Source organism: Melopsittacus undulatus, chromosome 18 (assembly GCF_012275295.1).
Source record: "Melopsittacus undulatus isolate bMelUnd1 chromosome 18, bMelUnd1.mat.Z, whole genome shotgun sequence".
Lineage (NCBI taxonomy): Eukaryota > Metazoa > Chordata > Aves > Psittaciformes > Psittaculidae > Melopsittacus > Melopsittacus undulatus.
This window is the reverse complement of record NC_047544.1, coordinates 2,178,083-2,244,754: the sequence shown is the minus strand read 5'-3', so window position 1 is coordinate 2,244,754 and position 66,672 is coordinate 2,178,083. Positions and strand designations below refer to the sequence as shown.

The following is a 66,672-nucleotide window of genomic DNA, read 5'->3' as shown; positions in this document are numbered from 1 at the left end:
TTAGGGCTAGGCCCGTGCCCTCTTCCCGCCCTTAGGGTTAGGGTGCCCTCAGTCTGACATTATGGCTGGGGTGCCCCCCTGCCCGACATTAGGGTGAGGGTACCCACTTTCCGCCATTAGGGTTATTGTCCCCCCTTTCCGACATTAGGGTTAGGGCCCCCCCCCCCCCCCCCCTATCTCCGACATTAGGGCTAGGCCCGTGCCCTCTTCCCGCCCTTAGGGTTAGGGTGCCCTCAGTCTGACATTATGGCTGGGGTGCCCCCCTCCCGACATTAGGGTTAGGGTACCCACTTTCCGCCATTAGGGTTATTGTCCCCCCTTTCCGACATTAGGGTTAGGGCCCCCCCCCCCCCCCCCCTATCTCCGACATTAGGGCTAGGCCCGTGCCCTCTTCCCGCCCTTAGGGTTAGGGTGCCCTCAGTCTGACATTATGGCTGGGGTGCCCCCCTGCCCGACATTAGGGTTAGGGTACCCACTTTCCGCCATTAGGGTTATTGTCCCCCCTTTCCGACATTAGGGTTAGGGCCCCCCCCCCCCCCCCTATCTCCGACATTAGGGCTAGGCCCGTGCCCTCTTCCCGCCCTTAGGGTTAGGGTGCCCTCAGTCTGACATTATGGCTGGGGTGCCCCCCTGCCCGACATTAGGGTTAGGGTACCCACTTTCCGCCATTAGGGTTATTGTCCCCCCTTTCCGACATTAGGGTTAGGGCCCCCCCCCCCCCCCCTATCTCCGACATTAGGGCTAGGCCCGTGCCCTCTTCCCGCCCTTAGGGTTAGGGTGCCCTCAGTCTGACATTATGGCTGGGGTGCCCCCCTGCCCGACATTAGGGTTAGGGTACCCACTTTCCGCCATTAGGGTTATTGTCCCCCCTTTCCGACATTAGGGTTAGGGCCCCCCCCCCCCCCCCCCTATCTCCGACATTAGGGCTAGGCCCGTGCCCTCTTCCCGCCATTAGGGTTAGGGTGCCCTCAGTCTGACATTATGGCTGGGGTGCCCCCCTGCCCGACATTAGGGTTAGGGTACCCACTTTCCGCCATTAGGGTTATTGTCCCCCCTTTCCGACATTAGGGTTAGGGCCCCCCCCCCCCCCCCTATCTCCGACATTAGGGCTAGGCCCGTGCCCTCTTCCCGCCCTTAGGGTTAGGGTGCCCTCAGTCTGACATTATGGCTGGGGTGCCCCCCTCCCGACATTAGGGTTAGGGTACCCACTTTCCGCCATTAGGGTTATTGTCCCCCCTTTCCCACATTAGGGTTAGGGCCCCCCCCCCCCCCCCCTATCTCCGACATTAGGGCTAGGGGTGCCCTCTTCCCGACCTTAGGGTTAGGGTGCCCTCAGTCTGACATTATGGCTGGGGTGCCCCCCTGCCCGACATTAGGGTTAGGGTACCCACTTTCCGCCATTAGGGTTATTGTCCCCCCTTTCCGACATTAGGGTTAGGGCCCCCCCCCCCCCCCCCTATCTCCGACATTAGGGCTAGGCCCGTGCCCTCTTCCCGCCCTTAGGGTTAGGGTGCCCTCAGTCTGACATTATGGCTGGGGTGCCCCCCTGCCCGACATTAGGGTTAGGGTACCCACTTTCCGCCATTAGGGTTATTGGCCCCCCTTTCCGACATTAGGGTTAGGGCCCCCCCCCCCCCCCCTATCTCCGACATTAGGGCTAGGCCCGTGCCCTCTTCCCGCCCTTAGGGTTAGGGTGCCCTCAGTCTGACATTATGGCTGGGGTGCCCCCCTCCCGACATTAGGGTTAGGGTACCCACTTTCCGCCATTAGGGTTATTGTCCCCCCTTTCCGACATTAGGGTTAGGGCCCCCCCCCCCCCCCCTATCTCCGACATTAGGGCTAGGCCCGTGCCCTCTTCCCGCCCTTAGGGTTAGGGTGCCCTCAGTCTGACATTATGGCTGGGGGGCCCCCCTCCCGACATTAGGGTTAGGGTACCCACTTTCCGCCATTAGGGTTATTGTCCCCCCTTTCCGACATTAGGGTTAGGGCCCCCCCCCCCCCCCCCCTATCTCCGACATTAGGGCTAGGCCCGTGCCCTCTTCCCGCCCTTAGGGTTAGGGTGCCCTCAGTCTGACATTATGGCTGGGGTGCCCCCTTCCCGACATTAGGGTTAGGGTACCCACTTTCCGCCATTAGGGTTATTGTCCCCCCTTTCCGACATTAGGGTTAGGGCCCCCCCCCCCCCCCCCCCCATCTCCGACATTAGGGCTAGGCCCGTGCCCTCTTCCCGCCCTTAGGGTTAGGGTGCCCTCAGTCTGACATTATGGCTGGGGTGCCCCCCTGTCCGACATTAGGGTTAGGGTACCCACTTTCCGCCATTAGGGTTATTGTCCCCCCTTTCCGACATTTGGGTTCGGGCCCCCCCCCCCCCCCCTATCTCCGACATTAGGGCTAGGCCCGTGCCCTCTTCCCGCCCTTAGGGTTAGGGTGCCCTCAGTCTGACATTATGGCTGGGGTGCCCCCCTGCCCGACATTAGGGTTAGGGTACCCACTTTCCGCCATTAGGGTTATTGTCCCCCCTTTCCGACATTAGGGTTAGGGCCCCCCCCCCCCCCCCCTATCTCCGACATTAGGGCTAGGCCCGTGCCCTCTTCCCGACATTAGGGTTAGGGTGCCCTCAGTCTGACATTATGGCTGGGGTGCCCCCCTGCCCGACATTAGGGTTAGGGTACCCACTTTCCGCCATTAGGGTTATTGTCCCCCCTTTCCGACATTAGGGTTAGGGCCCCCCCCCCCCCCCCCCATCTCCGACATTAGGGCTAGGCCCGTGCCCTCTTCCCGCCCTTAGGGTTAGGGTGCCCTCAGTCTGACATTATGGCTGGGGTGCCCCCCTGCCCGACATTAGGGTTAGGGTACCCACTTTCCGCCATTAGGGTTATTGTCCCCCCTTTCCGACATTAGGGTTAGGGCCCCCCCCCCCCCCCCCATCTCCGACATTAGGGCTAGGCCCGTGCCCTCTTCCCGCCCTTAGGGTTAGGGTGCCCTCAGTCTGACATTATGGCTGGGGTGCCCCCCGGCCCGACATTAGGGTTAGGGTACCCACTTTCCGCCATTAGGGTTATTGTCCCCCCTTTCCGACATTAGGGTTAGGGCCCCCCCCCCCCCCCCTATCTCCGACATTAGGGCTAGGCCGTGCCCTCTTCCCGCCCTTAGGGTTAGGGTGCCCTCAGTCTGACATTATGGCTGGGGTGCCCCCTGCCCGACATTAGGGTTAGGGTACCCACTTTCCGCCATTAGGGTTATTGTCCCCCCTTTCCGACATTAGGGTTAGGGCCCCCCCCCCCCCCCTATCTCCGACATTAGGGCTAGGCCCGTGCCCTCTTCCCGCCCTTAGGGTTAGGGTGCCCTCAGTCTGACATTATGGCTGGGGTGCCCCCCTGCCCGACATTAGGGTTAGGGTACCCACTTTCCGCCATTAGGGTTATTGTCCCCCCTTTCCGACATTAGGGTTAGGGCCCCCCCCCCCCCCCCCCTATCTCCGACATTAGGGCTAGGCCCGTGCCCTCTTCCCGCCCTTAGGGTTAGGGTGCCCTCAGTCTGACATTATGGCTGGGGTGCCCCCCTGCCCGACATTAGGGTTAGGGTACCCACTTTCCGGCCTTTGGGTTATTGTCCCCCCTTTCCGACATTAGGGTTTGGGCCCCCCCCCCCCCCCCCCCATCTCCGACATTAGGGCTAGGCCCGTGCCCTCTTCCCGCCCTTAGGGTTAGGGTGCCCTCAGTCTGACATTATGGCTGGGGTGCCCCCCCGCCCGACATTAGGGTTAGGGTACCCACTTTCCGCCATTAGGGTTATTGTCCCCCCTTTCCGACATTAGGGTTAGGGCCCCCCCCCCCCCCCCCATCTCCGACATTAGGGCTAGGCCCGTGCCCTCTTCCCGCCCTTAGGGTTAGGGTGCCCTCAGTCTGACATTATGGCTGGGGTGCCCCCCTGCCCGACATTAGGGTTAGGGTACCCACTTTCCGCCATTAGGGTTATTGTCCCCCCTTTCCGACATTAGGGTTAGGGCCCCCCCCCCCCCCCCCCTATCTCCGACATTAGGGCTAGGCCCGTGCCCTCTTCCCGCCCTTAGGGTTAGGGTGCCCTCAGTCTGACATTATGGCTGGGGTGCCCCCCTGCCCGACATTAGGGTTAGGGTCCCCACTTTCCGCCATTAGGGTTATTGTCCCCCCTTTCCGACATTAGGGTTAGGGCCCCCCCCCCCCCCCCTATCTCCGACATTAGGGCTAGGCCCGTGCCCTCTTCCCGCCCTTAGGGTTAGGGTGCCCTCAGTCTGACATTATGGCTGGGGTGCCCCCCTCCCGACATTAGGGTTAGGGTACCCACTTTCCGCCATTAGGGTTATTGTCCCCCCTTTCCGACATTAGGGTTAGGGCCCCCCCCCCCCCCTATCTCCGACATTAGGGCTAGGCCCGTGCCCTCTTCCCGCCCTTAGGGTTAGGGTGCCCTCAGTCTGACATTATGGCTGGGGTGCCCCCCTCCCGACATTAGGGTTAGGGTACCCACTTTCCGCCATTAGGGTTATTGTCCCCCCTTTCCGACATTAGGGTTAGGGCCCCCCCCCCCCCCCCTATCTCCGACATTAGGGCTAGGCCGTGCCCTCTTCCCGCCCTTAGGGTTAGGGTGCCCTCAGTCTGACATTATGGCTGGGGTGCCCCCCTCCCGACATTAGGGTTAGGGTACCCACTTTCCGCCATTAGGGTTATTGTCCCCCCTTTCCGACATTAGGGTTAGGGCCCCCCCCCCCCCCCTATCTCCGACATTAGGGCTAGGGCCGTGCCCTCTTCCCGCCATTAGGGTTAGGGTGCCCTCAGTCTGACATTATGGCTGGGGTGCCCCCCTCCCGACATTAGGGTTAGGGTACCCACTTTCCGCCATTAGGGTTATTGTCCCCCCTTTCCGACATTAGGGTTAGGGCCCCCCCCCCCCCCCCCCCTATCTCCGACATTAGGGCTAGGCCCGTGCCCTCTTCCCGCCCTTAGGGTTAGGGTGCCCTCAGTCTGACATTATGGCTGGGGTGCCCCCCTCCCGACATTAGGGTTAGGGTACCCACTTTCCGCCATTTGGGTTTTTGTCCCCCCTTTCCGAAATTTGGGTTAGGGCCCCCCCCCCCCCCCCCTATCTCCGACATTAGGGCTAGGCCCGTGCCCTCTTCCCGCCCTTAGGGTTAGGGTGCCCTCAGTCTGACATTATGGGTGGGGTGCCCCCCGCCCGACATTTGGGTTAGGGTACCCACTTTCCGCCATTAGGGTTATTGTCCCCCCTTTCCGACATTAGGGTTAGGGCCCCCCCCCCCCCCCCTATCTCCGACATTAGGGCTAGGCCGTGCCCTCTTCCCGCCCTTAGGGTTAGGGTGCCCTCAGTCTGACATTATGGCTGGGGTGCCCCCCTCCCGACATTAGGGTTAGGGTACCCACTTTCCGCCATTAGGGTTATTGTCCCCCCTTTCCGACATTAGGGTTAGGGCCCCCCCCCCCCCCCCTATCTCCGACATTAGGGCTAGGCCCGTGCCCTCTTCCCGCCCTTAGGGTTAGGGTGCCCTCAGTCTGACATTATGGCTGGGGTGCCCCCCTCCCGACATTAGGGTTAGGGTACCCACTTTCCGCCATTAGGGTTATTGTCCCCCCTTTCCGCCATTAGGGTTAGGGCCCCCCCCCCCCCCTATCTCCGACATTAGGGCTAGGCCGTGCCCTCTTCCCGCCCTTAGGGTTAGGGTGCCCTCAGTCTGACATTATGGCTGGGGTGCCCCCTCCCGACATTAGGGTTAGGGTACCCACTTTCCGCCATTAGGGTTATTGTCCCCCCTTTCCGACATTAGGGTTAGGGCCCCCCCCCCCCCCCCTATCTCCGACATTAGGGCTAGGCCCGTGCCCTCTTCCCGCCCTTAGGGTTAGGGTGCCCTCAGTCTGACATTATGGCTGGGGTGCCCCCCTCCCGACATTAGGGTTAGGGTACCCACTTTCCGCCATTTGGGTTATTGTCCCCCCTTTCCGACATTAGGGTTAGGGCCCCCCCCCCCCCCCCATCTCCGACATTAGGGCTAGGGCCCCTGCCCTCTTCCCGCCCTTAGGGTTAGGGTGCCCTCAGTCTGACATTATGGCTGGGGTGCCCCCCTCCCGACATTAGGGTTAGGGTACCCACTTTCCGCCATTAGGGTTATTGTCCCCCCTTTCCGACATTAGGGTTAGGGCCCCCCCCCCCCCCCCCTATCTCCGACATTAGGGCTAGGCCCGTGCCCTCTTCCCGCCCTTAGGGTTAGGGTGCCCTCAGTCTGACATTATGGCTGGGGTGCCCCCCTCCCGACATTAGGGTTAGGGTACCCACTTTCCGCCATTAGGGTTATTGTCCCCCCTTTCCGACATTAGGGTTAGGGCCCCCCCCCCCCCCCCTATCTCCGACATTAGGGCTAGGCCCGTGCCCTCTTCCCGCCCTTAGGGTTAGGGTGCCCTCAGTCTGACATTATGGCTGGGGTGCCCCCCTCCCGACATTAGGGTTAGGGTACCCAATTTCCGCCATTAGGGTTATTTTCCCCCCTTTCCGACATTAGGGTTAGGGCCCCCCCCCCCCCCCCCATCTCCGACATTAGGGCTAGGCCCGTGCCCTCTTCCCGCCCTTAGGGTTAGGGTGCCCTCAGTCTGACATTATGGCTGGGGTGCCCCCCTCCCGACATTAGGGTTAGGGTACCCACTTTCCGCCATTAGGGTTATTGGCCCCCCTTTCCGACATTAGGGTTAGGGCCCCCCCCCCCCCCCCCATCTCCGACATTAGGGCTAGGCCCGTGCCCTCTTCCCGCCCTTAGGGTTAGGGTGCCCTCAGTCTGACATTATGGCTGGGGTGCCCCCCTCCCGACATTAGGGTTAGGGTACCCACTTTCCGCCATTAGGGTTATTGTCCCCCCTTTCCGACATTAGGGTTAGGGCCCCCCCCCCCCCCCCCCATCTCCGACATTAGGGCTAGGCCCGTGCCCTCTTCCCGCCCTTAGGGTTAGGGTGCCCTCAGTCTGACATTATGGCTGGGGTGCCCCCCTCCCGACATTAGGGTTAGGGTACCCACTTTCCGCCATTAGGGTTATTGTCCCCCCTTTCCGACATTAGGGTTAGGGCCCCCCCCCCCCCCCCCTATCTCCGACATTAGGGCTAGGCCGTGCCCTCTTCCCGCCCTTAGGGTTAGGGTGCCCTCAGTCTGACATTATGGCTGGGGTGCCCCCCTCCCGACATTAGGGTTAGGGTACCCACTTTCCGCCATTAGGGTTGTTTTCCCCCCTTTCCGAAATTAGGGTTAGGGCCCCCCCCCCCCCCCCCCTATCTCCGACATTAGGGCTAGGCCGTGCCCTCTTCCCGCCCTTAGGGTTAGGGTGCCCTCAGTCTGACATTATGGCTGGGGTGCCCCCCTCCCGACATTAGGGTTAGGGTACCCACTTTCCGCCATTAGGGTTATTGTCCCCCCTTTCCGACATTAGGGTTAGGGCCCCCCCCCCCCCCCCCTATCTCCGACATTAGGGCTAGGCCCGTGCCCTCTTCCCGCCCTTAGGGTTAGGGTGCCCTCAGTCTGACATTATGGCTGGGGTGCCCCCCTCCCGACATTAGGGTTAGGGTACCCACTTTCCGCCATTAGGGTTATTGTCCCCCCTTTCCGACATTAGGGTTAGGGCCCCCCCCCCCCCCCCCCATCTCCGACATTAGGGCTAGGCCCGTGCCCTCTTCCCGCCCTTAGGGTTAGGGTGCCCTCAGTCTGACATTATGGCTGGGGTGCCCCCCTGCCCGACATTAGGGTTAGGGTACCCACTTTCCGCCATTAGGGTTATTGTCCCCCCTTTCCGACATTAGGGTTAGGGCCCCCCCCCCCCCCTATCTCCGACATTAGGGCTAGGCCCGTGCCCTCTTCCCGCCCTTAGGGTTAGGGTGCCCTCAGTCTGACATTATGGCTGGGGTGCCCCCCTCCCGACATTAGGGTTAGGGTACCCACTTTCCGCCATTAGGGTTATTGTCCCCCCTTTCCGACATTAGGGTTAGGGCCCCCCCCCCCCCCCCTATCTCCGACATTAGGGCTAGGCCCGTGCCCTCTTCCCGACATTAGGGTTAGGGTGCCCTCAGTCTGACATTATGGCTGGGGTGCCCCCCTCCCGACATTAGGGTTAGGGTACCCACTTTCCGCCATTAGGGTTATTGTCCCCCCTTTCCGACATTAGGGTTAGGGCCCCCCCCCCCCCCCCCTATCTCCGACATTAGGGCTAGGCCCGTGCCCTCTTCCCGCCCTTAGGGTTAGGGTGCCCTCAGTCTGACATTATGGCTGGGGTGCCCCCCTCCCGACATTAGGGTTAGGGTACCCACTTTCCGCCATTAGGGTTATTGTCCCCCCTTTCCGACATTAGGGTTAGGGCCCCCCCCCCCGCCCCCCCCTATCTCCGACATTAGGGCTAGGCCCGTGCCCTCTTCCCGCCCTTAGGGTTAGGGTGCCCTCAGTCTGACATTATGGCTGGGGTGCCCCCTCCCGACATTAGGGTTAGGGTACCCACTTTCCGCCATTAGGGTTATTGTCCCCCCTTTCCGACATTAGGGTTAGGGCCCCCCCCCCCCCCCCCCCTATCTCCGACATTAGGGCTAGGCCCGTGCCCTCTTCCCGCCCTTAGGGTTAGGGTGCCCTCAGTCTGACATTATGGCTGGGGTGCCCCCTCCCGACATTAGGGTTAGGGTACCCACTTTCCGCCATTAGGGTTATTGTCCCCCCTTTCCGACATTAGGGTTAGGGCCCCCCCCCCCTCCCCCCCTATCTCCGACATTAGGGCTAGGCCCGTGCCCTCTTCCCGCCCTTAGGGTTAGGGTGCCCTCAGTCTGACATTATGGCTGGGGTGCCCCCCTGCCCGACATTAGGGTTAGGGTACCCACTTTCCGCCATTAGGGTTATTGTCCCCCCTTTCCGACATTAGGGTTAGGGCCCCCCCCCCTATCTCCGACATTAGGGCTAGGCCCGTGCCCTCTTCCCGCCCTTAGGGTTAGGGTGCCCTCAGTCTGACATTATGGCTGGGGTGCCCCCCGCCCGACATTAGGGTTAGGGTACCCACTTTCCGCCATTAGGGTTATTGTCCCCCCTTTTCCGACATTAGGGTTAGGGCCCCCCCCCCCCCCCCCCTATCTCCGACATTAGGGCTAGGCCCGTGCCCTCTTCCCGCCCTTAGGGTTAGGGTGCCCTCAGTCTGACATTATGGCTGGGGTGCCCCCCTGCCCGACATTAGGGTTAGGGTACCCACTTTCCGCCATTAGGGTTATTGTCCCCCCTTTCCGACATTAGGGTTCGGGCCCCCCCCCCCCCCCCACTATCTCCGACATTAGGGCTAGGCCCGTGCCCTCTTCCCGCCCTTAGGGTTAGGGTGCCCTCAGTCTGACATTATGGCTGGGGTGCCCCCCTGCCCGACATTAGGGTTAGGGTACCCACTTTCCGCCATTAGGGTTATTGTCCCCCCTTTCCGACATTAGGGTTAGGGCCCCCCCCCCCCCCCCCCCCTATCTCCGACATTAGGGCTAGGCCCGTGCCCTCTTCCCGCCCTTAGGGTTAGGGTGCCCTCAGTCTGACATTATGGCTGGGGTGCCCCCCTCCCGACATTAGGGTTAGGGTACCCACTTTCCGCCATTAGGGTTATTGTCCCCCCTTTCCGACATTAAGGGTTAGGGCCCCCCCCCCATCTCCGACATTAGGGCTAGGCCCGTGCCCTCTTCCCGCCCTTAGGGTTAGGGTGCCCTCAGTCTGACATTATGGCTGGGGTGCCCCCCGCCCGACATTAGGGTTAGGGTACCCACTTTCCGCCATTAGGGTTATTGTCCCCCCTTTCCGACATTAGGGTTAGGGCCCCCCCCCCCCCCCCCCCATCTCCGACATTAGGGCTAGGCCCGTGCCCTCTTCCCGCCCTTAGGGTTAGGGTGCCCTCAGTCTGACATTATGGCTGGGGTGCCCCCTTCCCGACATTAGGGTTAGGGTACCCACTTTCCGCCATTAGGGTTATTGTCCCCCCTTTCCGACATTAGGGTTAGGGCCCCCCCCCCCCCCCCCCATCTCCGACATTAGGGCTAGGCCCGTGCCCTCTTCCCGCCCTTAGGGTTAGGGTGCCCTCAGTCTGACATTATGGCTGGGGTGCCCCCCTCCCGACATTAGGGTTTGGGTACCCACTTTCCGCCATTAGGGTTTTTGTCCCCCCTTTCCGACATTTGGGTTAGGGCCCCCCCCCCCCCCCCTATCTCCGACATTAGGGCTAGGCCCGTGCCCTCTTCCCGCCCTTAGGGTTAGGGTGCCCTCAGTCTGACATTATGGCTGGGGTGCCCCCCTCCCGACATTAGGGTTAGGGTACCCACTTTCCGCCATTAGGGTTATTGTCCCCCCTTTCCGACATTAGGGTTAGGGCCCCCCCCCCCCCCCCCCCTATCTCCGACATTAGGGCTAGGCCCGTGCCCTCTTCCCGCCCTTAGGGTTAGGGTGCCCTCAGTCTGACATTATGGCTGGGGTGCCCCCCTCCCGACATTAGGGTTTGGGTACCCACTTTCCGCCATTAGGGTTATTGTCCCCCCTTTCCGACATTAGGGTTAGGGCCCCCCCCCCCCCCCCCCCCCATCTCCGACATTAGGGCTAGGCCCGTGCCCTCTTCCCGCCCTTAGGGTTAGGGTGCCCTCAGTCTGACATTATGGCTGGGGTGCCCCCCTCCCGACATTAGGGTTAGGGTACCCACTTTCCGCCATTAGGGTTATTGTCCCCCCTTTCCGACATTAGGGTTAGGGCCCCCCCCCCCCCCCCCCCCATCTCCGACATTAGGGCTAGGCCCGTGCCCTCTTCCCGCCCTTAGGGTTAGGGTGCCCTCAGTCTGACATTATGGCTGGGGTGCCCCCCTCCCGACATTAGGGTTAGGGTACCCACTTTCCGCCATTAGGGTTATTGTCCCCCCTTTCCGACATTAGGGTTAGGGCCCCCCCCCCCCCCCCCCATCTCCGACATTAGGGCTAGGCCCGTGCCCTCTTCCCGCCCTTAGGGTTAGGGTGCCCTCAGTCTGACATTATGGCTGGGGTGCCCCCCTCCCGACATTAGGGTTAGGGTACCCACTTTCCGCCATTAGGGTTATTGTCCCCCCTTTCCGACATTTGGGTTTGGGCCCCCCCCCCCCCCCCCATCTCCGACATTAGGGCTAGGCCCGTGCCCTCTTCCCGCCCTTAGGGTTAGGGTGCCCTCAGTCTGACATTATGGCTGGGGTGCCCCCCTCCCGACATTAGGGTTAGGGTACCCACTTTCCGCCATTTGGGTTATTGTCCCCCCTTTCCGAAATTAGGGTTTGGGCCCCCCCCCCCCCCCTATCTCCGACATTAGGGCTAGGCCCGTGCCCTCTTCCCGCCCTTAGGGTTAGGGTGCCCTCAGTCTGACATTATGGCTGGGGTGCCCCCCTCCCGACATTAGGGTTAGGGTACCCACTTTCCGCCATTAGGGTTATTGTCCCCCCTTTCCGACATTAGGGTTAGGGCCCCCCCCCCCCCCCCCCCCTATCTCCGACATTAGGGCTAGGCCCGTGCCCTCTTCCCGCCCTTAGGGTTAGGGTGCCCTCAGTCTGACATTATGGCTGGGGTGCCCCCTCCCGACATTAGGGTTAGGGTACCCACTTTCCGCCATTAGGGTTATTGTCCCCCCTTTCCGACATTAGGGTTAGGGCCCCCCCCCCCCCCCCCATCTCCGACATTAGGGCTAGGCCCGTGCCCTCTTCCCGCCCTTAGGGTTAGGGTGCCCTCAGTCTGACATTATGGCTGGGGTGCCCCCCTCCCGACATTAGGGTTTGGGTACCCACTTTCCGCCATTAGGGTTATTGTCCCCCCTTTCCGACATTAGGGTTAGGGCCCCCCCCCCCCCCCCCCCCTATCTCCGACATTAGGGCTGGGCCCGTGCCCTCTTCCCACCCTTAGGGTTAGGGTGCCCTCAGTCTGACATTATGGCTGGGGTGCCCCCCTCCCGACATTAGGGTTAGGGTACCCACTTTCCGCCATTAGGGTTATTGTCCCCCCTTTCCGACATTAGGGTTAGGGCCCCCCCCCCCCCCCCCTATCTCCCACATTAGGGCTAGGCCCGTGCCCTCTTCCCGCCCTTAGGGTTAGGGTGCCCTCAGTCTGACATTATGGCTGGGGTGCCCCCCTCCCGACATTAGGGTTAGGGTACCCACTTTCCGCCATTAGGGTTATTGTCCCCCCTTTCCGACATTAGGGTTAGGGCCCCCCCCCCCCCCCCCCCCATCTCCGACATTAGGGCTAGGCCCGTGCCCTCTTCCCGCCCTTAGGGTTAGGGTGCCCTCAGTCTGACATTATGGCTGGGGTGCCCCCCTCCCGACATTAGGGTTAGGGTACCCACTTTCCGCCATTAGGGTTATTGTCCCCCCTTTCCGACATTAGGGTTAGGCCCCCCCCCCCCCCCCCCCCATCTCCGACATTAGGGCTAGGCCCGTGCCCTCTTCCCGCCCTTAGGGTTAGGGTGCCCTCAGTCTGACATTATGGCTGGGGTGCCCCCCTCCCGACATTAGGGTTAGGGTACCCACTTTCCGCCATTAGGGTTATTGTCCCCCCTTTCCGACATTAGGGTTAGGGCCCCCCCCCCCCCCCCCCTATCTCCGACATTAGGGCTAGGCCCGTGCCCTCTTCCCGCCCTTAGGGTTAGGGTGCCCTCAGTCTGACATTATGGCTGGGGTGCCCCCCTCCCGACATTAGGGTTAGGGTACCCACTTTCCGCCATTAGGGTTATTGTCCCCCCTTTCCGACATTAGGGTTAGGGCCCCCCCCCCCCCCCCCCCCATCTCCGACATTAGGGCTAGGCCCGTGCCCTCTTCCCGCCCTTAGGGTTAGGGTGCCCTCAGTCTGACATTATGGCTGGGGTGCCCCCCTCCCGACATTAGGGTTAGGGTACCCACTTTCCGCCATTAGGGTTATTGTCCCCCCTTTCCGACATTAGGGTTAGGGCCCCCCCCCCCCCCCCCCCATCTCCGACATTAGGGCTAGGCCCGTGCCCTCTTCCCGCCCTTAGGGTTAGGGTGCCCTCAGTCTGACATTATGGCTGGGGTGCCCCCCTCCCGACATTAGGGTTAGGGTACCCACTTTCCGCCATTAGGGTTATTGTCCTTCCTTTCCGACATTAGGGTTAGGGCCCCCCCCCCCCTGCAGAAGGGATGGATGGAGCCCCAGGAGGGTGCCCAGGGCCAGGAGTGAGTGCTTGTGATGGCACCTGTCCCATTGGTACCAGGCTGCCCCTGCACGCTCACTGTCCACCCTCTCTTATTATAGCCCCATTCTTCCTCCACTTCCTGAGTGGCAGCTCTGCTTGGCCAATGCATTCTGCTGAGATCACATAAACACGGAGCAAGAGGAGCCCAATGGCCACACAGAGTGAGCCCCTTGGCTTGGGGCACTCTGTAAGCTCCTGGGATGGGGACTGTGTACTTATGAGGTACCCCAGGGTGCCCAGAGCACAGCATCATATGGATCAGATCAATTGCTGGCAGCAGGGCTGAGGTTACCCTAAGTTACCCTGAGCAAAGGCTGCAGACACTGAGCAAGGAGGAACTTGTATTGGGCAACACATAGGGGCTGGCCACATCTGCGGCAGCACAGGGCACTGCTGGGACTGTTGGACATGCCAGAAGCTTCAGCAGGGGATGATTGCAGCTTGGCAAGGCCTGGGGCTGTGAAATGCCTCCTGTTGTGGTTTTACAGCTCTGCTTTGTGCTCCTTGCTGCTGCAGAGCTCCCTTTGTGCAGCTTGCTGCAAACTGGGCTCTGAATGGGGAGCGGGGCTGTTGTTGGACAAAGCGGGGATCAGGGAGGCTGTGAGCGCGAGGGGAGGTTGTGTATGGAGGATCAGAGCACAAGCACTGCCGGAGCCCTTGGCGTGCTGCACCTTGCTGTGTGCATGCAGTGCCCAGGGCCACCACAGTGCAGCGGGGGGAAAGCACCCTGATTTAGGGGGGACAATCAGCAGGAACCATCCTCGGAGCTGTCGGAGCAGGAGGGGACACATCCCCTGAATGCTGCTGTCCCTGATATAGGGCTCATGGGGCCATTTCACAGCCCCTCGTGGTCCCCATCACCCGCAGGTCGCGCAGTTCGGATGGAGATGCTGAGCGTGTCCAAAGCCGTCAATAGCAGAAGACACCAGGAGCTCAAGCGCACGCTGGAGCCGGGGCATGGGCAGCTTCTCCCCAACACCCCCAACTGCTCCTCCCCCTCAGGGCAGCTCCATCCAGCCTGGGATCACCCCGTGTCTCCCATCACCCCCATCTCCATCCCCCCGGTGCTCGGCGCTGCTCCCGCAGCTGGGGCGGCCCCGGGGGCGGCCCCGGGGGTCGGGGCGGGGTTTCGGGCCGCTCCCGTTCCCATCCCCGTTGCCGGCCATGGCCATGGCCCCGCGCCGAGCCCGGCTCCCGGCTGCAACGGTGAGAACGGGGCCGCGGAGGGGCGGGGGGGTTGGGGTACGATGGGGTCCCGCTGCCCCCCTCCTGCTGCGATGGGGGAACATCCCCTTTCCTCCCTCCCTGCCCTTCCTCGCAGCCCCAGTTCCATGCAGGAACGCACTGGGAGCGCTTCTGCTTCCAGAGCAGCGGCTCCGGCCCCGCTCCCAGGAATGAGGCCAATTCCTAAATGAATTTGCCACGCTGCAAGCAACAAAACCTCTTCCATGTGTCCGCAGATGGGGAATAAACTTGTTTTAACGGACCCCAGGCGAGGCCTCGGCTCTGGTGTTGGCCGTAAGGAATGCTCAGGAACGTGGAACTGAGTTTGCACATGTGAGGGGAGTTTGGTTGGAAGGAGAAGTGGTTGAGTTTTATGGCTTAAGGAGTGGGGAAGCTGTGCTGGGAATTCCAGCATCAAAGCCCTTCCCCAGCAACAGAGTCTGGGTGACTTTAATTTGTGAAAGGGTTACAGCCTTTGGAGCTAAATATAATGCAAGCAGTGGCTTCCTCTCCTGTAACGCATCCCTTGTGTGTTCCTGGGGGATGAGAAGCCACCGGTCCTGCAGGCAATGAGCTCTGGACATAGGATAATGGAATGGTGTGGGTTGGAAAGGACCTTAAAGATCATCTTATTGCAACTCCCTGCCCTGGATATGTGGTAAATGGGGGGGGTTCCATTGAGCAGTGTGTGAGTAAACTCTCCAGCTGAAGATGTAACTTGGTTGTGTTAAAGGAATGTCCTAAATAAGAGAGACTTGGCTTTTAAGGGCTCTGAGCAGCAACAGCTCTCACTGGCTTCCCAAGGCTTTGGGGAGCCCCAGGAACAGAGCCCACCCTTGTTCAGAGGCTGGGATGTGGGTTTGGGAGCCTGACCATGGGCATCTGACTTATACCTCTTGGCTTTCAGCCCTGAGCTCACACATACTGAGGTCAGCAGAGTCCAGCAAAACAGCATCTGGGGCTCTGCAGAACTGCTGGGAATAAGGCTGAAACCCAGGGAAGAAATCTCATTTCCCACTTAAATAGGTGTGTTCAGAGTATCCTAACAGACAGCATGGGCTGTGTGGCCTGGGCCTGTCAGCTCCTCTTCTGCATCATGAGTTCTCCTCCTGTTGCTTCAGGAAACCTGGAGAGGGGCTTGGGACAAGGGATGTAGGGACAGGCCAAGGGGAATGGCTTGAACCTGCCTGAGGGGAGACTGAGCTGAGCTCTTAGGCAGAAGCTGTTCCCTGTGAGGGTGCTGAGGCGCTGGCACAGGGTGCCCAGAGAAGCTGTGGCTGCCCCATCCCTGGCAGTGCTCAAGGCCAGGTTGGACACAGGGGCTTGGAGCAGCTGCTCCAGTGGAAGGGGTCCCTGCCCATGGCAGGGGTTGGAGCTGGATGAGCTTTGAGGTCCCTTCCAACCCAAACCAGTCTGGGATGCTGTGATTCTGTGATCACAGCAGAAACGATATGGAAGCTGTGTTCAGTTTTTCTGATGCAAAGCCCACAGCTTTTGTGTGGGAGGAGAAAGAATGGTTTGATTTAATGACCTGCTGAGTTTTCCATTTGTTTCATTGAACAAGGATAGGGGTGAGGGAGAAGCTCAGCTCAGCAAAACCTCAGTGCCTGCACACATTGAGTGGGAACTTGTGTCTGTCTTTACAACACGGAATTGCTGTATCCAGAGGACCAAACCATGCAGCATCACTGGAGCATGAGGGTGCCGTTAATGGGGTTGTGATGGGCAAGGGTCTGGGGAGCAGGGCTGGGGTTCCCCCCATGAACCAGCTCAACCAGCAGCACTGTGTGTCCTCACCACAGCTTGCAGCAGGGCGTTTAGGGCAGCTCAGCACTTCAATCTGGCTGTGTGGGTTGGAGGAGAGGTGCAACCAACAGCCCCAACAGGTCAAACTGCATCTTTGCTGCTCCTGCTTAGGAAGGGAGGGTTTGAACCATCTTCTTGTAGTGAGAACAGTGCACAAAGTCAGCACTGGTCTGTAGGTGCTTTCATAGATGCCTATGATCCCTGTTGTCTCATTTCCCTACTATATAATTGCTCCAACCCGCTGCCTTATGGTGTCAGGTACAAAACTAGCAGAGTTAAGCTACTAACTAGACTTAAGACTACTTAAACTAACTCGAGTTAAGAAATGGGTTGTTCCGGTTTGGGTCTGGCACCCATCAGGTCTTCATTTCGTGTTGGTTAAAGCCAGATTGGATCCATTCCCCTTGAACTAAAAATACCAACGCCTCTGTCAGGCAAAGGGCTTTGTGCTAATGGAAACCATGGCTCAGCCGTGTCCGGGAGCCCTCATGGGGAGGAGCAGGAGGGGAAGGGGCTGGGAGAACCTGGCTTTTGGGAAGGCTCCATTGCCTTGCTGGGACCCACTGCTCCAGGGCTTGTCCTTCCCATCCCGGCTGAGCCGATGGCTGCTCCTCCACCCGGACAGGGCATTTCCATGGAATCCTTCGGCACCACAGCATGGAGCTCATGAGTTCTGCTGAGCAGGAATGACCCTTGCTAAGCTGGTGAGTCTAAACTTAGCCTTGCCAGCTGTGTTGCGGCTGGCAGGGACGTGTTAGACCGGCTCCTCTGCTTCCTTCGGCACCAAGTTACAGCATCTCATGTTCCACCTCGGGTTTCTGCTCTCTCAGCACCCACGTGGCTTTTACACACAGCCCTTGCCACCCGTAGGGAATTCGGGCATCCAACCTGGAGCAGTGCTCGGTAAGCGGCTTGTGGGGTTGGGAGTTTTCTGCCCCATGGGATGGAGGATGAGCCTGTGTTGAGGAGCGAAGTCTGGGTGTGATGTTCAGGAGGTTGGATGCTGCGGTTTGAGCCCCTTAAGATGAGCACAAAGCACAGAGGGATGTGCTGGGGAGGGTTAGCGTGGGATTGACAGGGTTTGGCTTCTAATGCTTCAAGAGCTAGAGTCTATGGAGCCAGGCTGAGAGAGCTGGGCTGGGGCAGCCTGGACAAGAGAAGGCTCCTGAAGGGGAGACCTGAGAGCAGCTCCAGTGCCTAAAGGGGCTGCAGGAAAGCTGGAGAGGGGCTTGGGACAAGGGATGTAGGGACAGGCCAAGGGGAATGGCTTGAACCTGCCCGAGGGGAGACTGAGCTGAGCTCTTAGGCAGAAGCTGTTCCCTGTGAGGGTGCTGAGGCGCTGGCACAGGGTGCCCAGAGAAGCTGTGGCTGCCCCATCCCTGGCAGTGCTCAAGGCCAGGTTGGACACAGGGGCTTGGAGCAGCTGCTCCAGTGGAAGGGGTCCCTGCCTGTGGCAGGGGTTGGAGCTGGATGAGCTTCAAGGTCCCTTCAACACAAACCAATCTGGATTCCGATTCCCAGCCCACCAAGTACTGCTCCTGGAAACGCTCTGGGATGCACATCCCAACCTTTCCCTGCTCTCTGTAGTGCTGATTCTCCCCCTGTTCTCTGTCCATCCACAGCTGCTCTGCAGCCTGTGTCCCACCACCAGCATTACCTTATTTAGCTGCTCAGTGCTGCTTTCAGAGCTGATGCACTTCTTTTTTCAGAGCATTTCTCCATCATTTCCAGCAAGGAAATGAAAAAAAACCCACTGATTTTCCCATTGTCTTTTCCTGCACCTGGAGGTCTCGGGAGCAGAAGGACTTGACAAACAAATCCTCCCTTTCTTGCACTGTAGATGAATTGTATCCCGCAGCCTTTGGCCATTGCATCAATGGAACTTGTAAATTCAGAGTAGACACCTGGGAATAGCAGGGAATGAAGTGTTCGGGGGCAGGACCTCACCCCATTGCTGCTGCCTGCCTGTCCTGCTCCCCTTGCTATCCAGATGTCCAAGGCAGTGGAGCCCAACCACAGGGAGGAAACCAGGCAGACCAAGCCTGGGATGTCAGTGCTTGTGCAGAGGCTTCTGCCGCCTGCTCTCTTCCTGTCTCCATGGTACAGAGCAAATTCCAGCCTCATGGGAAGCAGGAGGCCTGTAATTAAAGCCACGAGTGTTCCTGGAGGAGCTGCTTGATGGGATGGTGCTGAGCAGAAGGGGCAGGGGGGATGCTCCATGGGGCACAGATGGGGCTGGGGGCTGCTCTCCTTTAAAGTCCTGTCTGAGTGGGATCTGATGGGAAATCAAAGCTCTGGCTCTTGTGGGGTCAGTGTGGTTTGGGGACATAAAAGGACTGACTTTGCACCAGCTCCTGGCAGTGTCAGGGGCTGGGGTCCCTCTGCCTTTCCCCTCTGGGGTGGCAGCATTACCATTGCTGTGTGATGCTGAGCTGCTGTAAGGAGCTGCTGCTCCTCCTGAGGACATCTTCAACTCACAGCCCTCAAGACTATGTGTTGGTGTTGGTTTATGCCCACTTTGCAAGCTCCAGAGGGATGGAGCCAGCCCAGGCTCACTCTGCTCTCACAGCAGCTCCTGTTCACTTCTTTCCCCCCTTCCTCCATCCTAAACTCTGACTCTTCCCCCCAAAGGGTGCTCCTGCAGTCTGGGGCTGATTCCTCCCAGTAAACCCTGCACGATGCCTCCCATCACATTCCAGGACCTCCCACTGAACATCTACATGGTCATATTTGGCACCGGCATCTTCATCTTCGTGCTCAGCCTCATCTTCTGCTGCTACTTCATCAGGTGAGCCAGGGCCTGCAGCAGCAAGGCTGCATCCTTGGGGTACCCACAGCCCTTTCCCATATCCCCTCCATAACATGGAGCCACTCTCCATAAGGATGTGCCCTGAAGAGCAGGGCTGTGCTCGTGGTCCCTGGTGTTCCCTATGGCTGGAGCATGGCAGGAAACACAGGAAGGGGCTCTTGTTTTCCAGGGGAGCACACGGAGGGATGCATTGTGTCGAGCAGGGCTGCACAAGAGAGGATGTGTCTGTACATTACAGGGAGGGCTATTTATAAACCCAAAGCCAAGGCAGCAGCTGGTGTTTCTGCAGGGCTCGGGTGGCTCAGTCATTCCCTATGGGATGCTCATGCTCTGCTGATGCCCTGTGCATCTCTCAGCCATTTGGGGGGATCATGGAAGCACATCTCGGTGCCTCATTTGGAAGAGAAGCTCCATTGCAAGTGGTCTCCTTGTGCCCACATCTTGCTCCGTTTCTCTGCAGGGTGATTTTCCCCTGGCCAAGGTCACAGTGGGGCTGGGAGCTGGGAATACAGCGCTGGAAATACAGCGTTTCCTGCACCACGAACGACTTCCTAAGGCAAACAATCGGGGCTGCAGGCTCTGATCACTCCCCACTGCCCAACCCTGCCTGCTCTGGAGGTGGCACAAGCCCTATGGTGCTCCTGGAACACAACCATGGGCTGCTCCAATGGCACAAACACAGCCTCAGAGCTGCTTATCCCCCATTCCCGGTTGGGAAGAGTGCGCTCCCCTGATTTCGGTGCCTCCAATGTGGTTTTGGCTGCGCTGTTGTCATAGTTTAAACCCAAGTGATGTGAGCCTTGGGATGCTGTAAAGCTCACAGCATCTTTTTCTCCCCCTCTGCAGCAAACTGCGGCACCAGGCGCAGAGTGAGCGGTTCGGGTACAAGGAGGTAAAGAGGATGGTTGGTTTTATATAGGATATATGTATACTGCACATACCCACAGTGATTTGGGGCCGGATGGGTGGTGGATGCAGGCAGGTGGGGATGCAGCAGGGACTGATGCTGCTCATTGCTGCTGGGTGCATTCAAAAGTGGTGTGATGGGACATGCAAAATCCCTTTGGATATTAAATCCTCTGCCTCCTTTCCTTCCTCAGGTGGTTCTGAAAGGTGATGCCCGCAGGTTGAATGTGCACGGGGTGAGTGGTTCCTCCTCTGGAATGGGATGGAGTGGGGGGTAAGGGGGATGATGCTCTGGGGCACATCCCATCTGCTCCATGGGCTCAAAGGCAGCTCACAAGCGAAGTGAGATGAGGATGGCTGGGAACTGAGAGGGAAATCCCCTCCCTGGGAGCTGGAAATACCTGGGAAGAGGCATCAAAGCAGTGGGATTTCCCCAGCCACAGCATTAGGGATAGGAACAGGACCATGTGTTCGCACCCACCCTCACCCTTGTCTCACCTCCCACAGCAGACCTGTGCCGTCTGCCTGGAGGACTTCAAGGTGAAGGAGGAGCTGGGGGTGCTGCCGTGCCAGCACGCCTTCCATAGGAGGTGAGTACAGGGATGCGGGGCATTCCCGGCCGCTGGAATTCCGCCCTCCCGTGTTCCTGCCCCGCAGGTGCCTGGTGAAGTGGTTGGAGGTCCGCTGCGTCTGCCCCATGTGCAACAAACCCATGGCCGGTCCCGCACAGCCCCGCGCCGGCATCGGCACCCTCCTGGATGAGCTGGTGTGAGCCAGAGCCCTGCTGGAGCCATCGCGGGACCAGTTCATTCCCAGTTCATTTCCAGTTCATTACCAGTTAATTCCCAGTTCATTTGGGAGCTGGGAATTGCAACCCGCAGGGCGCTGGTTTGGCTTGGGGGGGGTAGGGGGGTGGGTTTGTACCCCCCCTTTGCTGCACAGAGTATTTTTGTACATGATCCCGATGGGGTCCTTATGGGGCGGGGGGGGGGGGAGACACATTTTGGTATGAAAAGAGATTAAATGGGTGATTTCTCAGTTTCTGAGTGCTCGAGTGCAACCGACGACGGCTGAAAACGACTGAAACGGACCCAAAACCACTTCGCGCATGCGCTCTGAGCTTAACCCTTTTTCCTGACTTTCCGTACTCAAAAACGTAATGACGTCATCAGCGACGTCGCCGACCCCCCCGGGAGCTCAGAAGGGAACTGTGCCACGTCGTAACGTCAGGGCGCACACGTCACGCAGCCGCGTGCCGCTCCCATTCATCATCTGCTATGAACCGGAAGGATCGGAATGAGGGCAGCCGCGCTCAACCCTACTGCCGAGCCTCACACCCCTAGGTGAGGGCGAGAGGAAAGTCCCAAACACGTCTTCCCCCATTTGTAGGTGCATCTTCCTCCTCACCTACGTTTTCCACCCTCATCATCCTCCTTTCACCCTTTATCCTGGCTGCACCACCTCACTTTTACCTCTTAACTATTATTAATTATCCATGCTAATTTATACACACATAGCCCCGCCCCCTCCGCACCACCTTTACGGCAAAGGGGGGTAGTTTACGACAGTGTCTGCAGCCGGCTCTCCATATGGGCTCGCCGGTGGCTCCGGGGGTCTCTGCGCCGGTGCCCGGTCCCCGGTGCCGGTGAGCGGTGCTTAAAGGGGCTTTAAAAGCTCGTCCTGGAGTACGGGAAGCGGCCTTGGGGTGAGGGTCACGCTATGGAGCTCAGCGGCTTAGTGCAAGCCCTGAGGCTGGATGGGCCGCAGCCGCCTGTCCCCCCGGCTGAGCAGGTCCTGCTCCAGCTCGGGCAGCTCCTCTCCGGTGGGGCCTCCAAAGCCGGTGCCGTCCGGGACCTGCGTGCGCTGACCGAGGCTGCGGACTGCCGGTGGCTGCTCGGGGGGCTGCGGCCGGGCACGCTGCGGGAGCTGGTGCTGGCGCTGAGCCGGTACGGAGCCCCCCCGGAGCAGGAGCAGGAGGCCGCGGAGCTGCCCTGCACGGACGGGGTGTGTGAGGCCGTGGCTGAGAGAGCAGCGGAGGTCGGGGCCGTGCTCCTGAACCTGCTTGGGAAGCTGGAAGCTGCCAAGACGCAGGAAGCTCTGGGGGAACCCGTGGTGGGCCCGATCCTGTGCCGTGTGCTGGTACCTGTGTACATCTTCGTTGCGACGCATATCGGGGAGAGGCCCTGGACCAACGGGAGGTCCCGGGCGGTGGCACAGGAGCTGCTGGAGGCGCTGGTTCGGGCCGCAGGGTGCGGGTCCGTGGCTGAGTTCCTGCGGGGGAAGAGCGAGGATGAGGAAGGAAGGTTTGGAGCAGTGATGGGGCTCTTGAAACAGGAGTTAACCAAGTGAGTAGGAAGGGGAGGGCTGGGGGGGGGGATGGTGTGTTTGGCTGGTCTCTGTGTAGGAAATAATGGAAGCTTTGGGAATCTGTGTGGCTGAGGTGTTAAAAGGCACTGGATGAAGAATATGGGATTAGAGCTTTACAAACACCTAGGGTTTGAAAGGGGGGAGAGGGGTGGAATCAGAGCTGACTGTCAACCAAGAGGTCTAACTGTGTAAGCAGTGAGTATTCATTAACCCCAGCACTTGCTGAGCTGAAGTTTGTATTCACAGAGACACTTGGAAGCGGAACCCTGCCACAAAGCACGTGTTCTCCTGGACACTACTTCATGTCACCCGGCCCTGGCTCAGCCATTACCTGGAGCAGGTCCTGCCACCAGCACTGCTCATCTCAGACGACTACCGGGAGGAAAATAAACTCCTGGGTGTGCGCTGCCTGCATCACATCATTCTGAACGTGGTAAGGGGCAGTGTTCCTAAGGCACAGCATGTGCAAGGCTTTGGGAATGCTCTGTTACCGTGTTAACTGGGCGCTGAATGTGATGCACAGGAATAACCTTTTGTTCTCTGTTGTTGCAGCCAGGTGCTGATCTGTGCCAGTTCAACAGGGCGCAGGTTGTGTACCATGCCCTTTACAACCACCTCTATTCACGAGAGGCCCCTCTCATCCAGGTAGGGCAGCAGAACTTTGGTGTAATCTGCCTTGTATCAGTCCCATGTAGGTCAGCCAGCTTAAGGCATGTGGAGGCAGAACCTGTTTCCTCGCTGACAGCCCAGTCAGCTGTTACTAACTGATACCTGTGGCCAAGAGACAAAGTAACTCAGTAGCTCTCAGGGAATTGCCAAAGTAGAGGGAAGACCTCTTGCCTCTTGTCCAAGTGCAGCCTTGCTGAATAAGGCTGGTAATGGGCAGTAAAAGTAGCTGTGTCTGTCAGGTGAACTGCAGCAGCTGTGGGTGCTCAGCAGGGTTGGGGCTTCCAGGTGTTCTGGGGGAGACATCAGCAGTGTTGCCCACATTTACTGTCTCTCGCTGGGTTAGGCAGTACTGCTGTGCCTGCTGGACTTGCTGCCAGTCCTGGAGAGAGCCCAGCGGCATCAGAAGCAGGGCAGACCAACCACTCACTGCGATGAGGTGCTGCAGCTGGTGCTGACCCACATGGAGGCAGAGCATCGCCTTGCACTGCGGCGGGTCTACGCCAGGGCCCTGCCTGCCTTTGTGCAGAGGTGAGAGCAGCCCCCACAGCCCTGCAGGGCCCTGCTTTGCTCTTGGTATTCATCTCCCTTCTCAGTGTGTTCTTATTCATATTGGCAGCCTTGGCATCCTGATAGCACTGCACCTGAAGAGGCTGGAGCGAGTTATCCTGGGGTATCTGGAAGTCTCTGATGGCCCTGAGGAAGAAGCCCGATTGGGAATACTGGAGACACTGCAGTGCACCATAGAGTACGCTTGGCCCAGGTACCTGTCTAGGCTTGAAAGACGCTACAGAGGACACATCCTGAATGCTGTCACCCTTTCAGAGTCAAAGTTTCTGCTGCTTGAGGAAAAGGCCCTGAAATCTGAAGGGAGAATCTCTCACAGGGAGAAAACACTGGCATTACTTCGCTGAAAAATTAAGCTTTTTGATCTGCCTGTTATGGAAGCATCAACTTGGCTGAAAACTAAATCTCTGTATGGCAGAAATGCAGAGTAAGGCCTGTGCTGTGAATTGGGCTGCCAATGACAAGCATTTGTGACACTCCATCCCACGGCTACCTCTGTGTTCAGAGCCTGTGTCTGTTCTCCCTCTGGTGGGCACATCGAGCGAGGCAGCTTCTTCAGCCTCACTGCTGAAGTTGTCCTGCAATTCCTTCTCCGCACATAAAGGCAACTAGCAGCTCCTGCCTGAAGCCAAGCAAGGCTGTGCTTTCCTCTGGCTTGCAAAGAGGATTTGGAATAAGGTGGAATTCCTGTTTTCCTTTGCAGAATGCCATGCAGACTCCCTGTGCTCCTGAAAGCCCTGCTGAAGATGCTCTGGGATGTGCACACTGACCAGGGTTCAACACCAGAGCCAGTAAAAGCTGCCTTGCTCCAAGGGGCCACTGAATGCCTCATCCTGCTGGATCGCTGTTCTGAAGGGCAAGTGAAGGTGAGCTGGGGACCCAGGACTGCTTCATCTCTGATCCCTTACAAGGGCAGCACCATGCAAAAGCCCCCACCTCCTTCCTCAGACCAAGTGTATTGAAAGCATCAATTTCCACCCACTGTAACATTAGTGCTTGACTTGATTGATAAGTGAATTGATCTGTGTATGCTTTGTAGAACTCAGTTCCAACAGGTAGCTGGGACAGGGTTGATAACACCATAAACCTGAGTGTGCCAAGGCACTAGGAACTGATGCTGCTCTCGTTTCAGGTCCTGCTGGAAGGTGTCTACAGCAGCTGTGAGGAGAACCGCGTGCGGGAATGCATCAGACAAGTGCGAGAGAACACGTGAGGTGTGATCAATGCTCACCCCCTCTTTGGACAGTAAACTCTTTATTTCAAGTTGCTGTCTTGCTCGTCCCACCCCTGTCAGCCCCATACCTCTCCCAAAGAAGGTACACTGTGTGCTCACCTACCTACAGCTTCAGAACAAAGCAGCAGTGCCCCCAGCCCAGGTTCCTTCCGGGAGCGCACAGTTCGAGCTGAGCCTTGTCTGGTTGTAGAGAAGGTGAAGTCCTTCTTAAACTGCTTCATGTAAGCACAAACTGGCTGCAACCACCTGGGGTCAGGTCCAAAACCCTTCTTTTCTTAAAGTATTAGTCTGGAGTATGGAAAAAAGGAGCAGTTATCAAGGGTCCTGCAGAGTGGCAAAGGCTGGAGAGGGTTTTGGTGGCAGATGGAGAGTCCTGTCATTCAGTACAAAGTGCAGGTCAAAGGAATCAGGCTGCTTTTGTTTTACTGGCTGGCTCTGTTTCTTTTTCATACTCTATCTCAATGTAGGGACGTTTTCTTCTGGCTGGTCCTTTCAGGGGTGTTTTCCCTTTAGATTTGGAGTGAGAGGCTTTCTTCTCTGCTTCTTGCTCCACTTCCTGCTCCTCTTCACTACTTGTCTCTAACTTATCCATGTCCTGAGAAAGAAAGATGAGTGACATCAAAGCATGCTGTGTAACTAAACCTCCTTTCTGCACAATTAGGTATCCAATTCCATTTTCTAATCCTGGCTCCCAGCTGTCTCGCCAGAGGAGCTGGGCTGTAGTGGATCCAGCACAGTCTGACTGTATCATTATGTTCCACAAATCTGATTATCCCATCACCAGAGACACCAAGAGGGAGGAGGTTCATTTCAAACAGCTTAGCCCTGACACTTTATAGCTGGTGCTTCACTTACCTCAAAGTCGCTGAGGTCACTGTCATCTCCTTCCACAAACTCTCTTTTATCCATGTCCTGCAAGAAACAAAGCCAGAAGCTAATGCCTCCATGCTGAGCACAGTGCAGTGTCGTGACTAGCAACAGAAGAGCCATCAAGGCCACCACTTGTACACACACTTAACTTCTTCCTCTCCCCCCATCATTCCCACTCCAGTGCCCAGCATGTGGGTGAGCTGGTGGTGCTGCACCAGCTCAGGGAAGGGTTAGCTGTGGTGCTCAGTGTTACCTCATCATCTTCCTCTTCCTTCTCTGCATCGGACTCGCTCTCACTTTCTGCATCTTGCTCCTGCAGAGCTTTGTCAAAGGCGTGGATGGGGAAGTTGTAAATGTCTCCATACTGAAAAGGAATGTGTGGGTTTTCTGTAAGTCACAGGAAGAAGTCAGCCATGAGGGGCAGGGTCACCTAAAGGGCCTGTGTCAAACTCGGGTGAGCGTGGGGTTCAGCCCCTTCCCTAATTCTGAAGGATGTGCTCCTGTACAGATGGGTGGCTCTGTTCTGGGGGAAAGCAAGTCCTCTGTTACAAACCCACTCAAGCAGGGCAGCGTGCTGTCATCTGCCACTCGTCCCATACAGGTGGTGCTTCCCTTCCACACCAAGGACCGTGTCCCTCCCTGCAGGCATGCAGGCAGTTGGAGGTGCTGATCCTTACCGTATCCTGCTTCAGCCTTTCCAGTAATTCCTTCTCAATGGCATTATCCAGCTGAGCAGCAACCAGAGCTTTCTCCTAATGGAGCAGAGAGGAGCTGTGTCAGTTGTCTGATGTATGGAACAAAAGCTATAGACATGAGATGATGGAAAAGTGGCTTTACCTCTCTTCTCTTCTCCCGTCTCTCAATCTTCCTGCGTAGAGGAACAAGTTTCCTCCTACAGGGAACATCAAGTGCTAGTTAGTGCATATGTCCACCTCTTTTATAGTAGATGAGTAAACGCTCATTAAGGCCAACAACCAGCATTTACATCATTAGAAGTGTGTCTGTAGCTAGGTTAAATGGACTTGGACTACACTGCAGTTAAATCCACTTTGGCCAGGTCCCTGTATGAGCTTGGCAAAGCCTCAGAACAGCCAAGTGCAGTGGGGAGAGACAGAGACCCAGGGGACAGGCAGCAGCTCCATACATCACACCATGATCACCCTTAGCCCTGTCACTTACTGTCGCTTGAGTGTCAGCTTCCTGATGCGGATGAGGTACTGGGTGATCTTGGTGAAGCGCTGCTTGCACTTGTGTCGGATGAACCGTGGCCAATAGATGAGGTTCTCATCGATCTCCTCCAGTGCTTTCTCATAGTTCTTGTTGAGCAGGACCTGGCGTGGGGAATGGGAAAGAGTTGGGCTATGGAGGGGCAAGGATGTGGGGATGTATCTGGCCCATTGCCCCCTGCCTTCAGCTGCCTCTTGGTACACAGCCCATTCCCTTTAACTCACCTTCTCCCATAGGCGACGAGGAAAAGGTGCCCGCTCTATTGTCTTCATGTACAGGTAACATCGACCTGGAGAAGAGAGCAATGTGATGCTGGTAGAGACATGATGCAGCCCAGACAGGAGAAGTGTGCTGGGGGCCAGGGTGCCCTGGGGCAGACAGTATTGCCCTCCTCACCTTTCTCCTCTCTGATGGTGGCATACTGACTGTTGGCCAGCGGGCAGGAGGAGCGGTTGCACAGCCCCGTCAGGTTGTACTCATTGCGGCAGAAGTTCTGGGTCTTTGTCCTGCAAAGATGAGGGGAGAATGAAGGGGAAGGGCTGGGAGCATCCCAACACCTTTACCTTTGGGAATAGTGGTAAGTGCTCCATCCCTGCCAGTGTCAAAGGCAGAGACATGGGTGACATGGTCTAATGTGAGGCATCCCTGCCCATGGCAGGGGATTGGAGCTGTATGATCTAGGGTCCTTTCCAACCCAAACCATTCTGTGATTCTATGCCAGAGAGGCACCCAACTTTGTCCCTCCTGCTCCTCTCCCCCAGGAGCACCCCATGCAGAGCAGAACCCATCGGCTCAACCTACCCTGTCCCCCAAAAACTCACGTGATCTTGTAGGAGCAGAACTGCCTGTTTCCCAGCGTATCCCAGACAACCTGCGAGCACAAACAGCGGGTGTCACACCCCGACATCACTGACCCAGGGCCCTTTGTACACCCCTGGCTCCTGCAGCACCCCCGTGAGGCTCTAAGGGGGGCACCCACAAATGTTGGGGCTCTCTGCACCCCATTGAGGAACAAGAACCGTGGGGACGGGTCAGGGGTGCTGCCTTCTTCCCATTCACATCCCCCCATATAACTGCTCCCCATAATAACCCCCAGTTGGGGACCGGGGGATGCGCCTCCCCTCCACGTGGTCCTTTGGGGGGGGGGGGGATGTACCCCCCAGCCGGCCGCAACCGGCTCAGCGGCGGGGCGAGCGCTGATTGGCTGCGGCGCAGCTGGCTGGCGGCGTGCGGACCGGACCGAATCAACCGGCGGACTCACGTCGTCGGAGTGCATGGTGCTGGGGCCGCCCGGCTACCGCGCCGCCATAGTCGGAAGGGGCAGGGCCAGGTGAAATCTCGCGAGAACGAGAAGGGGCGGGACCTAAAGGGAGGGGCGGGGATGGGTGTGATGACGTATTGCTTGCGTAATGGGTGTATCCATAGTACATGGATTTGGGATGCTGTCGTGACAGGTTGGGATAGGAGCCTTATCCTGCGCTTTGTGCGTGTTCTATGGCTCCTGCTGCGCTCCCCATTGAAATGAGGGGTTTTCAGCAGGGTGGGTGAAAAAGTTGGGCTGTTTGGGGCAAAACGTTTCATTCGGAGCAGAGAAACTCGCGTTAGTGTCGTTTGGATTAATTAATTAAGTAATTAGTTGCACTGCAGTTGATTTATGATTCATTAGTTCAATGAATTCATTCGCCGTAGAGGTGGCGGATGGAACAGAGAAGAGCTGTGCCTCTCATCCCATGCAGGGCTTAAGGATCCGATGTTATCCCAGTGCTGGCAGCCTCAGGGGTTCCAGAGCAGCCCAGCATGGATGTGGGGCACTGCACACTGACAACAGCCATTTGTGCCCTTTGGTAACGACTCATAAGGTACCAAATGCTGATGGGTTGTTATTACCCTCCTGTTTCCCTGCTGGCAAATGCATCTGCATTGTGCTGCTGTTCTTTCTGCTTGTGCATGACACAAGTGCTCATTCCAGGCTGAAATGAGCTTATAGGAACTGGGAGAAGACAAGTTGTGAGGTTGAGGTGTTGCTGGAAAAGAAAAGGTCATGGGAATTCCTCAGATACAGAATTAACTTACTATAACGTACTCCTACAGACCATTAAACTCCATTGTTAACAGTGCAGCGCTCCATTACTAAACCTGTAACCAGGAAATTGCAGCAGGGTAATTAAACCTATTGTACTTCTCCTTGTGATGGGTTGGATCCCAAGCACAGCCCATTGCCCCATCTCTGCTGAGAGGCAGGGGTTTTAAAACCCCTCTATTAGTCACTTATAGTCACAAGTGATTCAACCAGCTTTGTTGGCTGAGTGTGTCTAAGGGGCTAAAACTCTTTCCAGCCTTATTTCTGCCTGGATTACTTCACAGAACTAACTGGATGCATGTTGGAAAGGACACACAAGCAGCTGTAAGTTACACATCAATAGCACAACACTTGAAGCTCTAGTGAGAGAGCAACAAGCATTTGTTTAACTGTCTCCAAAGAAGCAAGGAGCACGTTAGCAGCACAGTGACATCTTTATTGAGGGGCTTTGGACAAGGGCCTGTAGGGACAGGCCAAGGGGAATGGCTTGAACCTGCCCAAGGGGAGACTGAGCTGAGCTCTTAGGCAGAAGCTGTTCCCTGTGAGGGTGCTGAGGCCCTGGCACAGGGTGCCCAGAGAAGCTCTGGCTGCCCCATCCCTGGCAGTGCTCAAGGCCAGGTTGGACACAGGGGCTTGGAGCAGCTGCTCCAGTGGAAGGGGTCCCTGCCCATGGCAGGGGTTGGAGCTGGATGAGCTTTAAGGTCCCTTCCAACCCAAACCATTCTAGGATTCTATTTAAAGGCATTAACAAATACCACTGCACTCATCAAGAGGAGATGTCAATACCATTGACATGCTGTGCTTGAGACAACATTAGTCTGGAGGACAGGGTGATAGGAATCTCCTCATCCTCATAACTTTTGTTGTACAGATGAGATGTGTTGAGTTTGGGTCAACTTGCCTACAAGTCACAGAGCAATTGAGTAGCTTAACTAATCCAATAGAGCCTCCAAATCCCAAGTCTCTGCTCCCTGCTCTGGGTTGCTTGGCTAAGAGAACAGATCAGTGACACAGCCTGTGTCCAGAAGCCTTGGGGGAAACAGGGTTATTCCTGGGTGCTGATACATCCATGTTCTATAACCATAATATTAGCTTCAAAACAGGGCCTGCATCCTTGTGTGTGCTATTCCATGTGTTCTGCCTCCACATCACTGTCATCTGTGAGAGGGAAATCACGCAGGGTTTTCTGGGCCGTGTAGCTTTTGGTTTGCATGGGGCATTCCTGGCTTAGGATTGCCTGGGTAAAGGAGAAGGGAAATCATGGTTTAGTAACACTGGAGATTAATCTGAGTAGTTAACAGGAATTAAATGTACTTTAACTCACAATCTTCTCCTCTTTGGCTGGGGGGTTGCGCAGGTACCAGCACAGAGGAGCGTAGGCAATGTTGATGACACCAATGATGACCATCAGCCAGGGGAAGCCGATAGCACGTGCGATCGCACCGCCTGTGGATGGGCCTGCAAGTTTATAACCAAAAAGGACTTAGGATGACAGAGAGCAGAAGGTGCTTTTCCAGTTTAGAGGGTTTCTATGGGTCTACAGTGGCTGGGTTGTGGATTCTGTGCTGGTTGCTTGCAGTGAACACTGGGTGGAGGAAAGGGAGCGATCAACCGAGCCAGATACACACTGAGTAAGCATCTCATCCTGTGAGTAAGAGCTCCTCCATACCAATCGCAAAGCCCATGCAGAAGGCGACATCAGCTATGGCATAGACGTTGCCGTAGATGGAGGTGTGGCGAAGGTCCACGAGGTAGCCCATGATGGGCATCATTGAGGAGTCCACCATGCCTGCCCAAAGCAAGAAGGGCCTGATCAGCCCTCGCCCCCTCTGAGGGGTGAGAGCTGTGTTTGAGCCGTGTCACACAGCCTGACCCCAGCAGCTTACCTATGGCAAAGCCAAGCCCACTGTTTGGGGCAATCAGCCCATAAATTGTCTTGGCCAGAGGTACCTTTGAGAGGAGAGAGAAAGGATGAGGGCAGGTGTAAAGTGTAACACAGTGCAACCATTGAGCATCTGCCAGGTGTGTAACCCTATGTCAGCACCATTGCTCATGCTGCCCCTGCTGATTCTTCTTGCAGAAGGGTCTCAAAATCATCTTACTTACACAAAGGAGGCTGATTCCCACCACAACCATGCCGATCAGGGAGCACAGCCACCTGCAATGAAGGAGATGTTCTCAGTGTGCACAGCTCCGTGAGCATGATTCGTGCTGAAAGCACAGGCTTGGGCTGAGCTGAAATCTCTGACATTCCACTTACCGGCCTATTTTGTTAGCCAGAATCCCAAAGAGGTTGGTGCCGATGAGGTAGGATACACTGGCAGGGAGGAATGCCATCCCTGAGAGAGACAAAGGATAACCCAGAGTGTTATCCGCAAGTGAATACAGGGGATGTGCAAAAACCTTCATTAACTGCCTCTTTCATTTGGGGAATGTCATGAGCCAGGCAAGGCAATCCCTATGGGAGCCAGTCCCTGCAGTGGTGCTTTCCTATGTCCTCCATTGCCATTGCTCCCTGTTCCATCACTCTATGCCCTGTAAAGCATGGAGGTCCCTCTATGAATAAAGAGGCATAAAGAATGCCTTTGCTTTTGATGGTGTGGGGGGAAACTGAGGCACTGCTTCACCCACAAACAGGAGCTAAGGGCAGAACTCTTTTATCCCCACTGCTTTAATAAGCTCGTCCTTTCCTGCCACAGTTTCTTCTTCTTCCCCCTTTCCTCTTGCTTTCTGCATTTCATTTACTAAGGAAAGCAGAATTAAAGAAGTGCTTAAGTAAAAAGCTGGGGGATCCTGATGCAGTCAAAGCTCAATATTTGCACTGGTGGCTGATTTACCACTTGTTTGTTTTTAATATACTCTCCCTGCGACAATAAATAAACCTGATCAGCTCCATTTCACTAAGACAACTTCCTCATTGAAACACATGATTTATGTTTCATCTCCTCGCCTCTCTTTAGCAGCTACAGCACAGTTAATCCTGCAGGTTTACTCCAAGCTTCTCCCCACTCTCAGTACCTCTGGGGTCCTGCTCTGCCCTCGCCCATCCTTGCTCAATCACTGGTTCTTAAGAAGCATCACAGGCTCTTATCAGGATGGATGCTCCTGCCTGCCTAGAGGATAACTCGATTAGAAGCCCTCTCAGCCCTCCTGCTCCCAGGTTGCAATTCAATTTGGGCTCTGAGTGCAGCCTGAGGCACCCCCTGTGTCATCCCTCAGCCAATTGGGTTTGATAACAATTAGTTCTTATTTCTATAGCAAACACGACGTTATCTCTGTATCCCATTTTCTAGGCAGCTGGTAATTAGCACACACCAGCCTGTCCTGCCTGCACCTCTCTAAATGGCCTTGTTTTACTCTGAGCTGCCTCTGCAAACCCCATCTGCCTGCCATGATTTCAGCCCAGCACGATACCATTATCTGCCCTGCAGAAGACAGGATTCGACCAGCTTCCCATGCATGGAGCAGCCTTTCTTCCACGGTTACTGCTCTTGGGGGGAGTCTGATCCCATAGCATTTTCCCAGTAATAGAGAAAAGCACATTGTAGAGCTGCCACTAAGGACATTTCCAGCTGCAATTGGAGCAACACGCAGCCTGGGATCACTCATTCCATGCAGTTGAGGGCATATGGTTTCTTGTAGGATGATAGAAGAGATTATTCAATCCACCTCGCAGTGCCAAAGCAGGACCGGTTCTAGCTAAATGGTATGAAGCAGGATGGAGGCTGCAAAGCACAGCACCTACCTAGCTGCCACTTTGGGGAGCACATGGTCTGCATCATCCAGATGGGCAAGGTGGGCTCCAGCATGGCCACCCCCATGTTGGAGAAGCAGAGGGCTCCTGATGGGGAGAAAAGGGAGAAATGCTCTATTTTAGCCACTGTTTCAAGCAGCACGAAGGGATTTCCTCAGTCACCAGGGGCACGGTGTGTGCTGATACCCAGCTTTACCTGCAGCAACCAGGATGTAGGGGTCTCGCAGCAGGGTGAGGACTGGTGTGCCTTTGGTGCTCTGTGGGATGGCAAAGGGGGGTTAAGCTCAGAGCTGCATGTGTATCCATGGGGAATACATGGAATTCATAGGTGCATGCTCCCCTCCACTTCATTCACGTCACCAGCTCTCCTATGGACTCACCTCAGGGGAGATCTTGGAGGGCTGCAGTGTGCAGAGCTGCAGAGCTGGGAAGCAAACATGGATGTCAGCATGTTTCTGGAGGCAGCATCACTCCAATCCACATTTCCCTATTGCTTTTCCTTCAGCCCTGACCCCTTCCATCAACAGAACTCCAGGGGGATACAGCAGCTGTGTTTGGGAGCATCACTGAAAGGGGAGAGGTGGCTCCCAGCCCTGCTCCCATAGGAGGGAGCAGCAGAACTCCCTAATGTGGACCATGTCAGAAGTGCTTTGTCAACCCATGGAGCAGTCAGTTATGCCAATGGTCCCTGCCAGGCTGGGGAACCACAGCTAGAGCATGGCAGGAGTTCAGTGTGGAAAAGAATAGGCTTTAGAAAGGAAGCTTCACATGTATTGCACCTACGCTTCATTTTCCAAGAGCTCTTATATGCTTCATTAAGGATATCTTGCACTACATCAAGGCAAGGATGGTAACTGGGGCTATAATTGAATTAGCTTAATGCTTCCCACTACAAATGCATGTTTCTGCTGTCTCTCATGGCATCTACAGCTATGGGAGAAAGATTGAGGATCACCATTTATGCTGGCAAAGCCTGATTCCTCTGTGGCGTGGTGAAGAGGCTGCAGGCAAGTGGGCTATTCCCAAACAGAGCCTTGGGTGGCATGGTCTAAAGTGAGGCGTCCCTGCCCATGGCAGGGGGTTGGAACTGGATGATGTTAAGGTCCTTTCCAACCCAAACCATTCTATGATTCTATGTGCTATTGAAGCTATTAATGCAATCAATGGGTTTATTAAGTAAGGAGGGACTAATTTTTACTCTATTGCTATGTCAACCATCTGGTGGCTGAAAACATCTGATTTAGTGGTGACAGAATAACCTGTGCTGCTGCTGTCAGCTGTGTATTAATGTGCCTCTTCCTTCACACAAGCCCTGTGACATTGCCCCTGAAGCATCCACGTTTAAATCTCTTCATGTTTTTTGGGGGGTAGGATTTAACCATTTGGCTTCTCACCTCCATCCAACAGGGAGAGGAATGCCAGGACCAGGAAAGGAGATGACTTCCCCACGAATTCATACATCACACTGCCAAAGGGGGCCCCAACTGCAAGAGAAAGGTTTGTCACACAGCAGCACTGCCACCATCCCCCTCTGCATCCCAGCATCCCAGCAGTGTTTGGCTCCTGCCTCCTAGCCAGTGGGTGTTAGGGGAAGGTGGTGGGAAGGTGTTAGATCCCATGGGAAGTGCCAATGGAGAATGAGCAAAGGAGGGAGGAGGACAGGCCAGGGAAGGGGCATGGCCATGCAGGTGATGGAGATGCTGTTGAAGTCAACCCCATTGGGAGCAAGGTTTCCTTACTCAGCACACCCAAGGCCAAGCCTCCAAGTGCGATGCCCATTGCGTTGCCCCTCTCGAAGTCGTCCGTGTACACGCTGGCCAGCATGCCCAAGCCTGGGAGCAGAGGAAGCAGAGGCCACATGAGGATGCTGGTACCACAGTGATGGGGCTCCTCTGAAAGCAGCCTGGGTTTTGGGGGGGGATCTGTCTGCTCCAGGCAGGTGCAGTGAGGATGGGTTTGAAGCCAAAGAAGGCTTCAGACAAGGTCTGTCCATTTGCTGACCATTCCTGATATGATGACAACCCAGACAAGAGGAGCCAACACAGAGACTAAGGGGTAGCTAAAACTTGTACCTGCGACTGATGAGAACGATGACCCGATGCCTTGGAGCGCTCGGGCGATGAGCAGCAGGGTGTAGGTGCCTGAGAAGGCAAACACTGCAGAGGAAGGGGAGACATGGGTCAGGCAGAGCTGTGGAGTGAGCATTAAAACCCTGTAAGAGCGGCCTCAGCTTGCACTGGTTTGGGTGCTGGAGGGGGCAGAGGGATGCTTGTCCTTTCTTGCCACCCGTTTCTGGGGCCAGTTGCTCTGCTCTCACTCCTTTCCCCTGCATGGGGACAGAGCAGTGTGTTCCCTCCTGTGCTGCTGGGTGTGAAGGGCAGACAGAAGGGCAATACTCACTGACTGTAGAGAGGAACATGGTGACGAACCCGATGAACATGGGGATGTGGTATCCTATCCTAGAGAGGAAAAAAGAGGCATCTCAGGGAGGATTCCTCAGTCCAGCCCAAGATGTGGCCTTGCTGCCCAGCCTCTGTGGGCAGGTGAGCAACTCCTAAACATGTGGATGTGCCTATGAGGGCTGTTCAAGGAGGCATCCAGTGGCCATCAATAGAGCTCACCCAGAGACATGGCTTGGTTTTACCAACTCATCAACCCACCCAGAACACATGGATACGAACCTGGCTCAGCTCACGTGTCTGATGGAGACAAAGGCAAAGAAAAGCCGAGGGCAGAAAACATTATATCCATAGCAAGGTGGGAATCATTGCTTATTTGGTGGTTACTGATATTAAATAGCATCTGTCCTTCTCTGAGGGGGCCTATGTTGTAATAATAACTTGTAGGCTTTTAGAATAGGTAAAATCCATGCTTGTTTTAATGCACATATACCCCCCTTGCTGTTCTCCCCACCACTTCTGTAATCCCACGCTTGTAGGGGCTGCCCATGGGCAGCACAGACCTTTAAGCTCAGCTAAAGCCGATTTCATCAGCAGGCCGAGCCTGAAGGTACAGCCCCAGGTCTCTGCCCTACCTGTTGGTCAGGACACCCACGGCCGGGTTCACCATCAGCTGCACCAGAGCCTTGGAGGCAAACAGCAGCCCCACACGGGTGTTTTCCTTGGCGAGGAACTCTTCACCATCAGGGCAGCTGCTGGGTGATGGTGGGATGCTCGCAGTGGGCTCTGGTGGGATGCTGCTCTCCGTCCCATTCACCAGCTCCGTGGCACTAGTGGAGACCAAGACAGTCACAGTGGTGTTGTCAAAATAGGAGAACACGGAGGAGAAAGGAGGAGCTTTCAGGGCTGGAGGAGCTGTTTCAGTCTGAGCTGGGGCAGTGGAGCTGTTGGCACCTTCATATTCTGTTGCATAGAGGAAGGTGGGGACGATGGGGACTGGAAAAGCAAACAGGGAAGGAATTAGTGATTTCACTCCATTTCCTGGCTCAGCACCCAGAACTGAATGGTTCTGGCCACACATTGGTGATCCTGAAGGCTCCCAGCACCCAGCAGAGACCAGCACCAACACCAACACCATACCCACAACAGTCAGCAGCATGTTGTCCAGCAGCAGCGCCACGAACACCACCACCAGCACCAGCCTCCGGGATGCCCTCGCTGCTGCCAGCCAGCGCCAGGGCATGTGCTCTGCAGCCGGTGGCATGGCCAGGGCTGGATCCTGCTCCTTAGGGATGAAGGTCTCCAATAACCTTGGAAGAAAAGGCTCCAGGTTACAACCTCCCGATGCTGTTGGCTTCTCCATTGAGGAAGCAGCTCCCAAAGTCTTGCATGTGGGTGCTGTTCCTGAGGAGCTGGTACCACCAGCTTTGCTATCAGGCAGTGGGTTTATTGAGCCTGCATTTAAATGGAGTGTGTTGGAACCCATTTCCACCCTCCCGACGCATCTTGTACCTGCCTCAAGGCATCATTTAAGTCTTCTCCCAAGACTCAAAGCACAGATCAAGCCGGTAGCTCATCTATGGTAAGCTCTACATCTTTTATTCCATGTTTGTTCTTTGGAGATTACATTTGGTCTCCAAGGAAATTCATTTGCCTTACATGTCTTTTCATTTGACCTAATTGAAATGGCATGGCAAGATACAGGACTTAAAAGCCTAATGTATGTGATTAAGATCAGAGCTTCAGAGGGGCTGAGAGAAGATTGCTTGCTTGGCCACACTGCAAATATCAATCAGAAACTTGCACTAAACAAAGCAAACAATTAGCCAGTTGCACTCTTATAGCTCTTAGGCACTTTAGAGACCAAGTGGCAAATGAATGGAGCTGAGTGTGAAGTATCACTGTTCCCAATAATCCTGGTTTCCTGAAATCCCAGGCAATGATATTAATCCTGTTTCATTAAGGAAAGGAAATGCTCCAAACCCTCTGTTGTCACATACGAGTGCCACACAAGTCACTAAGTTGGGAAACAGGGGTTGTTTCTCACTGTACCTCCGAGTACCAGTAAATACCAAGTAGAATTAATTCAAGAGAAGAGATCTATATGTAAATTAATAGAGAGAAATAAGGAGTAAGGAAGCAGAGACAATAAATACACATAGACTAATGGAACCCTTACCTCTCAAGCCCCTGTTCCCTTCCCACCACAAACCTATTGGTGTGGAAAAGGCTCTTACCCTGCAGCCCATGTTGGTGCGAGGAGCCGGCTGCTGTAGGAGGTGATGTGCTCTGCAGCTCCCCGAGGGTTTATGATTACCTTCTATCAGAAGAGGATATGAGTGTCCCTTTTCCATGGAGATTTAATTGGAACCTCAAACAAGCTCCATTCAGCCCTGCAGCTCCCTCTGCGTCAGAGCAGGGCAGTGGGGTGGGCTGGGAGGAGAAAGGCAGGAGCATTTATCTGCACTGAGGCACCCGATCTCCAGGCTTTCATCAATGCTTATCTCTCTCTGAGCACCTTAACTCTTGCCTGGCTCTGAGCACACCAAACACGCTACCCTGGGGCTGCTCAGCCCTCTTCTCCATGAGGGAAATCTGCTCTGTCCCATTGGAGGGTGTTTATGGGGGGCAGTGATTGGATTCATCACTGGGCTGGTATTATTATATGGCCCTTGGAAATACATCAGAGTCTTGGACTACTCTCCACTGTCTGATGGCCATTCTCTTGCTGCTTGTCTTTGATACAGCTGCCCTCATTCCAGCTCCTCTCCTCTTATGTGTAGGAGTTTTTACATCACCATGAACCATATGTGTGTGTTCACTGGGGTGAGCTGGTGAAATCTTCATGTCCCTGGGTCTCCTGGGGTGCTGAGAAGCTGCCTTTGCCTCGTCCATGATGTAGATCCGCATTTCCATAATGATGCCAAGTGTTCATAGTGGATGGAGGTATTTGTAAGGCTGGAATGCACTGATCTGCCCCCTGATTTGGGGGAGTTATGGGGCAATCTCACCTCCCTCTGGGTATCAACAGGTTGTGGTCCCTCCACATCTCAGTTCTGCCCTTGCCTCCTCCCCACAGAAGGATGCTGGCACTTGTGCACAGCCTTTCCCTGTGCTGTTGTGCTGCCTGCTTCATCTCCAGGGACAAGGAGATATTTATTGGGCTAACAAGGGCAGTAAAGCTGCATGGGCAATGATATCCCCACACAGGTGAGATGCTGCAAATGCTATTTACAAAGGTGATCTCTTTTCTCCCATCATTTCTGTTTTCTTAAACTTTTGACATTTTGCTCCATGATTTCTTTCCTTAAAGCAGAACTGATGCCATCGTTCATGCAGGAGATGGAGATTCACTGCAGAGAAAGAGCATAAATCCTCGACATATTCTCCCTTTCTCTGTTGTGGTGTAAATCTGCCACTGAGGCCATTTGTCTGGCTTCTTGATCCAAACCCATTGCCAATAACGTGAGATGAGTACATCCTACCAAGGAATTCCCTGGGTGTGCATTAGAGCAGAAGTTGAAGCCTTTAAATATACTTCATGAGCTGAGAATTGCATGTCTAGGCCTGGAAATGGCTTTCTCAACAGCCACAAAGCAGACCGAGGATGAGCAGTGCAGCATTGCCATCTACTGAGGGAGCTCAGAAGTGCTCAGCTGTACCTTGGGCTCTGGGTAGAAAAGAATTCAGATTCTCCTTCAGGTGAGGAGGAGCATGTGGAAATAGTTCTTCCTCTTCCTCTTCTTCTTTGTCTTCTTCATCTTCTTGTTATTATTATTAATATCATTCCTCTTCTTCTTCTTCCTCTTCTTCCTTGTTTATTCTTCTTCATCTTCTTCTTTATCTTCTTTGTATTATTATTAATATAATTCCTCTTCTTCTTCCTCTGCCTATTCTTCTTCATCTTCTTTGTCTTCATCTTCTTCATCTTCTTATTATTAATATCATTCCTTATCTTCTTCTTCCTCTTCCTATTCTTCATCTTCTTCATCTCCTTTGTCTTCTGATTATTATTCCTCTTCTTCCTCTTCTTATTATTATTACTATTATAATTTGTTATTATTAATATAATGACTATTACCATTTCTATTTCAATCTCTTATTTCTATTTCCATTTCTCTCTCTATTTCTTATTTCCTTTTCTATATCTTATTTCTTATTTCCATTTCTACTGTTACTGTCATCTTCTGTAGGCCCCAAGGGCAGGACATATCTCACGTGGCAGCTGAAGGAGATTGCAGTGTCATAGCTGTTGTTGTGCACAGAGGATGGGAAAGCTTACTCATATGTGCTTTGGGAGCATTTCCATGAGTGTAGCAGCTTTTTCCAGGCAGTTCTCCCTGAGCTGTAGTTTCCTTATACCATTATAAATGTTCAGATTTCTTCTTTCAAGAACCCTGCAGGATAAAGAGAATGAGTGAGCACACAGAGATTTCAATGGGCGCTTGGAGAACCAGACATTAAAGTCACTCTTTGCTGATATTCCTCCACCATAGAATTGTGGGATGAAGGGACCTCAAAGCTCATCCAGTTCCAACCCAGGGACCCCTTCCACTGGAGCAGCTGCTCCAAGCCCCTGTGTCCAACCTGGCCTTGAGCACTGCCAGGGATGGGGCAGACACAGCTTCTCTGTTCAACCCATCCCAGTGTCCCAGCACCCTCATAGTGAAGAACTTAAGAGCTCATCCCAGCCTCCCCTCGGGCAGGTTAAAGCCATTCCCCTTGGCCTGTCCCTACAGGTAAAGTAGTTGTAAAAGCTGTAAAGCACACACTTTGTTCAGTCCTGTTGACTCTGAACAAACTGGGTGATGTGCTCAAGGTCACGTTGCATTAGAAAGAGAGCTGAAACCTCCCAGTTTGGTGTTTAATCCACTCACCAGCATTGCCCTTTGTCTGGGGGTTATTTATTGGGGTTGCTCCCTCCTTCTCCAAACAGTTCCTTGTGTCATTGTTTGCTCTTCCCATCAGTCTCACCTGTCCTTGGCACTTTGTAGCTCCTCCAAACAGGCTCAGGTTTGCCAATAGCTCCTTGAGAACACATTTCCCCAAAGCATTTCTGCTTTTAACGTAGAAGGAGAGAGAAGATTGGTTTGGAACATCAAATAATTCCATTTCACTGGGAAGCAGGGAGGAGAACAAGCAGCAACCATTCAAACTGAACATGTAGGAAGAGATACATAACTCGTATGGAAATCAAAGGTTGACAGACTAATGTTTAATGGGAAAAGGTGTTTATAGATAACCCACTGTCTATTTTATATTAAAGGTTTAAGGAAGCTCTTGTTCTGCCCTTTAAACAATTGCAAGCCCTCGATGTCTGAGTGCACAGCAGCAGCACAAGGGGGTGATTCCATGGGCAGCCCTGCCTCATTGCCACTTCCTACCTTGTTCCTTATCTCCTGTCTACCCGAAGCAGCCTCCGTTACACCCCAGATCAAAGCACTGGTGCTGGCTGCAGCTGAGCCCTGAGAACACGGCTGGGCTGTGTGGGGACACACATGGAGCCTGTGGGATACCCAGGGCTGGGGGTGCATGGGCAGGGGGCCAGGGCTCTGCTCTGCTTGGGTGGCAGAAGGATCCTCAGGCATTGAACCCTTCTGCCGAAGCATTCGTTATTTAGCTTCATCCTTTTGCTTCCTTCCTTCCTTCCTCCCTTTGTCTTCCATTTACTTTTTCCTTTCCTTTTCACCTGTTTTCCATTCCCTTTTCCTTTCTCTTTTCCTTCCTCTTCCTCTTCCCCTTTCCCCTTCCCTTTCCTCTTTCCTTTCCTCTTCCTCTTCCCCTTTGCTTTCTCCTTTCCTTTCCTTTCCTTTCCTTTCCTTTCCTTTCCTTTCCTTTCCTTTCCTTTCCTTTCCTTTCCTTTCCTTTCCTTTCCTTTCCTTTCCTTTCCTTTCCTTTCCTTTCCTTTCCTTTCCTTTCCTTTCCTTTCCTTTCCTTTCCTTTCCTTTCCTTTCCTTTCCTTTCCTTTCCTTTCCTTCCCTTCCCTTCCCTTCCCTTCCCTTCCCTTCCCTTCCCTTCCCTTCCCTTCCCTTCCCTTCCCTTCCCTTCCCTTCCCTTCCCTTCCCTTCCCTTTCCCCCCCCTCAGCACCCTGGTCAGCTCCTCCCTCCCCCTTGGGGGGGCCCTACACGGGGCGGGTCCCCCCTCCTGCTCCCTATAACCCACGCATGCGCAGTGCCGCCGTGCGCAGAAGATGGCCGCAGCGCTGCGGGCGATGCGGGGCTTGGTGAACGGCTCCGGGCCCGGGGGGCCCCGGGAGCAGGCTGGGGCTCGGGAGCAGGCGGCGGCGCTGAGCCGGGACTTCCTCTCGCAGCCGCGGCTCAGTGAGTGCGGGGCACGGGCACCGGGGCCGGGCCGCACGCAGGCCCCGCGGCCGGGCCTGGCCTGAGGTAGAACCGGGGGTGTCCGGTGGGGCCTCCCCAGATGGGGCCCGACGGGGGCCGCGGCGCTCGTCGGTGGCCTTCGGGTTGGGGTCCGCGGTGCTTTGGGGTGGGTGGATGAGAAATGAGGTGAAAAAGGGGAAATACGGAGCCTTGTAAGGAAAAAAACATTGCAGGGTGAGGGGAACGCTAAAATTGCGGGTTTTCGTGTTAATGCGGGTGGTGATTGTCCGGTCGGCTCCATGTGTGCACCTGAGCAGCATCAGCGCTTACAGAGGGTCAGCAGGGCAGTGGTTTCCTTGAAGCCTTCGGGCTGTTTGGGAAGCCGAGGCGGTCACTGCGATTCCTGCCCACCCCCGAGCCTGCCTTGCGCTGGGGAGGAGGCTGCTGCCGAGCCTGGAGCACGGGTGACCTCATGGTCATGGTGAAGGCTGAGAGAGATGGGCTGGACAAGAGAAGGCTCCTGAAGGGGAGACCTGAGAGCAGCTCCAGTGCCTAAAGGGGCTGCAGGAAACCTGGAGAGGGGCTTGGGACAAGGGATGTAGGGACAGGCCAAGGGGAATGGCTTGAACCTGCCCAAGAGAGGGGAGACTGAGCTGAGCTCTTAGGCACAAGCTCTTCTCTGTGAGGGTGCTGAGGCGCTGGCACAGGGTGCCCAGAGCAGCTGTGGCTGCCCCATCCCTGGCAGTGCTCAAGGCCAGGTTGGACACAGGGGCTTGGAGCAGCTGCTCCAGTGGAAGGTGTCCATGCCTGTGGCTGGGGTTGGAACTGGATGAGCTTTGAGGTTCCTTCCAACCCAAACCATGGTAGGATTCTGTGAGTTTGATTTTTTCTATGTAGCTTTTGGCTTGTGCCTACGCCGCAATCTGGATATGAAAAACGTTCCAGTTGCTTTTGGTTTGTCATAGAACTGTCTGATTTTATTGGAAACAGGAATTTGGAGCCAGGGGCAAGCTGCTTTCAGAGGGAATTGGTGCTGCTTCATATCAAGGAGATGCTGTTTGGTGGTCAAAGCAGGGAGTGTGAGCCCTTTCCTGCCGATTGAGGAAGCTGTGCTCATGAGACAGTCATGGGATGAGATGCTTTGCTCAAGATCACGTTTTCCATTCCCAGTGGGTTGCATACAGCTGCAGTCTGAGCTCTTTGTAGCATAATGTCTGTGGGGTTCTCCTTGCTCAGGTGAAGAGAGCAGGTCAGCCTGTTCTCCTCATTGAGACTGATTCAGGGACACGTGTCCAGCAGGATGGTGCCAAAACTGAGGAGTTTTAGACCTCCTTATGCACCCAGTGACCCACAAACCTTATCTAATGCAGTTCTGGTTATTGCCAATTAAGAGATTACATTGCAACAGTTCAGACTGTTGTTTGAACTGTAAATACCACCTTGTTGACAGTCGAGACAACACATGGTAAGTGTGCCAAAGCCAGGCGAGGCTGGATCATTCATTCCCTGGTACCACGAGTGCCTCTTTCCTCTGCCTTGAATGGTGCTGGTGTCTTCCCTGTGCTGCACATGGCTCCACTTGCTCACTTTTCCCTCCCAGGGATAAGTGATTAACAAGTCACTGCCTTGGTCACTGCTCCTGTGACCCTGATCAAGCTTTGACTCAGTGTTAGCTGTGGATCAAGTGATTCCAGGCTCCAGCTGGGGTGTTAGTGTGTCCTTAGAGTAACACAGGATGCTGTTTTCACACCCCTTGCACTGGGCTGATAGCACTGTGGTGAGTTCTGGGCACTCAGTACCTGAGGCAGCTGCCTGTAGTACTGACACCTGAGCTGCTGATGTTTAAGTCATGAGCTGTGGCCTTGTGTCAGGTGTCAATCCTTCAGTTAAACCCAAGAGTAGGAGCAGTTTGGCCAAGGTGAAATTCATCCTCTTACAGTATAGTGCATTGACCCGTCCTCAGGAGACAGGAAAGGTGCTGGGAGGTTTCCTCTTAGAGTGCCAAAGCCCATAGCTCACTGTAGAAGCTCTGCTGATCAGCTTTGGTGCATGAAATCTACTTGCGTGGCTCACTAGAGGCTGTACCAGTGTCATGGAGCAAGGTACTTCTATGCTTAAAAAGCCTCCAAGTTGAGTATTGATTAAGTATCATTGAGTATGATTAAGATCTTGCCATTTGTTGGACATAAATTGCAGTGGCACCTTCATCACAAGTTACAGATGTTAATCCCTGTTTTGTTTTAAAGCTCTTGTGATTGTCTGTTTCCCATAGCTTAAAACGTCACCTGTACATTGCATTGGTGTTTCTGGTGCCATTCCCATTATCCCTGCATCGAGACCTGCAGTGGGTTTCTGTGACAGTCAAGGAAATGGCAAGATCTTGTAGTTAATGTTACCTGAGGTGCAGGGAGCTTCATACTTCATCCTTAAGAGTTTATAACAGACAGCAACGGTACAGAGCTGGGCCCAGAATCTGCAAACCTGAGGCTGGTGATAGGAATGAAGCTTTATGTTACTGTTACTGGTGTTCTCAGGAAGCATCTCACTTGTGCTTTGCTTTCTTCCAGCTTACAAAACTGTCTCGGGTGTGAATGGTCCCCTGGTTATCTTGGATCAAGTTAAGGTAAAGATTCCGATTCTCAATGAATGAAGGTTTCTGAGGGAGAGTTGTACCTCTCCCAGACAGAAAGGGAGAGTTGTTGAGCCTGTTGAGGGAACGAAAGGAACTAGTGCTTCAGTTTTCCCAAAACCACCCAAAATGTGATCTAAATTCAATGCAGAAACATACCTATTTGCTTTGTTCTTGCCCTTTTTGTTACCAAAGCAGAAGTGCTCTGTGAAAGGAACTGGAAACACTTTTGGCTTGGTCTCAAATTACTGGCAAGCAACTGATGAAGAGGCAAAAGCCAGCTCATTTTTCCAGCTTTCCATTAGTATTTTGGGACTATTAGGGGGTTTAGAACAGATTCTGGCCAGTCTTTCTGCAAGCCTGAAGCTCTGGGCAAGTGTTATGTCTATAGTCCCTGTAGAAATGGCTTTAGCCTGATAACTTTTAACTGCTTTGGAATCAGCTTTGCTCTGATTATGAGTTAACTTAGCAACTAGTCTAGTTTTTAAAGTATAAGTATAAGCCACTTTTGTTCATGGCTATTCCTCTGGATTTTAATGCTTTCCACCTTTCTTGCTCATCTTCAGTTTCCTAGGTACGCTGAGATTGTCCACTTGACTCTTCCTGATGGCACAAGAAGGAGTGGGCAGGTTCTGGAGATCAGTGGCTCCAAAGCTGTGGTTCAGGTATGAGGAGGGACAGGAGTGTCTCTTGTTGCAGCAGTCAAGTCTGTTATTGCTTGGCATGTGTCTGAGCTATCTCAGATCTATCTTGGGGTATGTTCTTTTGGTACTTATAAATGCAAAAGGAAATTACCTACTTATTCCAAGATTAATGGAATCATACTGTAACTGTACAGTATTAGATCCAAGCTCTGCTATGTGGACACAGGTATTTCTTCTAAGCAGCTGTTTCTTGTTAATATTCATTCTTCTTATCTGAAGAACTCTCCCCTGTTGGCAAAGGGAAATGATTGAGATCAAAGGACTGGCCCTGGGTTTATTGGTTGCTGCTGATACTTCATGAATTTGGTTTAAAGTAGGTCTCTGTGTGATGTTTTATACTCACAAGCTGCTCTTGAAATCCTTTGCTTGCAGAGGCCCCCCTTGCTTTTCATCCTGGTGGCTGATCAAGCTGTGAAGCAGCTTTTTAGTGTGTGATTTGGTAAAGCACAATACTTAGTGCTTTTTCCTGTGTGTTTAACTTCTGGTATATTCACAGGTATTTGAAGGGACTTCAGGTATAGATGCCAAGAAAACATCTTGTGAATTTACTGGGGATATTCTTCGCACCCCTGTGTCTGAGGATATGCTTGGTAAGTGCTTGATATCGCTTGGAAGAATGGACAGACTTACCACACACTGACTTACTTGCATAGCTTTATTTTACTGCTCTTTCTTTTAGGCAGAGTATTTAATGGCTCAGGAAAACCTATAGACAGAGGCCCCATTGTTCTGGCTGAAGATTTCCTGGACATAATGGGTATGTTCTTAATCCATTTCAGATACGGAGTTAATACAAATCTGGTGTTTCTGATTTCTGAATGTTACAGTAGATTTGGTTTTGAATATAGGATCTAACTGTCAGGGGAAGATTAATCTTTCAAGTATGTGGCACAAACTCAGATCAGCTTTACAAGTTGATGTGTGTGTGTGTGTGTTCTCTTTAAAAACCCTACCAGGTCAGCCAATCAATCCCCAGTGTCGTATCTATCCAGAGGAAATGATTCAGACTGGCATTTCTGCTATAGATGGTATGAACAGTATTGCTAGGGGACAGAAAATCCCCATATTCTCAGCTGCTGGCTTGCCCCACAATGAGGTGAGTTCTCAAAGCTGTTCTCTAAACCCTTAGTGACTTATTTGTGGGGGTTAAAAAGTAAACTTGGTTCAATTCTAGTCTGGATAATAGCATCAAACAGAGGTGAGCTAAAACGTGTTTTCCTTCTAGATTGCAGCTCAGATATGTCGCCAGGCTGGCTTGGTGAAGAAATCCAAAGATGTAATGGACTACAGTGAGGAGAACTTTGCCATCGTGTTTGCTGCTATGGGTGTAAGCCAATATCACTGGAGGAAAATGATGCTTGCATAATAAATCAGTGCTGAGAGTAGCTGAGGTATTTGAAGTAGGTCTTGTAAACAGTGCTGAGTTGCCAGGCTGAATATCCCAGATGGCCATAAGTACTGTAACAAAGTGTGTTTGATCAGGATAAAGTATCTTGAACTTCATCTCTAGCCTGGAATTCTAGAAAGAACTCATTTTGGGAATGTAGGGGAATTTTCATGATGGAGAGCTTTGCTTATGGAGTATTAATGAGGTGTTTAGACCTTACTATGCTGCAAAATGCAGTATGCTGAAACCTGGTCTGGAACTGATGCCTTAATACTGTGGTTTAGGTGAACATGGAAACTGCTCGGTTCTTCAAGTCAGACTTTGAGGAAAACGGGTCCATGGACAATGTATGTCTCTTCCTGAATTTGGCCAATGATCCAACGTAAGTATTTACACTGTGTGGGCTGGGAAAAGGCTGAAAAGAACAAGTAAACTGGAAAAGGAAAGCCCACTGGTGTCCTGCCAGCTGCCACTTCTGTTGGCATTCCAGTTGGTGCATGTAGCAGAGGGTTTTAGGGTCTTTGTAACTTCAAACTGTTACCCTGCAGCCTAAAAGCACACACACAAATAACACCTTGCTGTCCTGTTTCAGCATCGAGCGCATCATCACACCTCGTCTGGCTCTAACAACAGCAGAGTTCTTGGCATATCAGTGTGAGAAGCACGTGCTGGTCATTCTGACAGATATGAGCTCCTATGCTGAAGCTCTGCGAGAGGTATGCCTTTATGCAACTTATCTGACTGGTGGCATTCAGCACTTTGATATTGTAGTTTCAGATCTGCCTTGCCCTGCATGGTTGTGGTGGCAAACAGGGGTTTGTGTGGCTGTATTTTGGTATCACCTGCAGCAGGGGGTGCTTCAAGTCGTTAGTGTAGCTTAATGAAGGGAGAAACCAGGTCTGTATGAGAGATCTGACTGCTTGGAAACGTTCTTCTGCATTGCTTCAGGTATCAGCAGCTAGAGAGGAGGTCCCTGGCCGGCGTGGCTTCCCAGGCTACATGTACACTGACTTGTCTACCATCTATGAGCGTGCTGGGCGTGTGGAAGGCAGGAATGGTTCCATTACTCAGATCCCTATTCTTACCATGCCTAATGATGGTGAGTTATTTTCAAGTGGTTTTAATAAACAGCACTTTAAAGGACTCCTTTAGAGCAACCTGCCTTATTTTGGACACACAGCAAATCCTGTGGCCTTCAGGTTCCTACCTGAATGTTGCAGTTCTTGGCTGCCTTCTCTGTGTTGTTAACAGAAGGGCTTTGCCTGTTTCAGACTTCAGGACTGTTCGTCAGCCCTATTATCAGGAGTTCTAAACCATGAATAAGGGCTTGGTGATATAAAGGGGGTACTAACTGATGGCATTTTACTTTGGAAGTCACTTCACTGCAATTTAGCAATGCAATTTAGTGCATTCAGTACTGCTGCATCAGTGCTAAAATGGATCTAAAAGGCCTGAAAGCTGTCAAACCATTTTATTTCCACAGATATTACTCATCCTATCCCTGACTTGACTGGATACATCACTGAGGGCCAGATCTATGTGGACAGGCAGCTGCATAACAGGCAGGTATGTATCACCCCAGTCGGAATATACTTAAGATCATTCTGTACTACTTGAAGTGCTAATGATGATGTCTTGGATGCTTTTTTCCTCCAGGTTTACCCACCTATTAATGTCTTGCCCTCCTTGTCTCGACTGATGAAGTCAGCTATTGGAGAGGGTATGACCAGGAAGGATCATGCAGATGTATCCAACCAACTGGTATGTAAAAACCTCTTCAGAGAAGCAGGGCCATGTTTCAAGTAGATTAAAGAGCCTGTAAAGGGCTTGCTGAACAGTTGCCATGCAGAACACTGCTGAGGCTGCTTTAAAACATGGAGTGTTCAGTGAGACCCTTTGAGTTTGAACAGAAATGGGTACATGAATGATCAAAGTAAAAGCACTTTGGTTTCCTTCCCTTCTAGTATGCCTGCTACGCTATTGGGAAGGATGTGCAGGCCATGAAGGCTGTGGTTGGTGAGGAAGCTCTTACCTCGGATGATCTCCTTTACCTGGAGTTCCTGCAGAAGTTTGAGAAGAACTTCATTGCTCAGGGTCAGTGTTTCCAGCACGTCACAGTCTGTGTCAGCACCTACAAGATCCTGCTCTCACATCTGCCTGCTTGGTGCTGAGCCCCTTTCCCTGCCCCACATTGCAGCCTGTGCTTGCTTTCTGCAGGTCCTTATGAGAATCGCACCGTTTACGAGACCTTGGACATCGGGTGGCAGCTTCTGCGGATCTTCCCTAAGGAGATGCTGAAGAGGATTCCTCAGGCAACCCTGGCTGAATTCTACCCTCGAGATTCCACTGCAAAGCACTAACCACATCTTCATCTCTTAACCCCTTGCTCTGTGAAATGCTGTTTGTTTTCCTTTTTCATGTGTTGGTGTTTACTTGTCGCCCTTACAATGAAAACCAAGGATAGGTGACGTTTGTGCCAGTGTTCCAGTGCACACTGATACCAGGTCTTAAAGCAGCCCTTCTTCCAAAGCCTGGATTGTCAGATTATTTAGGCCAGCTCTTACAGATGTGCAATAGTCAAAGCTTTGTGACTGCACCTTTTGTAGGCATTTCAAGAGGATGTCTGAGGATTGCAGATCTTTACTTCCAAACCACACATGGTTTAGAGTAAGAGCCAGTGCTGAGTTCCTTTGTCCAAAGCATCTGCTCAGGCTGATCACAGACAGTTGTGGTGCTGCTGGTGGAACAGATGGAGCTCTGCTCTCTTGCCTGAAGCCCAGGCTAAGAGGTGCAAAGTGTGGTGCATGACAACATACCCTGCTGCAAAATGTAAGTCACTGGTGTTTAACTATGGCTTAAGGCTCTTCAAGGTATGCACAAACTGAAGCCACAAGGATGCTGGGTGCTTTTATTCCACTTGCAAAGGGTCTTTTCAGAGCTCACAGGCCAGTGGGTTGTTCCCTTCAGGTAACATGACAAGGCTTAACTACTGCATTAGTGTGTTTGGAACTGGTGTGGTTTGCACTCCAGGCACAGATCTGGCTAGCCAGGAGAGCTCAGCATTCCAAACACTGCAGCCTTGGCTAGCCAGTGCAGTGCTGTTCCTTCCCTTTGGTTCCCATGAGGCTCCAAGCCCAGTGCTAGCAGGCTTCCCTGCTTTTTTCCAGGCTCAATGCAGCCTAAGCTCTGGTCTGGCTCACTAAAGCACATTGCACCTCTTATACTTGTCTAGGACGGTGCTAACATGACCTGAAGGATGTGTAAGTAATTCCAGCTTTCCCTGGTGTCTCCTTTGTGCAGTTCTTTTGAGTTGTTCAGTGTTCTCTGTAACTTGGACTCAATGGCAATTTTACTCCAGTGCATTCCACCCTAAAGCTGTTTCAAGTCTATTTTTCTTGAGGTCGGGATGGGAGCGTTGGCATGAGAATAATGTAGAGAATACCTAAATAAATTAAATATGGAAAGTGTTGAACAATGGAGGAGTTAGGGTGATTCTTGTGGATGAAAACAGGTTGGGCAGCAGTGGCCCCGATGGTCTTTGCCATTGGGGATCTGGGTTCAGTGAGTGAAACTACTTCCATTTCCATTGAGCCACCCTCACTGTTGCTATTGGAGCTTTTGATGAGGAGGGGTTGGCCTTTAGCTTCAGGACTGAATGCTCTGTGCTGGGGAGTGGGTAAAGGCGCTGCAGGGATGCTGCAGGGCAATGGCACACCATCAGATCCAAGGGTGTCTCAATGGGTGCTTTGCACTAGAAGAGGCTTAGACATTAAAAGGCTGCTTCAAAGTGAGCTCAGGTTTATGCTGTGTCCCCTATGAACAATACTATGGGGGGTCAGGGAGGCCTTATATTCACTGAACGAGGGGAGGAGGCACCCTCTGTGCCTGCTGATGCTGCTGCTCATCCTTCAACTGTGCCCTGATGTCCTGCCACCATCACCATAAAACAAGAGGTTCTGACCCATGAAGTCTGTTCAGTGTTGCACTATAGCAAACTAAGCCATAGTTTGAGCTGTTCCTTGTACAGGAAGGCAGCAAAGCCATCAGCTCATGATTTACACAACTCCCTGCACTGTATTTGTCACTGAAGAGGCACTTCAAGGTACAGCTCCCATCTCCTCAGTATCAACAATGGCTTTCATTGTCCCACTGAGCTTGAAAGACTGATCATTGTGGTGGAGGGAGGGGAAGGAGGATCTATTGTAATAAAAAGGTTGGGATGTGTGCTTTTGACTTTTCCTACCCCTTTATCCCCTTGGTTACAGCCCCTGTCTGAGGGAGAGCCATGGAATAACCCCATGAGCAGCAGTCAGCACATGTGAAAACAGGAGCCAGTTCCAAAGTCCAGAGAATTCCTGAAACCCTTCAGCAGGTGCCAGGCTCCAGGGCCAAGGGTTGAGCAAGCTGGGACTGAATTCCTGAGGTTGGGAGAGCACTGCAGAGCTGCTTCATGAGATAACCTGCGAGTGGCTGCCTGCGGGTGGCACATTCCAGGGGAAAACAAGAGGAATTCCGCAGGGATAAGGATACTGTTGGCCATTGACACTCATTGAGCTGCAGGGACAGCCCTGCAGCCACGCAGGGGCACTGCAGGCCAGGGAATGAGGAGGGATGGAGCCAGCATCGCATCCCAGTGTCCCAGCATCCTTAAGAGCTCATCCCAGCCTCCCCTCGGGCAGGTTCAAGCCATTCCCCTTGGCCTGTCCCTACATCCCCTGGTCCTGTCCCTGCATCCCCTGACTTGCTTGGATGCCACCAACTGCGCTGGGTTTTTGGTCCTTGTGGAGAGCAGGGACAGACTCTGGTTCACTTGGCTTGGGAGCCTTATGGGAGCTTAACAGGGACAAAACCAGTTCAGTCCCACTGGTTAAACCCCTTTAACTGCTCTGCTCCGGGACACCCGAGTGGCACCACTGAGGAGCCCTGTGTATGCAGGTGATGCTCAGCATCACCTTCCCATCCTGGCTCCTCCTCTATGGGAGCAGTGGCCACGATCCTGACCCACCCCCCCAAAACACCAACCCCAATCCTTACCCCCTATACCCCCCTCCCTGCTCCCTTCCTCCCCCCCCATCCCATCCCAAGATGCTCATCCCAACACCCCCATAACCACATCCCCATCCTATTGGTCCTCATCCTGATACCTCCCTAATACACAAAGCCCCATCTTCCCCTCACCAACCAACCCCTCTAGGATGCCAGGTCCCCTTCCCAACCCACCCATCCTGAATCCCACATCCCACCCCAAAACACATGGAAGCAGAAGGGGGGGGAGGGGTGGGGGGAGGGCAACGTTTTGAGTGCAAAAAATAAATATAAAATTTATTAAAACACCCACAATATTTTAAAGGTATCAGGGATAATACATTTCACAGCCCGGCGGCCGCGGCAACGCAGAATAAAATACAAATTACAAAATCAACCAAAAAAGAACCAAAACCCAGCAATGAACCAAAAAAAAACCAAACAAAAACCAACAAAAAGAAGGGGAAGGATCCAAAAGTTGTCATTTTTAGGCATCCTAAAAAATAAATTTACCAAAACACAGGGAAAAAAGAGGGGGGAGGGGGTTAAAGGGGAGAAATGAATCAAACGGAAAGAGGAAAATTGGGGGGAAAAGGGGGAAAATTATACAAAATAAAATTATCAGCATAAATTTACTGTCCTAAAAGTATCTACAGTTTAATACACATTAATCCTATTGCCTTGAGACATGGGGATAAAATCTACCGGTCCTCGATCCGCCCCGGATCAAACTTCATTTCAAGTAACCACAGTCCCGACCAGGAATCTTCAAGTGTGAATGGATCGGAGCCGCCGGGACACCCCCCGTGTGTCCCCCCCTTCCGCCTGCCGCTGTCCCGCTCCCCTATTCCATGATCCCAAACCCACCCCCCCCAAATCCCTCCCTGCCTCCGATGGAATTCCCGACTCTGAAGGAGAAATGGCGCTTGATGGGTGGGTTGTGGTGGAATTCTTACCTCTTTATGGGGTTTTTTATGGGGGGGGGAGTTGTGATGGGAAAACCAAGTGGTTCCCAAAAAACACAAGATTCAACCCAAAAACAAGCTGCTCCTGGGGTTCAAAATGAGGCTGGAATTGCGGCGGTTTGAAATCCCTGAAGGATGCGGAAAGATGAGGAACAAACCCGGGCGGAAAGGGAAAAGTTGGGGGGGGGGGAACAAACCCATAATAGTTAAGGAAGAAACCGCTGCGGAAGGATCCCTGATTTCGGACAGATTCGCCCCGGATTCGCTCGGGGAATTGGGGGGGTTGAGGTATTTGCCTTGGTTGGGGGGCGTGGGGGGAGCTGCAGCCCCAGCGCTGACAGGAAGCCATAGGGGAAGGGAGTAGCACCAATAAACCCCAAAACATGGACAAAAAGGGGGGAAAAGGGGGAAAAGAAAGAGCCGGGCGGTTGCGGGATGCGCCGTGGGGCGTGCTGTGGGGTGTGGGATGGGGAGGAGCTATGGGGTGAGGGCAGCGCCAAGCGCGGTGCTGAGCGGTGCCCGCGTGCGGTGGCACCATGCGGTGAGCAGGGGCTGGGCATGAGCACCATGGAGGGGCATGGTGCTCAACCACAGCGGTGTCAAGGTGCCCATGGCACAGTGCTGTGTCTGTGCATGGTGGGTGAGCATCGTGGCCAAGCACCATGGCCAAGCACTGTGTCCATACATGGTGCCAAGCACCATGGTCAAGCACCATGGTCAACCATTGTGTCCATAACATGGTGCCAACCACCACAGTCAAGCACCATGGTCAACCACTATGTCCACGCATGGTGCCAAGCACCATGGCCAAGCACCATGGTTAAGCACTGCGTCCATTCATGTTGCCAAGCACCGTGGCCAAGCACCATGGTCAACCATTGTGTCTGTGCATGGTGCCAACCACCATAGTCAAGCACCATGGTCAACCACTATGTCCATGCATGGTGCCAAGCACCGTGCCCAAGCACCATGCCCAAGCACTATACCCATGCACGGTGCCAACCACCCTGCCCAAGCACCATGGTCAAGCACTGTGTCTGTGCACAGTGGCTGAGCACCGTGCTCAAGCACCATGTCCAAGCACCACATCCATGCACCATGCCTCTGTGGAAGCACCACGGCCATGTGCCACGAGTGTGCACCGTGCCCCGAGCACCACATCTAAGCACCATGTCTGAGCACCATGGTCATGCACGGTGCTGAGCACCGCATCCACATGCCATGTCCTTGAGCCGTGGCTGTGCACCGTGCACGGTCCATGCACAGCATCCCCATGCACCAGGCTGAGCACCCTGCCCGAGCACCACGTTCCCATCCCTTGCCTGAGCACCATGTTCTCACACTGTGTCCAAGCACTGCGGCTGAGCACCATGACCGAGCACCATGTTCAAAACCCTGGTGAGCACCATGTCCATACACCATATTCATGGCGTGCAGACCAGCACCATGCCCGAGCACCGTGTCCACGCACCACAGACATGGACAAGCACCGTGCCCAAGCACCATTTCCACACACCAAGTTGGAGCACCGTGGTCAAGCACCATGTCCATGCACTGTGGTCACACATCACGTCCAAGCACCGTGGTCAAGCACCGTGTCCACGCACCACGTTGACACACCACGTCCAAGCACCGTGTCCATGACGCATGGCTGAGCACCGTGCCCCAGCACCATGTCCACGCATCATGTCCAAGCACCGTGGTCGAGCACCATGTCCACGCACCACATTGACACACCACAACCAAGCACCATGTCCAGGGTGCATGGCTGAGCACCATGACCAAGCACCATGTCCATATACCCTGACCAAGCACCGTGCCCATGCACCACATCCAAGCACCACATCCACGATGCTTGGCTGAGCACCATGTCCACACACCCTGGCTGAGCCCAGGCACCGCATCCAACCACCACCTCCATGACCTGTGGTCGAGCACCTCAACTGAGCACCTCATCCAAGCACCACATCAGCACCCGCTCCGGATGGGAACGGCTCCGATCTCGGTTTGCATAAACCCAAGTGGCTCCCGGCACGCTTCGAGCTGTCGCTCCGGTAAAGTTAAGACCTCCTCCTCCAGGACATTGCTTTTTGCTTTGTTTCCTTGGTTCCCGAGTTCTATGTACATTTAGTAGCACCTCAGCGAGATGGAATCAGGCAGAAGCGTGAGAGAGTTTGTTAAAACACCATTAGCACCGTTTGGATTACAAGATTTCACTGAATAAAAATACGCCTTATAGAGCCCACAAAGCATACTCCAGTATTAAAAGGAAAAAATCAGCTATTGAGGCACCTCAGGGATTCTGCTTTCCTTCTCCTTCCCCTTATCCCGAGAGTTGGGGGGGGGGAACCCCCAAAACACTTCCCGTTTCCTGCCCAAAGTGAAGCACCGTGGCTGGAAGAGCCAAAGTAGGATGGAAGGAGCCCATTGGGGCTCCCCAAGCCCACCTCTCCCTAGGTTTCTACCACGGTTGTTGTTCTAGCACCATTGCGGCCACGACCTGCTGCAAAATGAGGTCCCCATCGCACCCCGAAGCGGTTAAAAACATCCCCCCCTCCCACCCCATCAGAAGTGATGCCCCTGAACCGTGGCTTCGGCACGGGAGGGACGAGCGCGGCCGCTGGGATGGGGCAAGGGAAAGCTTTAGCTTGCAGAAAGAGCCTCTCAGCAGCAAGGGGTAAAGAGCTGTGCATAGATTTTGAGTTTTCGTACAAGTCTGAAGCGTGCTCCTTTATAATGACTGAGATTTGAGGTAGGTTTAGACGTTATGTAGTGTAAAAACGTGAGACTGCAGCAGTTCTCGCTCCCCGACCCGCGGCGCCGGCATCCCCCCGCTTAACGCCAGGGTTGATCCCACTGACTGACCCCATCACCATCCCTGCACCAAAACCAACCCCTTCCGAGGAAGCAGGACTCAGACAGGTTACATGGACCCCCTTCTCCTCCCGATTCCAAACGCATCCAGGCGAAGCTCACAAGGCACCCGCGCCACGACGGCCAAGGCGATGCCGAGCGGGGCCGGCACCCGAATCCGGCCCCGTCCAATGGGATCAGCCTGGTTTCACCATATCCACATCGGAACCGGCATCACCTGCGGGTTATCCCTACAGTCTGACTCGCCCTCGACTCCTCCAATCCTGATATGCTATTGGGGATGTCTAAGAAAAGCGGTAATAGCTCATTGAGTTTCCTTGTCAAATATACGCGACTTTACAGGTTAAAAGGTAAGAACAAAAAGGGTTAATTCTGAAGGACGGACGAAGCATGTTAAATATTCTGCCAGTATTTACAGTTCTCCCACAAGAATCTGGTTTCAAACGTAAATGTTTCAAGTTTGGGGGGGGGGGGAAGGAATTTGGGGCTTTTTTCTCTTTTTCAGTTTCGTTTTCGGTTTGAAATCTGGGTGAAAGTGCTTTTAAAAGAATTCTTTCCCTATTTACAGGTTTAAAATCAAGAGCACGGAAATGACCCGGCTGCTTTCGACCGAGATCCTGCTGATCTGTGCCAGTGCGCGAGGAAGGAAGGGGGGGGGACAGTAAACACAAGGGGGTTTCTGCACGGTGACGGCGTCGGCTCTGGCTCGCTGGCTCTCCTAAAGGCACCTCAAAGTGCAAAAGCAACGACCTACCCGGGGACGCCGGCACCCAGATTCGGCCACGCCGCCCTCCCGGTGAGCCACAGGGCAGCTCCTCACCTGCCCACCCATCCATCCATCCATCCATCCATAGAAGCACAGAACGGTTTGGGTTGGAAAGGACCTTAAGCTCATCCAGTTCCAACCCCCTGCTATGGGCAGGGTCACTTCCACTACAGCATCCATCCATCCATCCATGCATCCATCCATGCATCCCGGCGCGGCTTCGGCATCGGTGACGGGCCGGAAGATTCGACTGAGATTGTTCGAAAAGCACCACGCGGTTGTTGTCGGCGTTGGTTGGGTTGTTCCTTGGGGAAAGGGGGTTTTGAGGGAAGAACGGTGATCTGTAGGAAGAAGGGATGGCACCCGGGGGGAAGAGATAAAGCACCGAGCCCCGGCGGTGCTCACCGGCACCGGCAGGGAAGAGGGACCAGCGGGGTTTTGGCCAGCCAAGTCTTGGGATTCGCTCTTCCCAGAGCCGATTGCACGGAGAAAGTCCCCCGGAGACGGAAAGCACCAGACTTTAGCAACAGTGATGTACAAGAGCAACACCAGCTATTCACAGTTTGGGCTTGGGGTGGGTTTGTTTCCTGGTTTTGGATCTTTTTGTGTCCTGTCGGCTCCTTCTCGAGCTGCCGCCGCCGTTCCTGGGACCATCAGCAAAGGATCCCCCCCAAGTCCAAGCCCATGGCAGCGGCAGCCCCAGCCCGGACGTGTCCTGAGGTCTCTGGCGTTGGGAAAGACGCCGGCTCGATCCATCCCGGCGGAGCCGATCCCGCCGGCAGCGAGGAGCATGCACCATGCAGGGATGTTCCTCACTGTAAGAAAGGACTCCTCGAGCTGAAAAACAGGTAATTTGAGGTCCTTGGGCAAAAACATGGTTGGATTTTCAGCGTGTCTGGCTGATGGTGAAGCACCAGCCCCCGCCAGCCCCCGTGTGATGGAACTGGAGGGGGTAACCTCTTGCCTTGAAGCTGGTTTGGTGATCGGGTTGGATTTGAACTGTGTTCAAGGTTGGGTTGAGTTTTCCACGTTGGCTTCTCTCTCGAAGATCGGCTTCGTCGTTGTGGTCGGAGTAACAAATAAAATAAAATAAAATCCAATAAATAGGCATTATTTTTAAGTGGAATTAAAAACCTCTCCTTTGCCAAAGGGACTCCGCGGACTCCTCCGGCCCTTTGCACGAGGCTGCATTAAAAAACCCATGGAGATATAAATAGGAGATTCCCAAAAAGCCTCAAACAGCACCGTCCTCTTTTGGTTTTACCACGGTTTGCCCTGTTGGCCACCTCCTCGCCAAGCGCAGCCCTCCGACGGCGTGCGCCCGCGCCGGCTCCGCTGTTTGGACCTTGGGTTTGCTTTCTGTGGGTTGGGTGGGTTTTTCTTTTTTACCTCTGTTCTTCTTGTGTTTTGCTTCTCTTTTTGTGTCTATTTTATTCCTAATCCTTTTCTTCTCCCCCACGCCCGAGGAGAAAGCACCACGAGGCAACGCCGGGCGCCGGCGCTGCCGAGGGTTGAGGTAAGATGGGGCCGTGGCGGTTGCCTCCGTCTCAGATCCAGCGGCTGTAGGGGCCCGTCACCTTGGTGTAAGCATAGGAGGACACAGTGATGGCAGAGTTGGTGGGGATGGCCACCGCCTGCCGCGTGGGGACCGAGTCCCTCCTCTCCTTGCTGGGCGCCTCGGTGGCCAACGCGCCGCCCCACTTGCGTTTCTTGGCGAAGGCTTTGGCGTCCGGTGGGAGACCCAAGCGCGCCGCCTCCTCTTGCCGGGCACGAGCCCGCTCTGCCAACTGCTTCATCTTGGCCTCCCACAGCGCCAGGCCGTGGTTGGGCTGGTTCAAGTTCTTGTGTTGGTAGAAGACCAGGGAGATGCGTGTGGGGTGGCACCGGTTGGGTTTCTTCAGCGGGGTGGTGGCGTGGAGCTCACGGCGGGCGCATTCGATGAGGATGGAGCCGTGCGCCGGCGCCACGGCCACGCCGCCGATGTTCTCATCCAGGAAGTTGTGCTCGCTGTCCGACCACTCCTCCTCTTCTTCCTCCTCCTCCTCTTCCTCCTCCTCTTCCTCCTCTTTCACCGTCTTCTCCGGCAGATCCTCCTCCAGGCCAAATGGATCCCACGGCTTCTCCCTGCGGGTCCCCACAGCCCCTTTCTCACCCACTGCTGCTTCCCATGGCTTCTCCTGCAGCCCGGGGCTGGGCGCCGGCGTCCTGCGCTCCTCCGCCTTCACCGAGCCCCACGGCTCCTCGGGGAAACTCGGAAGCCCCGATAGGGATGAGCCAAAACCCAATGGCCCCAACAGGCTCGGGGTGCCCGTGCCAGACAGCGTCGCGTCCCCCAGCTTGCAGGGGCTCCATGGTTTCGGCAGCAAGCCCGAGCTCCGCGCCGCTGCCGCCGCCTCTCCCACCACAACATTGGGCCACTGCTTCCCTGGTGGTGGTGGCAACCGCGCGGCAGCATCGAAGGCGCTGGGCTTCTCCCTCCCACCAGAACCCGGTGCCAGGGAGCTCCAGGAGCCCTCCGCCGTGTTAGTCCTCTCTGGGGAAGAAGACGAGCCCCGGGATGCTTTGAAGGGGCTCCACCGCTGCTCCGGCCCCGCGGTGCGCGCCGGGATGGTTGGCAGGGTTAAACCAGTGCCAGGCATGGCAGCTGCAGTGGGAAGGGGCTCGATGGCTGCTGGAGGATCGGGAGGCTCCTGCTTGATGGGCCGGCTGCTGAAACAGTTCTGTGCAAACGGCTGGGCTTCCTCAGAGCCTGAGCTAGTCCTGTGTGCCCCAGCTGCCGCTGCCTTCTGCTGGCTGGCATAGCGGTTAGCCCGCTCGTACGTGCGCTGGTGATGGTTTTTGCTCCGGACACTGTTTGGGATGGGCTCAGGGAAACTGGTGTTCCCATAGGAGTGGTTGAGGCTCTCCTGCAGGGCCGGGACATCAGGCTTCTTCTCATAGCCGTTGCTCACCCAGTTGCTCCCCGAGGCATTACGGGGTGCCCCGTAATTGAGAAACTGTGAGGGGAAGACGTGGTTGCTGGAAAAGCCGTAATACCCAAAGGAGGGAAGCGCGAACTTGGAGTGAAACCCGTTCACGGAAGGCAGATTGGGCTGTGCATAGTAGGAATGGTAAGAGTAAACACTGTTCATGCTGTACGGGTCAGAGGGCCGGCAGCTCCCCAGCACCGAGTAGCTCTCCACCACCGCGTTGCCGTTGTACTTGAAGGCGTTGTAGTGGGTCGGTGGCTCCACTTTGATGGAAGGTTTCAGTGGCTGGGGGGGCAGCCCGTTTTTCAAGGCCATACCTGCAGGCACAGCACACACACAGCCTCTTGTGAACTGCCAGCCCAGGAAGCCACTGGTGGGGAACAAGGACCCCAGCAACGCATCTGGACTCAAAAATCCCCATGATGATGGTGCTGCCAACCAAGCGTGGAGGTCAGCATCACCCAGTGCACTGGCACTGATTCACACCTGCACCATCAGAGCTTCCCAGTACCCAGCAGCACGGGGAAAACCCAGGCAGGCACAACAGAAACATCACCCTGCACCCCAACATGCCGCAAGCTCAACAACCACCACCTCATGGCAGCACCCAACCACATCCCCATCCCCTCACGTGTGGTCCGGACAGCTCGCGGTGATGGACCTTCTCCTCTGCCCCCATTACCTGCGTTCTGCTGGAGCGTGGGCAGCTCGAGTGCCTCTTGCTTGATCTTCTCCGGTGTCATCAGCTTCTCCTTCTGCAGCTTCTTCTTCTCTGCAGCAGCTTTCCTGGCCTCCAGCTGCCTCTGCCGGCAGGACTTGGCAGGCTCGGGCAGCTTGCGGACCTCACGGGGGAAGGATGTGAGCACCTGGATGGCCCCGCTGCCCACCTTAGCGTTTTGGTTCTCCTCGCTGCCAAACTCATCCGTGCTGGACATCTTGTAGAGGGGGAGGACGTGCAGCTGCTCATCTTCAGGGATCTTCCCCACCACGCGATTGTCTTCCTTTGTCAGCGTGCAGACCTGTGGGACACCATCAGTGTGAAGCCATCCAACCTTGCATCCTCCCACCCAAACCTACACTGGTCCCCAGTGGGCACTTGGGAACCTCCTGCAGGGTGGGTGAGACAAAACCAAACACATGGTCCTTGCTAGCACCATAATTCAGTCCAGCTGGGGTGGCTTCAGCACCCCACAGACCTGAATGGTTTCATCTGAGGTGTGCAACCACTGAGGAGCAGCCACTGGAGTCATGCAGGGATGACAACTGGGGACAGCCGAGTGGCTCAAAAAGGAGCATAGAATCATAGAATGAATCATAGAATGAATCACAGATTGAATCATAGAATGAATCATGGAATGGTTTGGGTTGGAAAGGAGCATAAGATCATCCAGCTCCAAGCCCCCACCACAGGCAGGGACCCCTTCAACTGGAGCAGGGTGCTCCAAGCCCCTGTGTCCAACCTGGCCTTGAGCACTGCCAGGGATGGGGCAGCCACAGCTTCTCTGGGCACCCTGTGCCAGCGCCTCAGCACCCTCATAGTAAAGAACTTCCTTATCTCCAACCTGAACTCCCCATTTCAGTCTGAACCCATCACCCCTTGTCCCATCCCTACAGTCCCTGATGAAGAGCCCCTCTCCAGCATCCTTGTAGCCCTCTTCAGACACTGGAAGCTGCTCTGAGATCTCCATGCAGCTTCTCTTCTCCAGGCTGAACAGCTCCCAACAGCATCTCAAACACAACAGGAAACATCCCCAAAAGCCACACCAGCCCCTTGCTTACCACTGTGCAGCCATTGTAGAGGTTATGCTGATCTTTGTGAGCATGAGCACAGAAGTCCATGCAGGCTGTCACCCCCGAGAACGGCCTCCCCTCCTTCAAGCCCAGCCGGCAGTCAATCGCTACATCCTCGTTGGTAACCTGGCAGAAGGAGGAGAGGGATTTGGTTATCCAAGATCTCCTACATGCCTGCTGATGTGTTCCAAAGGGGATGTGCCAGTACCTGGTTTTGGTAGGCTTGTGGTGCCAGCCTCTTGTAAAGTGGAGCAACCTCGGTGGCCAAGTCCTGAAAGCTTTTCCGGAGCAACTCTTCCTGCAGTATGGAAAAGAGGAGAATGTCACCCAGGGGTTTCAGTAGCAGGGATGGAATTGGGGACACAGCCCCTGCACTCTACATGGCACCCAACCCTTCCCATGATGTCCTCCAGTGCACAAACTACATTGCTTCAATACCTGGTGCTATTTTGGCCATTCAGCCTCCACCCTCAGCATCTGTTGTGCTTCAGTTTGCTTGACCTATGAGCCCTCTGGCATCTCCCCTGGGGTTTCTAGAGAGGAACTGTTTGTGCCACCCCATACCAGCACTGGTTGTCACTCCAAAAGTCTGGTTCTAGGACATGAATCTAAACCTGCTCTCTGGTTTCATCAGGCTGGCTTCCATTTCCCCATCTGGAGAAGCTGCATGGATAACTCAGAACCTGGAGCAACCTGCTCTAGTGGAAGGTGTCCCTGCCTGTGGCAGAGGGTTGGAACTGGATGAGCTTAAGATCCTTTCCAACCCAAACCATTCCACGATTCATCACAAATCCCACAAGGAATCTCATTTTCTGGCCTCTCCCCTGCAAAACTTGAGGGTAAACGGAGGTCCAAACCCACAACTCCCCCCGTGTCACCCACCTCTTTGGGATTATCTCCCACCAGCCTGAACTTGCGAGGAGTTTTGCTCCGGGCATATTTGCATCCATTGAAATACATGCTCCACGAGCAGCCAAAGGAGAAGGAAGCACCACAGGTGTTGGGGTCTTTGCCTTGGCATGCACAGGTCCGGCTGCAAGAGGGACACCACAGAGGACCATCAGCCACCAGCGTGGTGATGGCAGCTCCGAAAACAGGAAGGGAACCCCCAAACCTCCCACATCCTCTTCCCATCCCATTCCCAACAGGACTAACAGTGTGCTGGGACTTACTCGTCGTTCAAGCCGCAGCGGCGGCTGGTGGGGTTCCCATACTTGGTGAGGGTGTCGGTGAGCTCCTGGTATAGGGTGTCCCCCAGTGTGCGGGGAATGCCCTCCCAGGCCAGGATCAGGATGATGATGACGGCGTTCTGGCAGTGGTGGCCGGCCCGGTGCCGCACCAGGCACAGCAGCTTCTCCTCTTGGTTGTGTCTTCGGATCACCTGGAAAACAGAGGGGTCAGAGCACTCCAACAGCAAACACTTCCTGGCCTCAAGCTGCACCAGGGCAGGTTTAGATGGAGCTGAGGAACAATTCCTGCCCCAGATGGTGCTCAGGCATTGGAACAGGCTGCCCAGGGCAGGGCTGGAGTACGTCACTGACCATGTAGCCTAAGGCCCTCAGAGCCACAGGTCAGTGGTAGCCTTGGTAGTGCTGGGGAATAGTTGGACTTGATGATCTTAAAGCTCTTTTCTGACCTGGTTGATTCTATGGGGAGGACCCCATAAATGGGTCCTGGCTGCCTTCCACAGTGGGAATTTGGGTGGGCAGAGTTGTTAGAGCTCCCATAGGTCCATTCACCCCAATGGACTTTGGGCTGCCAGGCTGGGGGTCATGCCCAGCCCAGGGGCTGCAGGCATGGACATGTCATCCAGTGGGCACTGCCAAGGGAGCACAAGATCCAAGGCGCAGGTACTCACCCACTTGGCGATGGGGCAGCCCCGGGAGCTCTTCCCCTCCTTCCCCGTGTAGATGACCTTCTCGATGCGGATGGCCTTGCCCTTCTCTCCATACCTGCCAGAGAATGGGCATCAGCCTTGCTCACCCATCCCCATGCTCAAGAGCTCCCCACTCACCTCATGGGATCCCACTTACCCTCAATGGACCCCTCCACTCACCATCACAGGATGCCACTTGCCTTTACAAGACCCCCCCCCAGGACCCCACACACCTTCATCCACACAGACACCATTCACCTTCACAGACCCCCCAAATCCCCTCATAGGACCCATCAGTCCCCCCCTTTACTTTCAGGCCCCCTGGATCCTTACCGTTCCTCCATGAGCTCCCTGATGGATGCCACAGTGGGCCCTGAGCCCAGGTGGGTGTAATAGGGCCCCTCGTCCTTCTCCACAATTTGCTCTGCACAGACACGAAGGGGAACAGGGATTTTGGGATTTGCACCTCTGCGATCTGCCCCAAGAGATGCCAAACCTCAAATTCCCTCAAACCAAGCACTTCTGCACCAAAAATCAAGGGTTCTTCAATGGCATCTCCTCCTGAGAGCATCAGGGAAGGGAAGACACATATGGGGCTCATTAAGCAGCCTGGTGGACCCTCTTTGTTTCCTGCTCTGGAAGACACTAAAATGCTGCTGAGGAACAAGGAGATGGGTGCTCAGACCTGCACCCATCAGCACACATCCCCTCTGCAGACATGGAAACCTCCCTGAGCAGCCACAGCCCCTCCAAGCTTCCTGGTAGCAACCATGGCTCCATCCCCACACAGAGGATTTGTACCAGGAAGGATGCTAGAGCTACAGGAGAAGAATGTTGGCTATAGAAAGATGCTGGGCTATAGAAGGATGTTGGAGCTACATGAGAAGGGCGCTGGGGCAACAGGAGAAGGATATTGAGCTACAGGAGGAGGATGTTGGGCTACAATAGAAGGATGCTAAGATACAGGAGGAGGATGCTAAGATACAGGAGAAGGATGCTGGGGCTACAGTCCTGCAATCAACAACCCTCATCCTCTACAATAGCAAACACCTTGGAGTTTTTAGGGAGTGAAGGTGCTGACATAGGAAGCAAAGGATGCTCCCAGCATCCACGGAAGCCCAGGGATCAATCCCAAGTGCACAGGGATGCTCCAACACCTCTGGATGGGATGCACCCAGTGCGGATCTGTCTGATGTGTCCTTCCACCCTTCTGCTCTCACTGCCCTGATTTCCATTCCCATCATGTCTCACTGGCTGAGATCCAGGGTGAGGAGAAACCTGGGCTCAGCTGGGCTGCAGCTGCCCAGACAGGGATCAATACAGCCTGTAGCCAAGGCTGGGTTAGCACAGCCTCTAACAGCACAGCCACCTCATAAAGCACCAAACCTTGGCTCCCACTTCACTGCTTCCTCCCACAGCTTTTCCTTAGGAAAACAGAGAGAATCCCCCTGTTCCAGTCCCTAAACCATGCTGCAAAAGGCAAAGCAACCCAAATCCTGCACTGCAGGGAGAAACTCCAAAGTCTGAGCAGCTCCAGAAAAGCCTTTTCATTCACTTGGTGCCATTCAGGATAATTCCTGCTGCCCTATCTAAGCAAATAACCATCAGCCCCACAACTAAAGGGCAGTCTGTGGTTAGTTGTGGATGCTCCAGATCCTCACCCTGCTCCTCCCAGGGGAAAGTGGCTGTATTTTGGGAAGGAAAGATCCAACTGCCAGTGCTTGGATGGAGGTGAACTGCAAGGACCGGGTGGGAATTCTCCAGCACTTGCTGCAAAGTGCAAGAGATGCCAACACACACCAAAAACACCCAGGGCTTTGGTGCTTCCTCATAGAATCCCTCAATCCTAGAATGGTTTGGGTTGGAAGGGAGCTTAAAGCTTATCCAGCTCCAATCCCAACACCTTCCACTGGAGCAGATGCTCCAAGCCCCCGTGTCCAACCTGGCCTTGAGCACTGCCAGGGATGGGGCAGCCACAGCTTCTCTGGGCACCCTGTGCCAGCGCCTCAGCACCCTCACAGGGAAGAGCTTGTGCCTAAGAGCTCAGCTCAGTCTCCCCTCGGGCAGGTTCAAGCCATTCCCCTTGGTCTGTCCCTACATCCCTTGTCCCAAATCCCTCTCCAGCTTTCCTGCAGCCCCTTTAGGCACTGGAGCTGCTCTCAGGTCTCCCCTTCAGGAGCCTTCTCCTGTCCAGGCTGCCCCAGCCCAGCTCTCTCAGCCTGGCCCCAGAGCAGAGCTGCTCCAGCCCTCGCAGCACCTCCATGCCCTCCTCTGGTCATTTCTAACCCAACTGCTCTACAGTTCTAAGCCAAAGTGCAAGCACAGCATCCCCCCAAAATGCCCCCCCCAGTGCTCACCACCACCCTGGCACCCCCCAGCACAACCGGTCACTCACCAACACAGTCACAGGTTGGGAATTCCGCTTGTGCCCTCTTGGCTGGCGTGTCCAGGAGGCTTTTGGTCGGCGTGTCCAGGTACTTGAGCGGCGACTCCAAAAAGCCACTTAGGGTCGGTGTCAGCGGCACCTCGTCCTTGGTGGGGGTCCCGTCGGTGTCATCCACGTCCGGGTTTTGGCTTTCCTCGGAGTAAAAGCACGTGGTGGACACCACGGTGATAGCACCAGAAGATTCGATTTTGATCTGTTTGGGGGACCGGGCGGTGAAAGGGGGCTCCGAAAGGGGACCCTTCCCCGGTGACAACGAAAAGCTTTTGGGTCCGGCTTGGGGAGTGCTGCTTGAAACGGCGGTGGTGGCGTTGGGGGGCACTTGTAGGGCTGGCACTGACCCCCCCGGCACCTCTGCAGCCGCGGTGGTGAGCGTGGCGGGCGTTTCGGGGGGCGGCAGGTTGAAGTTCTCCCCAAATTCAGCTTCAAATTGCCGGATGAGCTCTTCCAGCTTGTCATCCACCAGGATGGGGGCCGGGGCCGGGGCCTCCTCAGAGCCGGTTGAACCATTAGGGTGAATTTGGGGGCCCCCCCCGGGGGCACCCCTTTCCTGAGAGTCGGGAGCCGGGGGGCAGCCATCCAGGGGGGCTGGTGGTGGGGGGCAAGCGGCGGGCAGGGGTAGTGCAAGAGGCTGCGGTTCAGTTTGCATCTCTTCGGCAGGGGGTTCGGCGGGCGCCCGGAACCCCTCCAGGCTGATCTGCCAGAGGGGCAGGAAGAGCGGCTGTGAGTCCTTCTGCTTTGCCTTCTTGATCTGCACTTGCTTACGGAGCGGTTTGGCCGGGGGGGGCTTCTCGGGTGGTGTTTTCTTCTTCTTCTCTTTGGGCTGCTTCTCGAAGGGCTTGGGGGGCACGGATGGGGCGCCGGGAGCCCACCAGCCGCTCGGCCGATCCGGCGCTGCCGCCGTGGCCGCTGCCAGGCTTTGCTCAAGGAAGAGGCTGCGCTTGTGATGGAGATGTTGCTGCAGGACCAGCTGCGTCTTCTTGTGCAGGTCGGGCTCTGGGGGTGCCGGTGGCAAACGGGGGCCACTCGGTGGCACTTCTTTAGCGGGTGCTCGTTCGGGGGGCTCAGGTTTAGGTGCCGTCGCTTTGCTGGCTATTGCTTCAGGTCTCTTGAAAGCTGCCTTGATGTAGTCATCAGCGTTCCCCAGTAGCTGCTCCAGCTCTGCCATGGGGTCTCCAGCCCCGGCTGCCCCCTCGGCTTCCAGCCCCCACGTTGCTGCAAAGCCCCCCCGGGGCGGTGCTGCACCAAAGAACGGCTCCGGCGCCGCTTCGGGCTCCGGTGGATAACGGGGCTCATCCCCTCGCTGCCACACGGCCCCCGATGGGGCAATGGGGCCGAAGGGGGCAGCGGGGGGTGGTGGTGGTGGCGGCGGGGGGGGCTGGCCATCACCGGCGGGCTGGGGGAGAGCGGCCGAGAGCTGCGTGAGGGCTTCGATGGCTATGGCTGTCTGCAGGCTGATGTTCTTCTCCTTGGCGATGGTCAAAGCGCTCTGAGAGAAGGGGAGGCCGTCGGGCGGGCACGGCTCGGCGGGCTCAGGCACCGGCTGGGGGTCAATAGCACCTTCCTGGGGGGGTGGCAGGGGGTTGGCGGTGAGGCGAGGCCGCGGCGAGGCCGGCTCTTCGCCGAGGGCCATCTTGATCTTCTGCTCCAGCCATTCCAGGTAGTCGGGGCACTCGGGGCCGTCGCAGTTGCAGTTGGGGGGCTTCACACCGTGTTTAGCCAAAGCCAAGGCAGCCTTCAGGGCGTGCAGGTCCTCCCCTCGTGGGAGCCCATCCGCGGTGCT

The 66,672-nt window shown here is 54.8% G+C and overlaps 6 protein-coding genes and 1 non-coding gene across 11 annotated transcripts in view; 3 read left to right on the top strand and 4 right to left on the bottom strand.

Annotated features, from left to right (window-relative positions):
• The first annotated feature begins 16,833 nt into the window (after window positions 1-16,833).
• RNF122 (ring finger protein 122) lies at window positions 16,834-20,871 on the top strand. 3 transcript variants are annotated; one of them, XM_034070448.1, is made up of 7 exons: window positions 16,834-16,964; window positions 17,091-17,163; window positions 18,892-19,048; window positions 19,916-19,961; window positions 20,170-20,211; window positions 20,483-20,565; window positions 20,633-20,871. In XM_034070448.1, the coding sequence occupies exons 1-7, from the start codon at window positions 16,947-16,949 to the stop codon at window positions 20,745-20,747; spliced, it is 534 nt and encodes a 177-aa protein (XP_033926339.1). In that variant the 5' UTR covers window positions 16,834-16,946; the 3' UTR covers window positions 20,748-20,871. The 3 variants fall into 3 exon arrangements, with proteins under 3 accessions (XP_033926339.1, XP_033926338.1, XP_033926337.1); XM_034070447.1 differs by lacking the exon at window positions 16,834-16,964 and having other exon boundaries at window positions 17,019-17,163; window positions 20,486-20,565; XM_034070446.1 differs by lacking the exon at window positions 16,834-16,964 and having other exon boundaries at window positions 17,019-17,163.
• Window positions 20,872-21,170: 299 nt separating this feature from the next.
• LOC115946595 (small nucleolar RNA U13) lies at window positions 21,171-21,267 on the bottom strand. The gene has a single exon (XR_004080640.1). It is a non-coding gene; the product is annotated as a small nucleolar RNA U13 (small nucleolar RNA).
• A 404-nt stretch (window positions 21,268-21,671) lies between these two features.
• Window positions 21,672-34,235, top strand: TTI2 (TELO2 interacting protein 2). Of its 3 annotated transcripts, none has more exons than XM_034070418.1 (8): window positions 21,672-22,320; window positions 22,589-22,775; window positions 22,895-22,987; window positions 23,355-23,539; window positions 23,628-23,771; window positions 24,279-24,441; window positions 24,708-24,789; window positions 34,148-34,235. In XM_034070418.1, exons 1-7 carry the CDS (start codon window positions 21,695-21,697, stop codon window positions 24,786-24,788), a joined length of 1,479 nt encoding a protein of 492 aa, XP_033926309.1. In that variant the 5' UTR covers window positions 21,672-21,694; the 3' UTR covers window position 24,789; window positions 34,148-34,235. The 3 variants fall into 3 exon arrangements, with proteins under 3 accessions (XP_033926309.1, XP_033926310.1, XP_033926308.1); XM_034070419.1 differs by lacking the exon at window positions 34,148-34,235 and adding an exon at window positions 26,281-27,434; XM_034070417.1 differs by lacking the exon at window positions 34,148-34,235 and having other exon boundaries at window positions 24,708-24,841.
• Window positions 24,813-28,235, bottom strand: MAK16 (MAK16 homolog). Its single transcript, XM_005140203.3, has 10 exons — window positions 28,168-28,235; window positions 27,728-27,777; window positions 27,303-27,412; window positions 27,131-27,195; window positions 26,859-27,010; window positions 26,517-26,571; window positions 26,357-26,431; window positions 25,933-26,043; window positions 25,665-25,721; window positions 24,813-25,404 (listed from the first exon to the last, which is right to left on the bottom strand). The coding sequence occupies exons 1-10, from the start codon at window positions 28,180-28,182 to the stop codon at window positions 25,216-25,218; spliced, it is 879 nt and encodes a 292-aa protein (XP_005140260.2). The 5' UTR covers window positions 28,183-28,235; the 3' UTR covers window positions 24,813-25,215.
• On the bottom strand, window positions 30,110-36,403 carry LOC101876258 (chromaffin granule amine transporter). Its single transcript, XM_034070416.1, is given in 14 exon segments — window positions 30,110-30,223; window positions 30,311-30,444; window positions 30,656-30,775; window positions 30,873-30,936; window positions 31,093-31,144; window positions 31,247-31,325; window positions 32,732-33,102; window positions 33,104-33,164; window positions 34,135-34,224; window positions 34,480-34,572; window positions 34,813-34,896; window positions 35,141-35,199; window positions 35,775-36,135; window positions 36,280-36,403. Coding segments are annotated over 14 exon segments (1,806 nt in total).
• A 4,913-nt stretch (window positions 36,404-41,316) lies between these two features.
• Window positions 41,317-49,657, top strand: LOC101876088 (V-type proton ATPase subunit B, brain isoform). Its single transcript, XM_034070500.1, has 14 exons — window positions 41,317-41,460; window positions 44,028-44,083; window positions 44,656-44,754; window positions 45,290-45,383; window positions 45,473-45,550; window positions 45,750-45,889; window positions 46,019-46,120; window positions 46,465-46,562; window positions 46,773-46,896; window positions 47,129-47,279; window positions 47,664-47,746; window positions 47,837-47,941; window positions 48,145-48,274; window positions 48,398-49,657. Exons 1-14 carry the CDS (start codon window positions 41,331-41,333, stop codon window positions 48,538-48,540), a joined length of 1,533 nt encoding a protein of 510 aa, XP_033926391.1. The 5' UTR covers window positions 41,317-41,330; the 3' UTR covers window positions 48,541-49,657.
• A 3,814-nt stretch (window positions 49,658-53,471) lies between these two features.
• Window positions 53,472-66,672, bottom strand: part of TET3 (tet methylcytosine dioxygenase 3) — a 20,805-nt gene continuing 7,604 nt past the window's right edge. The window contains exons 2-10 of the mRNA XM_034070375.1: window positions 64,842-66,672; window positions 62,780-62,870; window positions 62,429-62,522; window positions 61,743-61,951; window positions 61,453-61,603; window positions 60,779-60,868; window positions 60,559-60,696; window positions 59,462-59,798; window positions 53,472-59,096 (exon numbers count right to left, since the gene is read on the bottom strand). The exon at window positions 64,842-66,672 is cut by the window's right edge and continues 336 nt beyond it. Of these exons, the coding sequence (XP_033926266.1) occupies window positions 57,358-59,096; window positions 59,462-59,798; window positions 60,559-60,696; window positions 60,779-60,868; window positions 61,453-61,603; window positions 61,743-61,951; window positions 62,429-62,522; window positions 62,780-62,870; window positions 64,842-66,672 (4,680 nt within the window). The 3' untranslated portion in view covers window positions 53,472-57,357. The remainder of the gene's footprint in view (window positions 59,097-59,461; window positions 59,799-60,558; window positions 60,697-60,778; window positions 60,869-61,452; window positions 61,604-61,742; window positions 61,952-62,428; window positions 62,523-62,779; window positions 62,871-64,841) is intronic.

Bases quoted from the DNA above. Each gene is read 5' to 3' on its own strand.
- RNF122 (XM_034070446.1), top strand. From the start codon at position 17,061: ATGTTCCACCTCGGGTTTCTGCTCTCTCAGCACCCACGTGGCTTTTAC. The intron at 19,962-20,169 runs GTAAAGAGGATG...TTCCTTCCTCAG, and splicing joins AGCGGTTCGGGTACAAGGAG to GTGGTTCTGAAAGGTGATGC. The intron at 20,566-20,632 runs GTGAGTACAGGG...CCTGCCCCGCAG, and splicing joins CAGCACGCCTTCCATAGGAG to GTGCCTGGTGAAGTGGTTGG.
- TTI2 (XM_034070418.1), top strand. From the start codon at position 21,695: ATGGAGCTCAGCGGCTTAGTGCAAGCCCTGAGGCTGGATGGGCCGCAG. The intron at 22,321-22,588 runs GTGAGTAGGAAG...TTGTATTCACAG, and splicing joins TTGAAACAGGAGTTAACCAA to AGACACTTGGAAGCGGAACC. The intron at 22,988-23,354 runs GTAGGGCAGCAG...TCGCTGGGTTAG, and splicing joins GAGAGGCCCCTCTCATCCAG to GCAGTACTGCTGTGCCTGCT.
- MAK16 (XM_005140203.3), bottom strand. The intron at 27,011-27,130 runs GTGAGTTAAAGG...TCCCCACGCCAG, and splicing joins CTCGTCGCCTATGGGAGAAG to GTCCTGCTCAACAAGAACTA. The intron at 26,432-26,516 runs GTAAAGCCACTT...CTGCTCCATTAG, and splicing joins GACGGGAGAAGAGAAGAGAG to GAGAAAGCTCTGGTTGCTGC.
- LOC101876088 (XM_034070500.1), top strand. From the start codon at position 41,331: ATGGCCGCAGCGCTGCGGGCGATGCGGGGCTTGGTGAACGGCTCCGGG. The intron at 45,890-46,018 runs GTGAGTTCTCAA...TTTTCCTTCTAG, and splicing joins CTGGCTTGCCCCACAATGAG to ATTGCAGCTCAGATATGTCG. The intron at 46,563-46,772 runs GTAAGTATTTAC...GTCCTGTTTCAG, and splicing joins AATTTGGCCAATGATCCAAC to CATCGAGCGCATCATCACAC.